The sequence below is a fragment of the Salvelinus namaycush genome, chromosome 10, assembly GCF_016432855.1.
Source record: "Salvelinus namaycush isolate Seneca chromosome 10, SaNama_1.0, whole genome shotgun sequence".
In the NCBI taxonomy this organism is placed as follows: domain Eukaryota; kingdom Metazoa; phylum Chordata; class Actinopteri; order Salmoniformes; family Salmonidae; genus Salvelinus; species Salvelinus namaycush.
In genome coordinates this window covers 28,431,306-28,503,394 of record NC_052316.1, presented here as the reverse complement: position 1 = coordinate 28,503,394, position 72,089 = coordinate 28,431,306, and the positions used below count along the sequence as shown (strand labels likewise).

At 41.9% G+C, this 72,089-nt stretch overlaps 1 protein-coding gene and 1 pseudogene across 5 annotated transcripts; both read right to left on the bottom strand.

Annotated features, from left to right (window-relative positions):
• Window positions 1-14,950: 14,950 nt before the first annotated feature.
• On the bottom strand, window positions 14,951-20,967 carry LOC120054285 (annotated as a pseudogene).
• A 6,276-nt stretch (window positions 20,968-27,243) lies between these two features.
• On the bottom strand, window positions 27,244-49,471 carry LOC120054930 (exocyst complex component 1-like). Of its 5 annotated transcripts, none has more exons than XM_039002673.1 (18): window positions 49,313-49,471; window positions 40,032-40,163; window positions 39,683-39,813; window positions 39,339-39,498; window positions 38,567-38,754; window positions 37,982-38,209; window positions 37,660-37,902; window positions 35,000-35,182; window positions 34,698-34,809; window positions 30,367-30,411; window positions 29,528-29,691; window positions 29,263-29,364; window positions 29,094-29,176; window positions 28,668-28,896; window positions 28,379-28,562; window positions 28,051-28,250; window positions 27,626-27,820; window positions 27,244-27,493 (listed from the first exon to the last, which is right to left on the bottom strand). In XM_039002673.1, exons 2-18 carry the CDS (start codon window positions 40,153-40,155, stop codon window positions 27,341-27,343), a joined length of 2,724 nt encoding a protein of 907 aa, XP_038858601.1. In that variant the 5' UTR covers window positions 40,156-40,163; window positions 49,313-49,471; the 3' UTR covers window positions 27,244-27,340. The 5 variants fall into 5 exon arrangements, with proteins under 5 accessions (XP_038858601.1, XP_038858602.1, XP_038858603.1 ...); XM_039002674.1 differs by having other exon boundaries at window positions 35,000-35,149; XM_039002675.1 differs by lacking the exon at window positions 30,367-30,411.
• Window positions 49,472-72,089: the final 22,618 nt, after the last annotated feature.

The following is a 72,089-nucleotide window of genomic DNA, read 5'->3' as shown; positions in this document are numbered from 1 at the left end:
TGTTTTTGTGTTGAGAGCATTATACGATCCTGCTATTTGTTGATTAGAGTCAAGAGCAAGCTAACAGTGCTTCTATCATTGTGTACTGTGCATACATCAATGTTAGATTTGATCTTGAATGATGTTTAAAGAGCAATAATGTCAGTTTCTGTGTATAAGAATGCAGTCTTACCTTGCTGCTGTCGTATCTGTGTGCAAAGATATCTCTATGTGAGTGGTGTGTATGTGTGGCTGTTCCACCCTCCTGCTGTGTCACAGTAACACCATCCCTACCATGAAGCATGGTGGTGGCAGCATCAGGCTATGGGTATGCTTTTCAGCGGCAGGGACTGGGAGACAGGTAAGGATAGAGGAAACAATGAATGGGGCCAAATACAGGCAAATCCTTGATGAAAACCAGCTTCAGAGTGCAAAAAAACTTAGACTAGGGTGAAGATTTACGTTCCAACAGTAAAATGACCCCAGAGCATACTGCCAAAGCAATGCTGGAATGACTTCAGAACAAGAATGTGAAAGTCCTTGAGTGGCACAGCCAAAGCCCAGACTTGAATCCCATTGAAAATCTGTTGAAAGACTTGAAGATTGCTGCTCACTGCAGCTCCCCATCTAACTTAACAGCTGCTTGAGAATATCTGCAAGGAAGAATGGGAGAAAATCCCCAAATCCAGATGTGCAAATCTGATACAGTCATACCCAAGACGACTCAAAGCTGTAATCGCGTTCAAAGCTGCATCTACAAAGTACTGACTCAGGGGTTTGAATACTTATGTAAATTAGATATTTCTGTGTTTCATTTTCAATAAATTTGCTAACATTTCTAAAAACATGTTTTCACTTTGTCATTATGGGGTATTGTGTGTAGACATGTGAGAGAAAAAAATGATTTAATCCATGTAGAATTCAGGTTGCAACACAACAAAATGTGGAATAAGTCAAGGGGTGTGAATACTTTCTGAAGGTACTGTAAATGTGTTAGTGGGCAGGAGAAAGTGTCTCTGAGGAGAGGGAGGGGTGGTCTTTTGGCCTGTGATAGGCTAGAAGCCGGGTGTTCTGCTGTGTCTGTTGCTGAGGAGGCACAAAGTGATACTTTGTTTCTTAGCCAGATCAGCCAGTGCAGGGTGAGAACAAAGTGGCATTCATAATTTCAACTGGCTGACGCGCGCGCACACACAGCCAATCATTGTGAATTAACTGTAAATGTGTGTGTAACTGTATCTGTGCCCATTATAGTCGGCATGCTACAGTGGGTCTCATAATGTTATTGCAGTCTCTCATAGAACTTCTCTAATGTCAAGAGACTTGCCTTGCAGTCTTGAGGAATTCAGAGCCTTTGTGGACTCCTTCACTGAGAATATGCTGGTGGAATCATGTTGTCAAAGGGTTCTAACAGTAACATGATATTTCATAGGATTATAAAATTCTGAGCGGGTTAGAACTCATTAGATCTAAAGAGATGTCACAGGATGATCATAGACTGACGATGCTTTATTGGACTTAACACCAAATGCCATTATAGGGTAAAGCTATACGAGTTCCATCGAGTAATATGTTTTATTGTAATCTGAGATAATTTACAGTAACCTCAACAGATAACAAATCATCTTATTTAGCTAGCAGACTACAAGTCACCCATAATCATTTCACAGTTGTAACGGTCTCCTCCAGCATCATAATGGGGTTGGAACGGTGTCGTGTTACAGGAGGGAATTGGCAGTAGTATCACACTACAGCCTCATAGGGATATACAGTACAGTAGTAATGATGGGGCTTTACCAGCCTGGAGGCTGGCTGACATTACAGCAGCATAACACATCATAGACTCACTGTTCTCTGACTGGCTTAATTCATAGAAACTCCCACAAAACACAGAAGGGGAATGAGAGGGGAATAAGTCTAAATCATTCAACATTACATGAGCTGGGAGGTTTACAGGCCAAGATCAACAGCCTGCAGCGGTGATTCTCAGTCATACAGTTGCAGACTTTTTTTCTTATATCGTAAGGCATTAATTCATTCAGGGATCATAAGTGTGGCTTTTAATTTGAATGCAAATGTGTAATTATTGGAATTCCTCCAGTATGATTGGCCTGTCAGATGATGCATTATGATAAGCTGGTCCAATTCAGGAATGTCCTGATGGATTTATGGTACTACAGGAATTTTGTCGTGTTTGAATAGTGTGATTGGATCAGATGCCATTGCAAGAGGCTCATGGATCAAACTTGAGTGAAAAAAACAAATAAAATCTATCATAGGAAGGGCTCAGATCCACTTATGGAAGAGGGAGCCAGTACTGAATGTATATATAAAAAAATTAAAAACTCCATAGAGTAGTTTGTAGGCAATGCTGGGAAAATAGGATGCATGTCAATTCATTCCATTTATTCAGAGAATTTCCTAAAGTATGCTCTCTATGACTGCTATTTTAGGTTGAACCAAATCGGTCAAAACGTAATATTATACTTTTATTTAACTAGGCAAGTCAGTTATGAACAAATAACAAATAACAGAGATATCGTTTTCTGACATACCCTCAATATGCTATTTTAAATATACCGAGCTCATTTCCATTTGTATTTTCTTACAGTATATCAATAACACTATTTAACACTATTTGCTACATGTAGCCTGCCTCACCATAGATGCCAAGGGTTACAGACCCAAATGTATAAACAAACAACATAGCAATACTGTGTCTTTGACAAATTATGTTTCTGTCTAGCAAGAGACGACTTGACTGTACAATCTGAGAAACAACAAGCACTTTGGTCAAAGGCTGAGGACCTACACCTTCGCAAGGTAGTTACTGGAACTTTGGTTTTCCTAGATATTTGCTTTAAAGCAGGAGCCAAATCCATAGGATGTAGTGATCACAATATAATAGCCAAATCTAGGAAAACCAAAGTTCCAAAGACTGGGCCTAATATAGTGTATAAGAGGTCATACAAGAAGTTTGTAGTGATTCATATGTTGATGATGTAAAGAATATTTGCTGGTCTTTGGTGCGTAATGAGGAGCAACCAGACGCTGCACTTGACGCATTTATGAAACTACTTATTCCAGTTACTAATAAGCACGCACCCATTAAGAAAATGACTGTAAAAACTGTTAAATCCCCTTGGATTGATGAGGAATTGAAAAAGTGTATGGTTGAGAGGGATGAGGCAAAAGTAATGGCAAATAAGTCTGGCAGCTCAACTTGGCAAACGTACTGCAAATTAAGAAATCATGTGACTAAACTAAATAAAAATAAACTACACTATGAAACAAAGATAAATTATACAAAGAATGATAGTAAAAAGCTTTGGGGCCAACTCGGCTCCTTCATTTATTGAATCAGATGGCTCATTCATCACAAAGCCCAATGATATTGCCAAATACTTTAATGACTTTTTCATTGGCAAGATAAGCAAACTTAGGGATGACATGCCAGCAACAAACGCTGACACTACACATCCAAGTATATCGGACCAAATTATGAAGACAAGAATTGTACTTTTGAATTCCGTAAAGTCAGTGTGGAAGAGGTGAAACAATTATTGTTGTCTATCAACAATGACAATCTAGATGGAAAATTACTGAGGATAATAGTAAACGGTATTGCCAAACCTATTTGCCACATCTTCAATTTAAGCCTACTAGAGAGTGTGTGCCCTCAGGCCTGGAGGGAAGCTAAAGTCATTCCGCTACCCAAGAATAGTAAAGACCCCTTTACTGGCTCAACTAGCCGACCAATCAGCCTGTTACCAACCCTTAGTAAACTTCTGGGGAAAAAATGTGTTTGACCAGATACAATGCTATTTTACAGTAAACAAATTGAAAACAGATTTTCAGCATGCTTATAGGGAAGGACACTCAAAAATCACAGCACTTACACAAATGACTGATGATTGGCTGAGAGAAATTGATGATAAAATGATTGTGGAGGCTGTCTTTTTAGACTTCAGTGCAGCTTTTGACATTATTGATCATTGTCTGCTGCTGGAAAAACTTATGTGTTATAGCTTTACACCCCCTGCTATAATGTGGATAAAGAGTTACTTGTCTTACAGAACACAGAGTGTGTTCTTTAATGGAAGCCTATCAAATATAATCCAGTTAGAATCAGGAATTCCCCAGGGTAGCTTAGGCCCCTTGCTTTATTCAATTTTTACTAACTTACATGCCACTGACTTTGAGTAAAGCCAGAGTGTCTATCTATGGGGATGACTCAACACTATACACGTCAGCTACTACAGCGACTGAAATGACTGCAACACTCAACAAAGATCTGCAGTTAGTTTCAGAGTGGGTGGCAAGGAATAAGTTAGCCCTAAATATTTCTAAAACTAAAAGCATTGTATTTGGAACAAAACACTCACTAAACCCTAAACTTCAACTAAATCTTGTAATAAATAATGTGGAAATTGAGCAAGTTGAGATTACTAAACTGCTTGGAGTAACTCTAGATTGTAAACTGTCATGGTCAAAACATATTGATGCAGTAGTAGCTAAGCTGGGGAGAAGTCTGTCTATAATAAAGCGATGCTCTGCCTTCTTAACAACACTATCAACAAGGCAGGTCCTACAGGCCCTAGTTTTGTCGCACCTTGACTACTGTCGTGTGGTCAGGTGCCACAAAAAAAAGGACTTAGGAAAATTGCAATTGGCTCAGAACAGGGCAGCACGGCTGGCCCTTGGATGTACACAAAGAGCTAATATTAATAATATGCATGTCAATCTCTCCTGGCTCAAAGTGGAGAAGAGAATGACTTCATCACTACTTTTATTTATGAGAGGTATTGATTGACATGTTGAATGCACCGAGCTTTCTGTCTAAACTATTGGCACACAGCTCGGACACCCATGCATACCCCACAATACCTGTACATGCCACCAGAGGTCTCTTCACAGTCCCCAAGTCCAGAACAGACAATGGGAGGCACACAGTACTACATAGAGCCATGACAACATGGAACTCTATTCCACATCAAGTAACTGACACAAGCAGTAAAATTTGACATTGGCACACACACACACACACACACCACACACACACACACACACACACACACACACACACACACACACACACACACACACACACACGATAACATACGCACTATACATACACATGAATTTAGCACTGTAGATATGTGGTAGTGGTGGAGTATGGGCCTGAGGGCACATAGTGTGTTGTGAAATCTGTGAATGTATTATAATGTTTTAAAATTGTATAAACTGCCTTAATTTTGCTGGACCCCAGGAAGAGTAGCTGCTGGGGATCCATAATAAATACAAATACAATTTATCAACTACCTACCCAACCATCCATCCAAGCAGGGATATAATTATTCTCGCCAAAGCACTTTGGTCTTATTTAAGACATGGTCCTAAGCTCATTTAGGGTTCGATGTACACTACCGTTCAAAAGTTTGGGGTCACTTAGAAATGCCCTTGTTTTTGAAAGAAAAGCACATTTTTTGTCCATTAAAATAACATAAAATTGATAAAAAATACAGTGTAAACAATGTTAATGTTGTAAATGACTATTTTTAATGGAATATCTACATAGGCGTACAGAGGCCCATTATCAGCAACCATCACTCCTGTGTTCCAATGGCACATTGTGTTAGCTAATCCAAGTTTATAATTTTAAAAGGCTAATTGATCATTAGAAAATCCTTTTACAATTATGTTAGCACATCTGAAAACTGTTGTTCTGATTAAAGAAGCAATACAACTGGCCTTTAGACTAGTTGAGTATCTGGAGCATCAGCATTTGTGGGTTCGATTACAGGCTCAATATGGCCAGAAACAAATAACTTTCTTCTGAAACTCATCAGTCTATTCTTGTTCTGAGAAATGATGGCTATTCCATGCAAGAAATTGCTAAGAAACTGAAGATCTTGTACAACGCTGTGCACTACTCCCTTCACAAAACAGCGCAAACTGTCTCTAACCAGAATAGAAAGAGGAGTGGGAGGCCCCGGTGCACAGCTGAGCAAGAGGACAAGTACATTAGAATGTCTAGTTTGAGAAACAGATGCCTCACAAGTCCTCAACTGGCAGCTTCATTAAATAGTACCCGCAAAACACCAGTCTCAACGTCAACAGTGAAGCGGCGACTCCGGGATGCTGGCCTTCTAGGCAGTCTATTCTTCTACCTGCCACTGATCCCTTTTTCCCCTTGTATGTTTATTGGTTTCACCTGTGTGTAATTTCGGTTGATTGGTTGGGCTTTATTTACCAGCCGGCCCGCCTGCTGGTTGTGCGGGATTATTTTCGATGTACATGTTGTACACGGCTATATGTCACTGTTGTCCTTGTATTTGGGTTTTGCTGGACTGTTTTAAGTCCCACCGTGTTTGGGGCATTTGTTTTGGTCAGCGTCTGTTCACTATTGTGGTGGAATAAAAGTACGCTACCCTGAACTCTCTGCTTCCTGCGCCTGACTTCTTCCCCACTACACCCCGGGCGTTACACCATGGTGTTTATACTTGCGTACTATTGTTTGTACAGATGAACGTGGTACCTTCAGGCGTCTGGAAATTGCTCCCAAGGATGAACCAGACTTGTGGAGGTCTACAATTTTTTTTCTGAGGTCTTGGGTGATTTCTTTTGATTTTCCCATGATGTCAAGCAGAGGCACTGAGTTTGAAGGTAGGCCTTGAAATACATCCACAGATACACCTCCAATTGACTCAAATGATGTCAGTTGGCCTATCAGAAGCTCCTAAAGCCATTACATAATTTTCTGGGATTTTCCAAGCTGTTTAAAGGCACAGTCAACTTAGTGTATGTAAACTTCTGTGGAACTGGAATTGTGATACAGTGAGTTATAAGTGAAATAATCTGTCTGTAAATAATTGTTGGAAAAATGACTTGTGTCATGCACAAAGTAGATGTCCTAACCGACTTGCCAAAACGATAGTTTGTTAACAAGAACTTTGTGGAGTGGTTGAGAAACGTGTTTTAATGACTCCAACCTAAGTGTATGTAAACCTCCGACTTCAACTGTATGTAGACATTCCATAAAAAAACAGCCGTTTCCAGCTACAATAGTAATTTACAACATTAACATTAACAATGTCTACACTGCATTTCTGATCAATTTTATGTGATTTTAATGGACAAAAAATGTGCTTTTCTTTCAAAAACAAGGACATTTCTAAGTGACCCCAAACTTTTGAACGGTAGTATATGTGCTATGAGATATGAAACTCTCTCAGAGGCCTAATGTCAACAATGTTCCCCTCCCTGGCTTGGAGACATAAACATGGCTGGCCATTTAAAATTATGTTTTTCTACAGGCTACATCACACATAAAGGTATGGGGCCTTACTGGATCATCATATTGCTTACTCTGCAATGTGTAAGCTAATGAGATACTCAAAAGAAGCCAACTATAACTGATATGAACACAACTCGCATCACCCACCCGAGATGCAGTGTATTTACTGCAGATAACAGCTCTGAATGTCAATTTCTGGCTAAATTCAATTATTCATGTTCTCTATATTAAGGTCAAATGAACATTGCAATTTATAACGGTACATGCTGCATTGAAGAAAACTAGGCCAAAACCATTGGCTGAAACTCAACAAACCCACTTTTACGCGCCTTCCGTGTTACAACGTTTGAGACAATGATTTCTGTTTTTAGACATTCCATCTGACATCTGGGGATACGGGTCGAAACAATATTGCGTGAAAAGCATAATGCCATCTCTCTGGTCCATGACACAATAGGATATGGCACAGCACAGGTAGCCTACAAAGAGATGCAGGGATAAAACATAATAAGGGTTTATAATATAACGTAGGAGCTGCAATCCTGGTTATACATTCATATAAAAAGGCTGACTTAAGCATATGGAGAACAAAGCATCTATCGTTTATTTCATATTTTATCACAAATATGCCTTCTGTAAATTGAGACAGCCAACATAAACGAAAGCTGTAGGGTGAACGTGTTCCAAATGCAATAATATAAAATAATATAATGAAAATGCCAAATAGCCAATTATCTCCACAATTCGAGCCATGCCAAATATATTTACGCGTTTATAATCAAATGAAACGACACTGTCCTTTTCCAGTGCACACACATCTCTGAACGATGGAGCAATCGTCAGCAGGTCAATGAAAATGAAAGGCTGTGACAAGGTCAGCAGCTTATTGAAAATAAAGACACAATTTATCACTAAGAAAATATGCAAGAGTAAAGGACAAGCTCCCACCACCTTATAAGTGATCTTGTTTGCCCGCAAATCGGTCTTGAAGATGCCCACCGCGCCTTGTATCTCCCATCCACAGCTCTTCGACCCTCTTTGTGTTACTGATGCTGCGGGTGCTCGCACCGACACGCACGCACGGCAAAGTGCACAGACAACCGCACAGAAACCGAGTCCTGCAAGCACATGAGGCGGGAGGGTGTGGCTGGCGGAGGCTGTGCTTGGCACAAACATCACCCAAAGTCCACAACCGATCTCCGCTGCGATGCCGCTCATCTGTTGGTCGAAAATGGTTGCCTGTATATAGCATATATTCACACAAATAGCTTTGGCTATTGATCTTGTATAGGCCTAATGTATGGATAGGCCTAGTATTTTATTCGGAGTGGAGGCGCTTGTTTGTCATTGACAGTCTTCTCAGTCTGTCACGGTGAAGTGGCTATCATATTTCTGTCTTGTATAATTAGTATTGCACTAATCAAAATTTCACTTCCGTCAGCCGCCCTGCAATGGATCTCAAAATATTAGGAAAAAAATGATATGTGAAGAATGTGCGATTTCTCAATTAATTCATGAGGCATAACGTATTCACACCGTTATTGTTCTCTGATCAAGACTGGCATGACTGACTTCTTTGTACTGTGCATCTTGAGCCAACCCTGGCAAAAGGAACCAGATGAATTACCATTTTTACTTGCAATGGGAGTGGGTGCTTTAATAATTCCTAAAGCATAAAGGCCTCCATAGTTTGGGACCATTTCAGTGATTTAACACCACCCTGATAGTTCTAGGCTTAAAGTCATGAACAAAAATGTAGGCAACCTTTCATCAGATCAATGTGCAAAAATGCTGCTGGAAAGGCATTCATAAACTAATGCAGTCAGAAACTGAAAACAGCTGCAGCTGTAGGTAGGCTGGTCTTCCAGTAGGAGTCAGTATAGGATCAATAATTTATATATACACAAGTCCTTCACTTCCTCTGTCAGCTCCCAGACTCAGTGAGAATATCAATAATTTTCCTTGATTCCTCATGTCCTCTCTCCTCGCCTTCTTCTCAAAACCCATTGGATGAGAAGGTCAGAGGGCCCTCCCTCGGTGGCAGGTAGCCACGGCCTGTTCTCCCTGCTTCCATCACTCAGACCTGGCCAGTACAGGAGTATCATGGCAAAAACTGTCAGACTGGCCAATAGCTTCTATCCCCAGGCCATCAAGCTGCTGAATAGCCACTAGGCAGCTATCTGCTACCCCTGTCTCCCTCCTGCCCCCGGGACTTCCTACCCCTCAACAAACATTTACCCTGCCCACACCCCCCAATGGACATTGTTACAGTTGTAAATGTGTATATTATTATAATTTGCATTATTGTCTCATTGACTTCACACTTCTCCCCCGGGCTGCTCCCCCTATGGGCATTCTACACCCCTCCCCAACAGACACTTCCCCTGCCCCCACCCCCCAATGGACATTTATCATTGCTACAGTTGTAAATGTGTATATTATTATTTTTGTAAATTATTTTCTCATTCACTTCTCTTTTTTTGTACCCTGGGATTACATCTGCGTACGCTGTGCATGTGACTAATAAACTAATCTAATCTAAATCAAGTCAAATTGTTTTCGTCACATGCTTTGTAAACAGGAGTAGACTAACAGTGAAATGTTTACTTTTGGCCCTTCCCAACAATGCAGAGGAAAAAAAGATAAATAATTTTAAAAAATAACATGAGGAATAAATACAAAATGAGTAACAATAACTTGGCTATATACACGGAGTACCAGTACTGAGTCGATTTGCAGGGGTACGAGGTAATTGAGGTAGATATGTACATACTGTATAGGTAGGGATAAAGTGACTAGGCAACAGGATAGATAATAAGCAGTAACAGCAGCGTATGTGATAAGTCAAGAGTTAGTGCAAAAAAGGGTCAATGCAGATAGTTAAATAGTTAACCAATAGCTACCCGGACTAACTATTTAGCAGTCTTATGGCTTGGGGGTAGCAGAGAGAACATTCTATGACTTGGGTGGCTGTAGTCTTTGACAATTTTTAGGGCCCTCCTCTGACACTGCCTGGTATAGAGGTCCTGGATGGCAGGGAGCTTGGCTCCAGTGATGTACTGGGTCGTACGCACTACCTTCTTTAGTGCTTTGTGGTCAGATGCAGTTGCCATACCAAGTGGTGATGCAACCAGTCAAGATGCTCTCAATGGTGCAGCTGTATAACTTTTTAGGATCTGAGGGCCCATGCTAAATCTTTTCAGCCTCCTGAGGGGAAAGATGCATTGTCAAGCCCTCTTCATGACTGTGTTGGTGTGTGTGGACCATTCTAGTGGTTAAGAGAGTTGAGCCAGTACCCGAAAGGTCACTCAGTGGTTCCCCTAGTATATTTTTCAGCAGTGGTGGCAGGGGTAAGGGGGGGGGGGGCATTGCTTCCAGTGTCCGTGAAATGACATGCTAGCTGTTCCCATATACTTCCAGCCATTGAGCCAACAACTATTTGAAAGAGCATCCCTGCCGAAATATACACTGCTCAAAAAAATAAAGGGAACACTAAAATAACACATCCTAGATCTGAATGAATGAAATATTCTTATTAAATACTTTTTTCTTTACATAGTTGAAAGTGCTGACAACAGAATCACACAAAAATTATCAATGGAAATCAAATTTATCAACCCATGGAGGTCTGGATTTGGAGTCACACTCAAAATTAAAGTGGAAAACCACACTACAGGCTGATCCACACTACAGGCTGATCCAACAAGTCAAAATGAGGCTCAGTAGTGTGTGTGGCCTCCACGTGCCTGTATGACCTCCCTACAACGCCTGGGCATGCTCCTGATGAGGTGGCGGATGGTCTCCTGAGGGATCTCCTCCCAGACCTGGACTAAAGCATCCGCCAACTCCTGGACAGTCTGTGGTGCAACGTGGCATTGGTGGATGGAGCGAGACATGATGTCCCAGATGTGCTCAATTGGATTCAGGTCTGGGGAACGGGCGGGCCAGTCCATAGCATCAATGCCTTCCTATTGCAGGAACTGCTGACACACTCCAGCCACATGAGGTCTAGCATTGTCTTGCATTAGGAGGAACCCAGGGCCAACCGCACCAGCATATGGTCTCACAAGGGGTCTGAGGATCTCATCTCGGTACCTAATGGCAGTCAGGCTACCTCTGGCGAGCACATGGAGGGCTGTGCGGCCCCACAAAGAAATGCCACCCCACACCATGACTGACCCACCGCCAAACCGGTCATGCTGGAGGATGTTGCAGGCAGCAGAACGTTCTCCACGGCGTCTCCAGACTCTGTCACGTCTGTCACATGTGCTCAGTGTGAACCTGCTGTGAAGAGCACAGGGCGCCAGTGGCGAATTTGCCAATCTTGGTGTTCTCTGGCAAATGCCAAACGTCCTGCACGGTGTTGGGCTGTAAGCACAACCCCCACCTGTGGACGTCGGGCCCTCATACCACCCTCATGGAGTCTGTTTCTGACCGTTTGAGCAGACACATGCACATTTGTGGCCTGCTGGAGGTCATTTTGCTCTGGCAGTGCTCCTCCTGCTCCTCTTTGCACAAAGGCGGAAGTAGCGGTCCTGCTGCTGGGTTGTTGCCCTCCTACGACCTCCTCCACATCTCCTGATGTACTGGCCTGTCTCCTGGTAGCGCCTCCATGCTCTGGACACTACGCTGACAGACACAGCAAACCTTCTTGCCACAGCTCGCATTGATGTGCCATCCTGGATGAGCTGCACTACCTGAGCCACTAGTGTGGGTTGTAGACTCCGTCTCATGCTACCACTAGAGTGAAAGCACCGCCAGCATTCAAAAGTGACCAAAACATCAGCCAGGAAGCATAGGAACTGAGAAGTGGTCTGTGGTCACCACCTGCAGAACCACTCCTTTATTGGGGGTGTCTTGCTATTGGGGGTGTCTTGCTGTTTTTCAGTCTCTCAGTCCCAGCTTTGATGCACCTGTACTGACCTCGCCTTCTGGATGATAGCGGGGTGAACAGGCAGTGGCTCGGGTGGTTGTTGTCCTTGATGATCTTTTTGGCCTTCCTGTGACATCGGGTGGTGTAGGTGTCCTGGAGGGCAGGTAGTTTGCCCCCGGTGATGCGTTGTGCAGACCTCACTACCCTCTGGAGAGCCTTACGGTTGTGGGCGGAGCAGTTGGCGTACCAGGCGGTGAAACAGCCCGACAGGAAGCTCTCGATTGTGCATCTGTAAAAGTTTGTGTGTTTTTGGTGACAACAAGCCAAATTTCTTCAGCCTCCTGAGGTTGAAGAGGCGCTGCTGCACCTTCTTTACCACGCTGTCTGTGTGGGTGGACCATTTCAGTTTGTCTGTGATGTGTACGCAGAGGAACTTAAAACTTTCCACCTTCTCCACTACTGTCCCGTCGATGTGGATAGGGGGCTGCTCCCTCTGCTGTTTCCTGAAGTCCACGATCATCTCCTTTGTTTTGTTGACGTTGAGTGTGAGGTTATTTTCCTGACACCACACTCCGAGAGCCCTCACCTCCTCCCTGTAGGCCGTCTCGTCGTTGTTGGTAATCAAGCCTACTACTGTAGTGTCGTCTGCAAACTTGATGATTGACTTGGAGGCGTGCATGACCACGCAGTCATGGGTGAACAGGGAGTACAGGAGAAGGCTGAGAACGCATTCTTGTGGGGCCCTAGTGTTGAGGATCAGCGGGGAGGAGATGTTGTTTCCAACCCTCACCACTGGGGTCGGCCCACAGGTTTTGATGGCGGGCCGTGTCAGTGGCAGTGTATTGTCCTCAAAGCGAGCAAAGCGAGCCAATTGAAAAAGAGGAATTACAAAGGGTGCAGTTAACCATTCTATCGTCTTGACCTGAGCGTATAAATGGAAATTCTCTCATCATGTTGTCATTAAAATGGCATTTCCGTTTCTTGGAAAGAGCCATTGTACCTCCTCTGTCTGCTCTTCTTCACTCTCCTTGTGTCACTCTTCTTACTGTCTTAACTTTTTCTTCTCCTCCAATCTTTCTCCACTCGTCTTCCTGCTCTTTCTTCCTTTCCTTCTCTTTACCTTTCCACCTCACTCTTCCACACTCTTTTTACTCCCTTAATTTTTCCTTCTCCTTCTCCAATCTTTAATAATAAATAGCACACTATTAGATAAAATACTTATATAAAACTATTAGATAAAATACTTATATTAATAATCTGGTTAACAGATTCCCATTGCTTGCCTCATTTTTGTATTTTATCTAAAAAAAAATGGTTTGGAATAATAAATTGGCAGTCTCTGTAATCATATCTTTCCTCCTCTATCTCACTCTTCTTCCTATCCAGTCTTCCTCCTCTCCACTCTCTAACTGTCACGCCCTGGCCTTAGTTATCTTTGTTTTCTTTATTATTTAGGTTAGGTCAGGGTGTGACATGGGGGATTTATGTGTTTTGTCTTGTCTAGGGGTTTTGCATGTTTATGGGGTGTTTTCTAGTCTAGGTGTTTGTATGTCTATGGTTGCCTAGATTGGTTCTCAATTAGAGGCAGCTGTTTATCATTCTCTCTGATTGGGAACCATATTTAGGCAGCCATATTCTTTAGGGATTTCGTGGGTTATTGCCTATGTGTAAGTTGCCTGTGTCTGCACTTTTCGTATATAGCTTCACGTTCGTTTTGTTGTTTTTTGTATAGTTTGTCAAGTGTTCTTCGTTTCGGTAAATAAATAGAAGAATGTATTACTATCACGCTGCGCCTTGGTCCTCCTCTCTTCCTCCATACGACGAACGTGACACTAACAGAAAACATTATGCTAATGTTATCCATGAAAATGTCTAAATATATTTTCACACTACTTATAATGCCAAACCATTAACATTGTAATCTACGAATAAATATTCTCATAATTAATTGTGCATTAATTTAAATTAATCATATTTTCAAAATAGCCGGTCCACTGCTTGTTTACATGTGAACGTTTTTTAACCTAGCTACCATGACAGTAGCTGGTTAACCTAGCTAGATAACTTAGTCGACATAGCTAATGTTAGCTAGCATAACCTATTTAAAACCTTATAAAGCAGAGCATCTATCTATATAATAAATTGTGACATTATAACATCATTAGCTAGTATCTCAAACAAGTGTAACTTTGTTTGTTTGTGGTGATGTTGTGGATTCACTTGACACTTGCTAGCTTCTGGCCTGAGTTTTCTTCTGAGTTTTCCACTGCAGTTTTCTCTAAAACTAGCGCGAGCAAGTAGTTAGAAGAAGAGTGAATGAACAGTTAAAAACGGGGACATTTCCGGGGACAGCTCCAGCCAGGGACAGGCCACCAAAAACGGGGACTGTCCCCGGAAAACAGGGACGTCTGGTCACCCTACCTTAGATGCCTTCACAGTTTCAGTCAAAGTCCCAATACTCTTTGAGATATCAGACAACCTTGTGTCCACCTTCTTGCTTAATTAGTTTATGGCTGCCAGGAGGTCACTTTGAGTAGGTTCTGTGGGGAACTCTTGGGAGCTAGCATCTTCAGCTAACTCCTCGTGGGTCGGCGATGTTCGAATTGGTTTGTTGTCTATCTCATTCAAATTATCTTGTTTAGCGCCCCCTTTTTTGGTGCCTTTTCCATTTGACATATTCCCAGACAATGTTTGAAGTTATAGGTTGTGAGAGGTTAAGATAAATATTAATTTGTTTCAAAATTGAGTGGAGCTCTAGCAAAACCTGTATACTCCATAGCACGCTCTCTAGCGCCCCCCCCCAGCTATTGGCATTGTTCACTGAGCTGGTCTCTCAGCAGTCAGGGCCTTCACACTGGTCTGGATGTCTTCTATGTGTCTTTCAAAGCCCAGCAGTACAGCCTGGAGCTCATCCCTCTCCTTCACTGTCCAGGAGAGCTCTAAATCTACACGGCCCCCCTAAACAGCACACAAAAAATAAATCCTTTACCATACATGCAGTGGCGGTTCTAGACCATTTCAACTGGGGGGGCCAAGCTGGGGCCAGTTGTACTGTTAGAGGGGCCAGTTACATTAGACGTTATTGTTGTCATCGTTTTCTTCACTGCATTGCAGGCATTAGCAGGCAAAAGACCATGTTCATAATCATTCAACTATTTATTTGCATTTTCTGTCTAATAACGGATGTAAAAAAAGAACAAGAGCAAAAGTTAGTTATGTGAAAATTATTTCATACTCCACATTTAGGGGGGCCACAAGGGGGTCTAAAATTGTTGTCACAGGGGCACATGCTAACGAATATAATAAACATAAGACTTATACAGTACGTTTATGTATGTATACACAGTAAATGAGAACATATCTATGTATTCTTTGCATTTGTGGACTGGCTGGCTCTCCCACCGTGCCATGCCAGCCTGCTCTCCCCCTGGGGCTCCTGCCTTGGCTGCTGCAGGTGGGGCCGAGGTCCATGTCCCCTGGTCTCCTGGCCCTGTGGTAGCGCTCAGCTTCCTGTCGGTAATAGTCCCTCTCCTATTCCAGGCTCCTGAAAAACACATCCAGGCGAGATGGGGAGTGGTCCTTCCCACATACACCATGTTTAGACCTCATGCTCTCTAAGTCCAGAACCAGCTCTTTATCTAAGGACAGCAACCAGGGAGTCAGTGGTGCTTGCGCAAACTATAATCAATGAGAGACTGGCTATTGAGTCCAAAAATTAGTGGGTCAGGAGAGAAACTGCTACTCACCAGCATCAGTCATTTTCTCTAGTTTGTCCCCAGTCTCCTCTTCTCTTCCTCCAGGATGTTTATCAGTGTCTCCATCTTCTCATTCTGCTCCCTGAGCTTCCCCAGCTGGTCCCTCAGATGGTTCTTCTCATGGTCTCCCTCAGCCTGGTCCTAAAACACCCATTCAGAGGAGTCAGATACAGCTATGAAATAGTCAGTAAAATGCTGCTCTTTAACAACTAACTGGTAAGACAAGAATGTGGTGACAGATGATGACATTCTCTAGTTGTTTAGACATTATGCTTTTACAACAGGAAAGTGTAGGCTGTAAGCCATGATACGCACAATAAGTCATACCCTTCTTAACTTTATGATTACATATTCCAAGTCCTCCAAGGCTCAGTGTTGCCTTTGGATTCTTTTCTGACGAGAAAAACAGGCCACAGATATCTTATCAAAAACATTTACCTCATATAGAACCCTCTCTCTGCCTGTCTGTATACAGTATTCCTCCAGTTCTCATTTATCATCTCCCTCCCTCTCCTCACCTCACCTTGGCCTCCTGTAGTTACAGATCATCAGTCTCCAGCACCAGGTCCTTGTCCTTCTCCAGATGCTTGGCCAGGTGGTCTAATTGGGTGAGCTCCTGACACAGCTCCTGGTTCTTGGCACGGAGGTCCGCCACCTCGGTGGGGGCATCCTGCTTCCTCTGCTGCAGCCCCTGAGCATTCTGCTCCAGAGTACTGTTAGTCTCCTGCAGGTATTCTACCTGGGAACACAACAAGTCCTGTTAGTCTCCTGCAGGTACTCTACCTGGGAACACAATACTCAGAGGTCAATGTGTCAGTGCACAAAGGACTCTGGTGAGCCTAACTTTAGGTTTATAGTTGCTGGTGTCGTCAGTAAGTCAAGTGTGGTCAGTTTCAGTTTAAAAGGGGTAGGTTATAGAGATCATTTCAATGGGTGGGGTAACGCCCATTGCTTGAATGGGTCAGGGTTTGGTTCTTTCCTGCAGGTTAAGGTAGGAAATCAGTTTTTCATTGCTGATGGTCTGAGCCTCTAGGGAGATGACATCATGAGGACGTCCTCCGTCAAGTGCTCGAATAAGATGCTCAATCTCTTTGTCTCGCTCTTCAACATGTATGTTCAGGTGTTTGATACCGCCCTGAGCTCTTTCAAGGTCTAATTTCAGTTTTGTTATGTCCTGCTGCAGCTCCTGGATCCTAGGGTAAAATGTATCAGTTAGAAGATCTGTGATGTACGGGTCATCAGGCTGCACCACAGTTTGAGTGGGGCCAGAGGAGGGAGGGATGAGCTCATCAATCTGCATTAGCTGACGTCTGAAAGTAATGCTGTGCTTTTTCCCTCCTGTCAAATCATAATGGAATATTCATGGAAATGTTAACCTAGTCAACTGCAACAAACAGCACTAAGACATGTTGGTATGTGGTTATACAGTATACAGGCTCGATGTATACATGGCAGAAAAACAGGGCATGCTCCAGATACCTAAAGAAGGACAGTTTTATTGCTTCTTTAATCAGTGCAACAGTTTTCAGCTGTGCTAACATAATATCAAAAGGGTTTTCTAATGATCAATTAGCCTTTTAAAGTGATCAACTTGGATTAGCTTATACATTGCAACAGTGCCATTGCAACACAGGAGTGATGGTTTCTGATAATGGGCCTCTGTACACCTATGTAGATATTCCATTAAAAATGAGCCGTTTCCAGCTACAATAGTCATTTACGACATTAACAATGTCTACACTGTATTTCTGATCAATTTGATGTTATTTTAATGGTCAAAAAATTTTGCATCTGATGCAGCATTCCATCACTCTCCTTCTTGGTCAAATAGCCCTTACACAACCTGGAGGTGTGTTGGGTCATTGTTCTGTTGAAAAACAAATGATAGTCCCACTAAGCACAAACCAGATGGAATGGCGTATCACTGCAGAATGCTGTGGTAGCCATGCTAGTTAAATGTGCCTTGAATTCTAAATAAATCACCCAGTGTCACCAGCAAAGCACCCCCACACCTCTTCCTCCGTGCTTCTCGGTGGGAATCACACATGCGGAGTTCATCCGTTCACCTACTCTGCGTCTCACAATGACACGGTGGTTGGAACCAAAAATCTCAGATTTGGACTCCAGACCAAAGGACAGATTTCCACCGGTCTAATGACGGCCCAAGCACAAGTCTCTTCTGATTTTTGTCCTTTAGTACAGTAGTGGTTTCTTTGCAGCAATTTGGCCATGAAGGCCTGATTCGCGCAGTCTCCTCTGAACAGTTGAAGTTGAGATGTGTCTGTTACTTGAACTCTGTGAAGCATTTATTTGGGCTGCAATTTCTGAGGATGGTAACTCTAATGAACTTATCCTCTGCAGCAGAGGTAACTCTGGGTCTTCCTTTCCTGTGGCGGTCCTCAGAAGAGCCAGTTTCATCATAGCACTTGATGGTTTTTGCGACTGCACTTGAAGAAACTTTCAAAGTTCTTGAGATTTTACGGATTGACTGCCCTTCATGTCTTAAAGTAATGATGGACTGTCATTTCTCTTTGTATATTTGAGCTGTTCTTGCCATAATATGGACTTGGTCTTTTACCAAATAGGACTACCTTCTGTATACCACCCCTACCATGTCACAACACAACTGAATGGCTCAAACGCATTAAAAGGGAAAGAAATTCCAACTTTTAACAAAGCACACCTGTTAATTGAAATGCATTCCAGGTGACTACCTCATGAAGCTGGTTGAAAGAATGCCAAGAGTGTGCAAAGCTGTCATCAAGGCAAAGGGTGGCTATTTTAAAGAATCTCAATATAAAATCTATTTTGATTTGTTTAACACTTTTTTGTTACTAACGTAAATTCACCCCATTCCGTACAAATGTGCGCAACCGCAACATTCAAACGAGGCTACAAAGAAAACTAATGGGACTGTAGCGACTGTGTTGACTTCAAAATCGGGGGTGTGAACTAGGTTTCTATTCAAGCGTTGATCGACATGGTAATGGCTCTATTGTATTGGAGAAAAGTTGATAAAACGGACCCTCCGTTACATCGTGACGTGTCATGTCGCAAAGTACAGCACGCATAAAGCAACTATTTCTGTCTTACAATCTCTCTCTAATCTCTCTCTTTGTAGCCTCGATACATGAAGCACTTCTCTCATCGTTTAAAAACCAGAAATAGACAGTGACGGGGGTAAGGGGGCATACCTAGTCATTTTTTTTGCGTCATCATTGCATGCGATCATCATTCTCAAAGCCGCTGTTTACTTCTAAGATCACTTTAGCACCGCCCTAAAAACCCGATTCAAATATGTATGTAATGACACATTATATAAACTCTTTATAGTGTTTTATTTACATTTTAGAGGCGATAAGGTGATAAGTTGGAAATGTGTTATTTCATAGTTTTGATGTCTTCACTATTATTCTATAATGAATGAGCAGATGTGTCCAAACTTTTGACTGGTACTGTATATATATATATATCTGTGGTTATAACTAGTTTGTTAGCTGACTATTTATTGACTAGATAGCTAGCCTGCAATAAACACCCAATACTATTGGTTTAGCCCAATATGGGCTGTTAATGCACTGACAGTCAATGAAATGGCCTTCTATTGGACCAGAGCAAGTAGTTACAACCTGTCAAGCTGGTGCTAGCTACTGTAGCATGGCTAGATAAGTTAGCTTGTTCAGGCCAGGTAAAGTTGAGGCAACAGGGAAAACAGGATTTCACTGACACAGTCTAGCTATATAACATCATAATAGCTATATATTCTTGCCAGTAAACTTTAACTAGTAAGTTTTACTGTAGTCTGAAATCCACGGCACGGTTAGCTACTGTTAGATAGCTAGCGTTAGCTCGTCAGCCTGTGATTCTTGACATGACTTCTGTAGCTATAGAAAGTTGTCGAACCAACAAGGCTGAATAGATTGCACAAGACTGAGACTCTTTCGCGTATGTGGAATGCCTTTAAGGGGTTTGCGATGGTGGTCTCTTTTGTGGTCAGTACATGGATTTTTCATGAATGCAAAGATCTCATTCGACTCGTCCTGACCTGAACTAGCTTTTTGTTTGACTTTGTCCACGGTAAAGTAGTTTGAAAATGGCGCCGAAGCACACACAGCCCACTTCTCTTTACTTTATCCATGGAAACGAGCCACGTGAACATTGGTCAGTACTTTATAGTATCATTGGGACGTCCCTGCCTTAACACTAACACGACATTTTACCATTATGTTAACTTCAATGGGTTAGGGACGTCCCAAGTACAGATCGAACAATACTGGTTTAGTTATACAAATCTTTGTCCCAAGGACCAAGGTAAAGATCCCGGATAGCACGGACCCCCGAACCTGCGCAAGTGAAAAGCTCCAACAAATTGTAAACTCTTATTTTAGAACGTGAATGAGCTCAGGGCTAATGCCAAATCTAATCTGTCCTTATCCCCTTTTACAAAAGAGGACTGTAATATTCATATGTGTAAACATACTGAATTGTAATTGGATGCATTTTACCACCATATCATACTGTGCTATGATTGGTTAAGACCACCCAAATGGTTAGGTCATGGTCAGTTTGATCCTGGTTGGCGATACGTGAACATGCCAGTTATAGCTAGCTAATAAAGAGCTACGTTAAGAAATATCTAGCTAGCTAATAAAGAGCTACGTTAAGAAATATCCTGTAGTACTGCATTTTATTATTTTGTACAAAGCGTGCAAAACAAGACAAGGACAACTGTGACTGTCTATATTATTCATAGGCTGTAGTAGTATCATCAAGTATAAAATAAAAGTAAAAAAAATGGACATAAAAAATAAATGTTTTAGGCAATATGGCATTCTGTTAAGTCACATTTGGTGTTATGTTCTGTTAATTACTGATGTCCCCTTTAAGAATGGAGCACCCTTGGTCATGCGCAGTGTTGTTCTATGTTATTCTGGCGCTAACTGATTCCAGTAAAATGTGAAGCTCCAGTTCCATTTCTTGTATTCAGAGTCTTTCTTATTATATAAATAAGTAATAAGAGCTAAGACACTACAATGGCGACGAGGATGATTACCTGCAGTGTGCATCACGAATGCAGATGGAGCTCGTAGGAAGAGAGGAAGATTTTGACCCTGTAGCACAACAGCTAGCAAGCAGTGACGACGAGGGGAGAGCTAACGAGAACGAGGCGGCAGATCAAAGACCCGTGGAGCCGGAGGTAAAGAGAATGGCTAGCATCGGGAAAATAGATGTGTTTGATGACACGCAAGAAAACTGGGCAACTTACATTGAACGACTGGAACAGTACTTCATTGCAAACGACATTGCTGATAACAAGAGAGTACCAGCGTTGTTGAGTTTAATTGGCCCAAAAACGTACAGTTTGCTAAGAGATCTGACTGCCCCTCTGAAGCCCTCAAATAAAACATTCACAGAGATTGTGGAGATATTGCAAAATCACCTATCACCTAAACCACTCCTCATCGCGGAACGTTTTCGTTTCCACAAGAGAGATCAGAATGAGGGGGAGGGTGTTAGTACATATGTAGCAGAGTTGAAGAAACTGTCTGAACATTGCCAGTTTGGAGAGAACCTAAATGACACATTAAGGGATAGATTTGTTTGTGGACTGAAACATGAACACATTCAAAAACGTTTGCTCACAGAATCAGATCTCACGTTTGCAAAGGCTGTTGAAATTGCTGTGACTATGGACATCGCGACGAAAGATGCATTTGAGTTGCAAAGTAAAAGAAATACTGACCTATCACAAACTTCCCTGCACAAGTTTTCGCGCAGCCGACAGCGCCCCCGTGTGGCCGATAAATGCAACAGGTGTGACAGAGATGGTCACAGAGCAGAGGACTGCCGTTCAAAGACGAAATTTGTCACAAATGCAGTAGAAGGGGGCACATTCAAAGAGCATGCAGAGCAAAATTCAGTCACAACAGGAAAACTGAGAAAATGAAAGGGTCTGTGAATGCACTAGCAGAGAACAGTGGCAGTGATTCAGATGAACGAGTAATTGGTACAATGGAGTTAAACACAGTGACTTCTCCCAGCAGTAGCATAATATGGGTGACACCAGATATCGAAGGCAAACCCCTCAAAATGGAGCTGGACACAGGATCTGCAGTGTCTATAATTTCCACTACTGTCTACAATCAACACTTCAAGGCTATCAAGCTGAAGAACACAAATGTGTTGCTGAAGACCTACTCAGGAGAGAGATTGAGCCCAATGGGGGTGTTGCAGGTCAGAGTGAGTTATGGGGGGCAAACACAGCAGTTACAGCTGTATGTGGTGCCTGGAACTGGCCCCCCATTATTTGGCAGGGAATGGCTTTCAAAAATAAAGCTGAACTGGTGTGATTTGAAAATGCTCCACACGTTCCAGTCCAAAGAGAAGGACACAGACCAAACACTGGAACACTTGCGGAAGAAATACAGCACAGTTTTCAGTGATCAGATGGGAACAGTAAAAGGCTTCACAGCAAAACTTGTACTGAGAGATGACGCAACCCCAAAATTCTGCAAAGCCAGATCTGTTCCATACTCCCTGAGACCAAAGGTGGAAGCAGAAATCGATCGCTTGCAGGATACAGGGATCCTGACGAAAGTGGACAGAAGCGAATGGGCCACACCCATAGTTCCTATTGTGAAGAAAGACGGGTCTGTTAGAATGTGTGGGGACTTCAAGGTAACTGTGAATTCAATGTTGCATGTGGACCAATACCCCTTGCCACGTCTGGAGGACATCTTTGCTGCACTAGCTGGTGGGAAACACTTCAGTAAAATCGATCTGAAACAGGCTTACCTGCAGCTACCGGTTGAAGAGAGCTCCAAACAGTACCTGACAATAAACACACACAAAGGTCTATACAGGTATAACCGCCTGGTTTTTGGCATCGCATCGGCCCCAGCCATTTGGCAACGAACCATTGACCAGATTTTGCAAGGAATCCCAGGAACCCAGTGTATCCTGGATGACATGATCATAACAGGACGCACCGACAAAGAACACCTGGCTAACCTGGAAGAGGTCCTGAAAAGACTGAAAGAATATGGTCTACAGGCAAACTTACAGAAGTGTGAGTTCTTCAAAGACAAGATTGTCTTCTGTGGACATGAAATTGACCGCAATGGATTGCACAAAACACAGGACAAAATCGAGGCAGTGGTACAGGCACCACGACCACAAAATATCACAGAAGTGAGATCTTTTGCGGGACTGATCAATTACTACAGAAGATTCCTCCCAAACCTTTCAGCAGTACTCCAGCCTCTAAATCAGCTCCTGGAAAAGAATAGGACATGGCGGTGGACAGAACAGTGTGAAAAGGCATTTCTGGAGGCAAAACGGCTCATCACATCTGAACAGGTCCTGATGCATTACGACCCTGAACTGCCAGTGAAGTTGGCTTGTGATGCGTCCCCTTATGGCTTAGGGGCCGTCCTTTCACACACACTGAAAGATGGGTCAGAGAGGCCAATTGCATTTGCATCACGAACTTTGAATGATGCAGAGAAAAACTACTCACAAATCGACAAAGAAGCACTGGCGCTAGTGTGGGGCGTCAAGAAATTCCATGCATACCTATATGGCAAGCGTTTCACACTGGTTACGGATCACCAGCCGTTGCTTTCCATTTTCAGTCCAAAGAAAGGCATTCCGGCAATGACAGCAGCCAGGTTACAGCGAATACGCCTTGTTCCTTGCCAGTCATATGTATGACATTGAGTTTAAGCCGTCGTCCCTCCACACAAATGCAGATGGATTATCCAGACTGCCGTGTAGAAGAGAAAGACAAAGGAGTGTGGATGCAGTGGACATTTTCCATACCGCTCAGCTCGAGGCACTACCGGTCACAAGCACAGTGATCAAACAGGAGACAAGGAAAGATGTGACCTTGTCAAAAGTGTACACCTACACCATGTCAGGATGGCCAGCTACTGGCAGAAAGGAGCTGACTCCGTATTTCCAGCGGAGAAATGAAATTACAACGTACCAAGGATGTTTGATGTGGGGAATGAGAGTCATGATACCCCAGAAATGCCAACATCAGGTTTTGCAGCAACTACATGAAGGTCATGTTGGAATTGTCAAAATGAAGCTGCTCGCAAGGAGCCACTTCTGGTGGCCAGGTCTGGATCAACAGATAGAAAATATGGCAAAGAACTGTAGCGGATGTTTGGAAACCCTTCACATGCCTGCTCCTGTCCCAGTCCACCCTTGGGAATGGCCCACAGAGCCATGGCAGAGAATTCATGTGGACTACGCTGGTCCCTTTGAAAAGCACATGTTTCTGGTTATAGTTGATGCCCATTCCAAATGGCCAGAGGTGTTTTGCACTGACTCCTCCACCTCAGACGATAGAGTGTCTCAGAACAACGTTTGCACGCTTCGGATTGCCACTGCAGCTAGTAAGTGACAACGCGCAAGCTTTTGTAAGTGACGAGTTTACAAGATTCATGTCAGTAAATGGAATCAAACACTCAACCTCAGCTCCGTACCACCCTGCCACCAATGGGCTGGCAGAACGCTTTGTGCAAACCCTAAAGCAAGGACTCCGGGCAGCAAAACGAGATGAAGGGACTTTGCAAACAAAACTGGCCAAGTTCCTGGTCTCCTACCGAAACACCCCACATGCCACGACAAATGAAAGCCCAGCCGCACTGATGTTCGGGAGGCCTCTCCGCACACGGCTGGACCTCATGAAGCCTAACAGGCGTAATGAAGTGCTGAACAAACAAGCCAAGATGCTCTCCGGTGGCCGGGAGCGCCATCTCCAAACAGGACAGGAAGTGATGGTGCGAGACTACAGAAGAGGAGGGAAATGGACAAGAGGGACCGTACATACACAAACGGGACCCAGAACTTACCAGGTTCAAGTGAGCCCAGACATAATGTGGCGGCGTCACATTAACCAAATGCATTCCACGGAAAACAGCACAACAATCGAGAAAGAACAGGCACAGAGAGTTCCTGAGAGTGACACACAGGGAACTGTAGAGGACGGTGGAGCAGTAAAGAGACCCCAGGCTGAAAGAAGGGAACGTGTTGATGAAGGTGCTGCTATAGCAGAAGCTATAAGGGAGCAAGCACACACTGAGGATGTTCAGGAGCCTCCAGACAATCCTAGGCGCTACCCAGAACGAAGGCACCGTCCACCAGACAGACTGGACTTATAAACAAACAAACAAAAACTAACTGTTCAAGTTCAAATTAAAAGATGCAAAATAACTACAACAAGTTCTGGGAAGTGTTTCAGTTGTGGTTTGGTAAAAGTAACTCTGATTGTATAAAAGAAGGAATGTTATGTTCTGTTAATTACTGATGTCCCCTTTAAGAATGGAGCACCCTTGGTCATGCGCAGTGTTGTTCTATGTTATTCTGGCGCTAACTGATTCCAGTAAAATGTGAAGCTCCAGTTCCATTTCTTGTATTCAGAGTCTTTCTTATTATATAAATAAGTAATAAGAGCTAAGACACTACATTTGGGATGAAGATTCCAGTAGATGACTGATATTCTGTGACTCTCTACAAAGTTAAAGACATCAGTGATCACAAATGGTTTAAGATTTTTTGAGCAGTGACATACAAGCCAACATTTTAACCTATTAATTTTGAAGAGGTTGTGTATAGGTGATTAGTGTTATAACAAAAGGAAGAAAAATCACACAATTACAATTTAATGAGAAATCAGTAACATTATTGTATGTGCAAATATGAACACACACAGACACTTTAGTCATTTAGTAAACACTTATCCAGAGCGACTTACAGGCACAATTAAAGTGCCTTGCTCAAGGGACATCGGCAGTTTTTTCTCCTAGTTGGCTCTGGGATTTGAACCAGCAACCTTTCAGTTACTGGCCCAATGCTCTTAGCCACTAGGCTACCTGACAGACGTGCACACACACACTACCTTTTAACAAGTGTTCATTCATTCATTCCCTTCCTGACAATTTCAAGTGCAGTTAAATCAGTTTCATTCAATCTACTTTATATTGGCCACACACACAGCAATGCCGGATTGATTCCAGTAAATAATATTTATTTTGTGTGAGGCGCTATGACGCAATAAAGAGCATGTGTAATGTTATACCGAACAAACATATAAATGCAACATGTAAAGGGCTGTTCCTATGTTTCATGAGCTGAAATAAAAGATCCCAGAAATGTTCCATATGCATAAAAAGCTTACTTCTCTAAAGTGCACACATTTGTTTACATCCCCGTTAGTGAGCATTTCTCCTTTGCCAAGATAATCCATCCAGCTGACAGGTGTAGCATATCAAGAAGCTGTTTAAACAGCATGATCATTACATACCTTGTGCTTGAGGACAATAAGGCCACTTTTAAATGTGCAGTTTTGTCACACAACACAATGCCACAGATGTCTCAAGTTGAGGGAGTGTGCAATTTGCATGCTGACTGCAGGACTGTCCACTAGAGCTGTTGCAAGAAATTGAATGTTAATTTTTCTACCATAAGCCACCTCCAACATTGTTTTAAAGCATTTTGCAGTACGTCCAACTGGCTTCCCAAACCACGTGTAACCACACCAGCCCAGGACCTCCACATCCGGCTTCTTCACCTGTGGTACCATCTGCATGCTCGTTGTCCTCACCAGGGTCTTAACCTGACTATAGTTAGGTGTTGTAACCAACTTCAGTGGGCAAATGCTCACCTTTGATGGCCATTGGCACGCTGGAGAAGTGTGCTCTCCAGATTAATCCCGGTTTCAACTGTACCGGGCAGATGGCAGCGGTGTGGACGAGCAGTTTGCTGATGTCAATGTTGTGAACAGAGTGCCCCATGGTGGCGGTGGGTTTATGGTATGGGTAGGCATAAGCTACGTACAACGAACACAATTGCATTTTATCGATGGCAATATCAATGCAGAGATATCGTGACAAGATCCTGAGGCGCATGGTCGTGCCATTCATCCGCCGCCATCACCTCATGTTTCAGCATGATAATGCACAGCCCCATGTTGCCCCTCTGTACAGAATTCCTGGAAGCTGAAAATGTCCCAGTTCTTCCATGGCCTGAATACTCACCAGACATGTCACCCATTGAGCATGTTTGGGATGCTCTGGATCAACATCTACGACAGCGTGTTCCAGCAACTTCGCACAGCAATTGAAGAGGAGTTGGACAACCTTCCACAGGCCACAATCAACAACCTGATCAACTCTATGCACAGGAGGTGTGTCGCGCTGCATGAGACACATGGTTGTCACACCAGACTGGTTTTCTGATCTACGCCCCTACTTTTTTTTATTAAAGGTATCTAACCAACAGATGCATATTTGTATTCCCAGTCATATGGAATCCATAGATTAGGGCCTAATTTATTTATTTAAATTGAATGATTTCCTAATATGAACTAACTCAGTAAAGTTTTTGAAATTGTTGCATTTATATTTTTGTTCAGTACACACACACACACAATTAATGTGATTGTGCAATGCTTGAGAAGTACTCCAACATGTCTCCAATGGTAAACTCCATGGTAATTCCAGACCCAGGGTAGCAACGGCCAATCAAGCCTTCAAAGTGCTTGTACTGACAGATGAACTCATCCTGCATGGAATGCCACACCACCTAGTGGAGAAAATGGGGAATTCATTCAACTGTTGTACAAAGAACTTGGATCAACCATTACAACACATTTACATTACCAGCTGTTAAACTGAACAGAATATTTGTATTATAAACTGCTAGATTGTCTGTCACCTGTAGCAGGCTCTCCTCCTCACATAGATGCTTGTCCACCTTCTTGTACAGGTTGTCCAGTCCCTTCTTTACCTCCTTGCCGGGGTACTCCTTGATCACTTTACGCAGCTCCTGTTTATTGAACGCCAGCTGGTAGCTCACCTCATCCTCACGTACGCCCTGGGCCACACGTGCCTCCACTCCCTCAAAGAAGTGCTGCAAAGCATAGAGGGGCATAACTGATTAGCTGTGTGTATTGTTTGATTCTATATGTTTCACATACGTCTTGAGTATGTCTGAAATATCTGATAGTTCTAATGAGTTATATTTATCATACAATGTATAGATTAAATACAAACATGAAACAAATTCAATTCCGTTTCTACACCCATGGCGCACTCCCTCACAACACTTTAACATTGCCAAGTATAAACCCTCTCTCTCACATTGAGTTTCTCTAGGGGCTGTCCCAGGGAGTTGATGACATAGGACTGCAGGTGGTCTGTGTATTTGTGTTTGGCCTCTCGCCTCTCTGTCTCCAGGCAGGAGATCTTAAGGTGGGACAGTGTGGAGAAGATGTGGTGGAAGTTCTCCATCATCACCACGTCACAGGGCGTCTTCTGACTCTCATTGGCCACTTTCTCCACTGGAAACACCCCACAGCAAGACCAACACCAATCAGAGCACTGCTTCCCAACCATCACACAGATTAGAAGCCAACCACATGACTCTATTTAACTTGTCCACCAAATCATGAGCAAATATTAGGCCCACCATTCATGAAGACAGCTCTGATGAGTTTGACATATGCCTTGTCCAGATCTCCTCTGCGCTCTGCATTACGGAAGATGGTTTCAGCCAGCTCAGCAAACTCCTCAAACCCAGCGACAAAGGGCAGGATGCCCACCTTGCTCTTCTTAGAGATCTTAACCTCCTCCATCTGTCTGATCTGACCCGACTGAGACGGAAAAAGAACTGGTTCACACACAGCTAATAGTCTAACAGCACTAGATACACAGATCAACAGGTTCCTTTAACAACTGTTGACGTGAGCGCTACTCACAATGCACTTGTCAAAGTTCCTTTTGACGGTGACCAGCACGTTGCCGAGGGTGGTGCTGAGGTAGGAGGCGGGGTCCACATTCTCTGCCGTCCACACATGATGACTCATCTTCACCAACATGTACAGGGAGTGGAAGCTGTCAATCTTGTCTCCCAGAGCGATGAGGCTGTTAAGTTCTGTCTCAATGCTCTGGAAGACCTTGTTCATCATCAACCGCACCATGTCCTTCCTGAGGAGGCCCAGATAAGTGATAAGACAGAAAGAAAGAGAATATGGGAAAAGTGAAGACGATAGCAGAGAGGTGGACCATGAAAGATGACATATGGATTTGTCATATTTGTTGCATGTTTAGTGCCCCTAGTACTATTGATGGACATTAAGAGCATACAGTAGATGTCAGTAAGAAATGAGAAGCTAGCTACTCACTCAGTCGATGATATGAAGTGTCTGTACTCCCCTGGAGGTGGCTGTCTGGAGGGCACCCCCCCATCCGATTCCTCCACTTCTCCCTGATAGAAAAAAACTGTGGTTAATTGAAAGTTGTTCATAATCTCACTTGCAAACACTCAGCCAGTCAGATTAGCATGTCATTTACCTGAGCCAGGGTGGGGTGCTGCTGTAGCTTGAAGAACTTGCTGATGAAGTCTTGTTCTGCTAGACAGAGAGGCTCCAGCTCACTAAGAACCTGCTCAAAGATCTACAAAGAGAGAGACACCTAAATCAATTGATCAATATAAATAAAAAACACACAAAACAAATTACTCATCTAAAATGAGAAAGAGATTAACAAAAACCCACAGGTAGTATCTGCACGATAAAGACTGTAGTATGGTGGCTATGGTCCTCTCAGTGACTATCACCTTGTCAAACTTGGTCCTGTCGGCCACATCCAGGTCTGAGGCAGACATGTTTCCCATGTCCAGCAGTGAGGAGGACTGGGAGCGCCTGCTGCTGGAGCCCTGCACTGCCAGCTTATTCAGACTGGAGGTGGAGCCTGTAAGCTTCCCGGAGCTGCCATGCAGGCCTGGGGCACGAGAAAGGTAACAGTTGAAAACATGTTCAAACCACAGGATAAATACTAGTCTCTGGAACACTGCCCTATCTATAGCCCCTGAGAGCAAAGCTGCATTCACATTGACTTATTTTCAAAGCAGAGCAACTGTGCTGTTGAAAATAAATAACTTTGTGGAATCTGAAAAAGTGTGCCACAAAGCACATGTGAATATGCATCTTTAAAACATGTTTGTTTAGCAGTAATTACACATAACATGAACAGCTGAAGACAATTGAGAGAGAAGAAAATATGAAACATTTAAATGCGTGCTTGGTAATAAAGACCATTTGTAAGAGTTCAAATTCATCTTATTATGGATGTTGGACATTCATTGTCAGAGAAACTTGCTGGATATGTTGACCCCAATGTATCCTTTTGTATTGTGAATGAGTAGTATCCTATACCACAAATACAGAATGTACATGCTTATTGAATTTGTCTGATAGATGTTAATTTATGTGCTCTATAAATGGAAGGTTGGGTGTACTCTAGGCAGAAGAAGTCTGTAGGGGAGGAGGGTTCTAAGCAGGGGGAAGGGGGTTCTGGCTGTGCTGCAGTTTCAGGGACATAGTAGTGGGGAGCAGGTGGGTAGTGGTGTGGGCAGGTTACAGATGTGGGACTGCGTGACCCACATGGGATACTTACTTTCCGTTTCCTGTTTGAGAGCACTCTCTTTCCGCGGAAGCGTGGCTGGCGAACGGTTAGAACGGCAGGCATCAGAGACAGAGACATGTTAGGCCCATGACATGCAGCACGTTAAGAGGTCAAAGGTAACAGACTGACATGCGCTACAAAATCTGTAATTGCCCTGAAGACATCCTTTTGGAAAACAAACATTTTGTTCATTTTGTTCTGTAGAAGAAAAATCTGAAATTCTGAATTTGGAAAGCAGAGCCTTGTACTCCTACCAAACCAAAGCTCTCTAAATGAAAAGGTTGTTTTTCAGAGCATTGAAATATAAATACAGTGGCTTGCGAAAGTATTCACCCCCTTGGCATATTTCCTATTTTGTTGCCTTACAACCTGGATTAAAATGGATTTTGTTGGGGGTTTGTATCATTTGATTTACACAACATCTCTACCACTTTGAAGATGCAAAATATTTTTTGGTGTGAAACAAACAAGAAATAAGACAAAAAAACTTAACTTGAGCGTGCATAACTATTCACCCCCCAAAGTCAGTACTTTGTAGAGTCACCTTTTTCAGCAATTACAGCTGCAAGTCTCTTGGGGTATGTCTCTATAAGCTTGGCAAATCTATCCACTGGGATTTCTCCCCATTCTTCAAGGCAAAACTGCTCCAGCTCCTTCAAGTTGGATGGGTTCCGCTGTTGTGCAGCAATCTTTAAGTCATACCACAGATTCTCATTTGGATTGACGTCTGGGCTTTGACTATGCCATTCCAAGACATTTAAATATTTCCCCTTAAATCACTCAAGTGTAGCTTTAGCAGTATGCTTAGGGTCATTGTCCTGCTGGAAGGTGAACCTCCGTCCCAGTCGCAGATCTCTGGAAGACTGAAACAGGTTTCCCTCAAGAATTTCCCTGTATTTAGCGCCACCCATCTTTCCTTCAATTCTGACCAGTTTACCAGTCCTTGCCAATGAAAAACATCCCCACAGCATGATGCTGCCACCGCCATGCTTCACTGTGGGAATGGTGTTCTCGGGGTGATGAGAGGTGTAGGGTTTGCACCAGACATAGCGTTTTCCTTGATGGCTAAAAAGCTACATTTTAGTCTCATCTGACCAGAGTACCTTCTTCCATATGTTTGGGGAGTCGCCCACATGCCTTTGGCGATATTTTTTTCTTTAAGCAATAGCTTTTTTTCTGGACACTTCCGTAAAGCCCAGCTCTGTTGAGTGTGCGGCTTAAAGTGGTCCTATGGAAAGATACGCCAATCTCCGCTGTGGAGCTTTGCAGCTCCTTCAGGGTTATCTTTGGTCTCTTTGTTGCCTCTGATTAATGCCTTCCTTGCCTGGTCTGTGAGTTTTGGTGGGCAGCCCTCTCTTGGCAGGTTTGTTGTGGTGCCATTTCTTTCCATTTTTTAATAATGGATATAATGGTGCTCTGTGGGATGTTCAAAGTTTCAGATATTTTTTATAACCCAACTCTGATCTTTACTTCTCCACAACTTTGTCCCTGACCTGTTTGGAGAGCTCCTTGATCTTCATGGTGCTGCTTGCTTGGTGGTGCCCCTTGCTTAGTGATGTTGCAGAATCTAGGGCCTTTCAGAACAGGTGTACAGTCGTGGCCAAATGTTTTGAGAATGGCACAAATATGAATTTTCACAAAGTCTGCTGCCTCAGTTTGTATGATGGCAATTTGCATATACTCCAGAATGTTATGAAGAGTGATCAGATGAATTGCAATTAATTGCAAAGTCCCTCTTTGCCATGCAAATGAACTGAATCCACCAAAAACATTTCCACTGCATTTCAGCCCTGCAACAAAAAGACCAGCTGACATCATGTCAGTGATTCTCTCGTTAACACAGGTGTGAGTGTTGACGAGGACAAGGCTGGAGATCACTCTGTCATGCTGATTGAGTTCGAACAGACTGGAAGCTTCAAAAAGGAGGGTGGTGCTTGGAATCATTGTTCTTCCTCTGTCAACCATGGTTACCTGCAAGGAAACACGTGCCATCATCATTGCTATGCACAAAAAGGGCTTCACAGGCAAGGATATTGCTGCCAGTAAGATTGCACCTAAATCAACCATTTATCGGATCATCAAGAACTTCAAGGAGAGCGGTTCAATTGTTGTGAAGAAGGCTTCAGGGCGCCCAAGAAAGTCCAGCAAGCGCCAGGACCGTCTCCTAAAGTTGATTCAGCTGCTTTTGGAGGATGGCCTGGTGTCAAGAAGGGCAGCAAAGAAGCCACTTCTCTCCAGGAAAAACATCAGGGACAGACTGATATTCTGCAAAAGGAACAGAGATTGGACTGCTGAGGACTGGGGTAAAGTAATTTTCTCTGATGAATCCCCTTTCAGATTGTTTGGGGCATCCAGAAAAAAGCTTGTCCGGAGAAGACAAGGTGAGCGCTACCATCAGTCCTGTGTCATGCCAACAGTAAAGCATCCTGAGACCATTCATGTGTGGGGTTGCTTCTCAGCCAAGGGAGTGGGTTTACTCACAATTTTGCCTAAGAACACAGCCATGAATAAAGAATGGTACCAACACATCCTCCGAGAGCAACTTCTCCCAACCATCCAGGAACAGTTTGGTGACGAACAATGCCTTTTCCAGCATGATGGAGCACCTTGCCATAAGGCAAAAGTGATAACTAAGTGGCTCAGGGAACAAAACGTTGATATTTTGGGTCCATGGCCAGGAAACTCCCCAGACCTTAATCCCATTGAGAACTTGTGGTCAATCCTCAAGAGGCAGGTGGACAAACAAACCCCCACAAATTCTGACAAACTCCAAGCATTGATTATGCAAGAATGGGCTGCCATCAGTCAGGATGTGGCCCAGAAGTTAATTGACAGCATGCCAGGGCAGATTGCAAAGGTCTTGAAAAAGGGTCAACACTGCAAATATTGACTCTTTGCATTAACTTCATGTAATTGTCAATCAAAGCCTTTGACACTTATGAAATGCTTGTAATTATACTTCAATATTCCATAGTAACATCTGACAAAAATATCTAAAGACACTGAAGCAGCAAACTTTGTTGAAATTAATAGTTGTGTCATTCTCAAAACTTTTGGCCACGACTGTATACAGTGGGGAGAATAAGTATTTGATACACTATGATACACTACACTGTACCTATGATAAAAAATGACAGACCTCTACATGCTTTGTAAGTAGGAAAACCTGCAAATCGGCAGTGTATCAAATACTTGTTCTCCCCACTGTATATACACGTGACAGATCATGTGACCCAGATTGCACACAGGTGGACTTTATTTAACTAATTATGTGACTTCTGAAGGTAATTGGTTGCACCAGATCTTATTTAGGGGCTTCATAGCAAAGGGGGTGAATACATACGCACGCACCACTTTTACGTTTTTTATATTTTAGAATTTTTTGAAACAAGTAATTTTTTTTGTTTCACTTCACCAAATTTGGACTATTTTGTTTATGTACATTACATGAATTCCAAATAAATATCAATTTAAATTACAGGTTGTAATGCAACAAAATAGGACAAACGCCAAGGGGGCTGAATACTTTTGCAAGGCACTGTAAATTGATTGAGTGCAGATTCAATTCGTATTGCAAAACATTTGTGTTATAGCGTGATTGACATTTAAAGGCAATGTTTCCGCGTTCGTGGAGACTGCATTCACGGTAAACGCTGCATATGTCGGCTCAAACAGAAATTACATCGAAATTTCAACCGTGCTACATCGCAGATCTTCCACGCTAGGGATTGACTCGAGCCCTTACTTTAATATACTGTATATCAGTTTACTTTACAGGAAAACATAAATTAGTGTTTTCATTCTTCTTGTAATGTTTAGGATCTCCAGTTGGTCTTAAAACACTCAAATAGTGAAGTCATACTCTGAAGTCAGAATAAGTAGTACGGATAATATCAGGCTTTGGTTTATGTCATGGCTTCATACAGTAAGCAGCCAAATAGGGAAATAACATTGAGCAAAACACCAGCTAGCAACACTGAGCAGGACAATGACATGACACAGGAGCATTTCCTAGGCAGTGAAAGGCTACGAAACAGGAGGCAGTATGACCAGGTAAGTACATGTTTGCTGAAATGAACCATGCAGAAAATGCTGGTCAAATATTGAAGAAAATTACACACACTTACCTGAAAGTCAAACCACATACAGTACACACACCACAAATACAAACCATACGCAACAACCCAAGGGAAAAACAACATCTAATTGGCTAAACACCTCAAACAAACCACACAGAAAACTACAAGGCTACACAGAGAAAAGAAAAGACAAACAATCACACACACACATCCCACATTAAAAAAAAACACTCATGGTCTTACCAAACTTATTTCCCTTCCCCTCCTTGGCTGTGCCCGCCATTTTGATCTTCGCCACCTCAAAGAAATCTTTGATTTCTCGTTCATATAATCTGGTCATGTAATCAACATAAGTCTGAAAATGGAGAGAAAATTCAAATATATTGTTTAATTGTCATGAAATGCAATAAGACGTTATCGTTGTGCTGCTGGTGATGATGATATAAATAGAGATGTAATAGTGGTGCTGATCATAATAATGATGATAGCTGATAGAGGCACTGATGATACCAGATAGTGGTAATAATGATGACAAAGCCACTCACCCTGGACAGGCCTTCGTACTTCTCTCTCTGGGTGTTCTTCAGCCACTCCATGAGCTTGGCGTAACGTAGCAGGTCCCTGTGTAGGGGGCTGTGTTTAGGCAGGGTCAGCTCTGCCATGTGCTGGGACAGCACGGAGCTTTGGTCATGGCCCTGGACGTAGGCAGCACAGGGAATTAACAAGGGCTTGACAAATAGAGAAACACAAACTCTCAGTTTCACACACAGGCAGAGAGAGACTGATTTTGACCCTCTTGGACCATTTAGGGACATCCCCTGCAATCTTGGGGACTGGTGTTAGTAGAAGATTAACCATTTAATATAAACTCAGCAAAAAAATAAACATCCTCTCACTGTCAAATGCATTAATTTTCAGCAAACTTAACATGTGTAAATATTTGTATGAACATATCAAGATTCAACAACTGAGACATAAACTGAACAAGTTCCACAGACATGTGACTAACAGAAATGGAATAATGTGTCCTTAAATAAAGGGGGGGTCAAAATCAAAAGTAACAGTCAGTATCTGGTGTGGCCACTAGCTGCATTAAGTACTGCAGTGCATCTCCTCCTCATGGACTGCACCCGATTTGCCAGTTCTTGCTGTGAGATGTTACCCCAATCTTCCACCAAGGCAACTGCAAGTTCCTGGACATTTCTGGGAGGAATGGCCCTAGCCCTCACCCTCCGATCCAACAGGTCCCAGACATGCTCAATGGGATTGAGATCCGGGCTCGTCGCTGGCCATGGCAGAACACTGACATTCCTGTCTTGCAGGACATCACGCACAGAACGAGCAGAATGGCTGGTGGCATTGTCATGCTGGAGGGTCATGTCAGGATGAGCCTGCAGGAAGGGTACCACATGAGGGAGGAGGTTGTCTTCCCTGTAACGCACAGCGTTGAGATTGCCTGCAATGACAACAAGCTCAGTCCGATGATGCTGTGACACACCGCCCCAGACCATGACAGACCCTCCACCTCCAAATCGATCCCGCTCCAGAGTACAGGTCTCGGTGTAACACGCATTCCTTCGACGATAAACACGAATCCGACCATCACCCCTGGCGAGACAAAACCGCGACTCGTCTGTGAAAAGCTCTTTTTGCCAGTCCTGTCTGGTCCAGCGACGGTGGGTTTGTGCCCATAGGCGACCTTGTTGCCGGTGATGTCTGGTGAAGACATGCCTTACAACAGGCCTACAAGCCCTCAGTCCAGCCTCTCTCAGCCTATTGCGGACAGTCTGAGCACTGATGGAGGGATTGTGTGTTCCTGGTGTAACTCGGGCAGTTGTTGTTGCCATCCTGTACCTGTCCCGCAGGTGTGATGTTCGGATGTACCCAATCCTGTGCAGGTGTTGTTACACATGGTCTGCCACTGCGAGGACGATCAGCTGTCCATCCTGTCTCCCTGTAGTGCTGTCTTAGGCGTCTCACAGTACGGACATTGCAATTTATTGCCCTGGCCACATCTGCAGTCCTCATGCCTCCTTGCAGCATGCCTAAGGCACGTTCACGCAGATGAGCAGGGACCCTGGGCATCTTTTTTTTGGTGTTTTTCCGAGTCAGTAGAAAGGCCTCTTTAGTGTACTAAGTTTTCATAACTGTGACCTTAATTGCCCACCGTCTGTAAGCTGTTAGTGTCTTAACGACCGTTCCACAGGTGCATGCTCATTAATTATTTATGGTTCATTGAACAAGCATGGGAAACAGTGTTTAAACCCTTTACAATGAAGATCGGTGAAGTTATTTGGATTTTTACAAATTATCTTTGAAAAACAGGGTCCTGAGTTTACTCTTAAGTCCATATCCCACACCTTAGCATTCAAAATCAAATAACTTCATTGCCAATAACACGTGTTTCATTTGCTGCTAAAATTCCCATATCAGTGGGTTTCCTCATATTCTACCATTCTCAGTCTATTTACTTGCTATTGGTGCTGCAACCAAGCATGCAGGCAGAGCAGACAGGCAGAGGTATAATGACTTAGCACCCCAGCACAGCACACTGATAGTCAGTACAAGAAGAACCAAGGCCTTCAATGAAGGAGGAAAGTCTGAGGCACTTCGAGGCTTTTAGACCCATTGAGATAAAAGAGGAAGGTTAGCAATGTAGTCATGAGCAGCACAACCCATACGGTCATTAATGCGTTTTTGCAACAAAAAAACACATGTGTGTAGATAAGTAAGAAAGGCCATAGTTTAGAGTGGAGGGTCAAGGGGGGTGCTGTGAAGGTACTACTCACTGGAAGCGACATACAGGAGGACCTATAGAACTGAGGGATGGTCATTTTGAAGTGACTGAAGTGGTTGAACTGACAAGTACAGGGACAGAGAGCAGAGAGATCAAAGTGGGGTGGTTTAGAGTGAGGCAGAGAGTGAAGAATAGGAGGACCAGAGCAGTACTGGAAGAAAACAGGACAGAGACAGGAAGAGAGGATCAGAGGAGTTAGAACTTAACCAGGAAGTGGATGAGGAGGACAGAAAGAGCTGCCTGCCAAAACGAGGAAAGACTAAAATACTGTAACAAGAAACACATATATAGTGCACTGTTATGCCTGGTATCTAGTCATGAATGCTGTTCAGGTGTCTGTGTTTTTAATTTAAATCAGAATAAAAATCTTGAGACCATTGCAAAGTGTTACCGTGGTGTGTAGATTACCTGGTGGACGAACACGTTGTTGAGGTGGTTGGTGAGGCGCCGGGCAAAGGTATCTCTGAGCTCAGTGAACAGGTGCTGCTGCTGCTTCACAGCCATCAGTTTCTCATGACCTGGTCTGAGTGCCACGTTCATGCACTGCAGTAGAGCCTCAGAGGCATTGATACAGGCCTCAATGCCTTTGGAGGAGGAAAGGTCTCCTTCCTGCAGGGCCCTGATGTGTCCCTTTGACAGGTCCATGTAGTTCTGAGAGACAGGCATTCATCATTCAACGTCATCTCAAAAAACCAAACCAACTGAAACCCCTCCTCAACCCCATCCTCACCACCAGGAACTGGATCTCGTCCAGGAGCTTGCCGTTGTTGGTGTTGCTGATCTGGATGAGGCGGTTGCTCTGGGAGATCTGGTCCATTTGCTCCTTGACGCTCTGCAGCATCTCCTCATAGCTGCTCATCTTGCCCTCGATGGTGTCCACCTCTGACAGAGCCTCGTCCAGCAGCTGCATCAGGATGTTCACCTGCTTCTCAGATGCCATGATGGAGTGGATGTTGGCCTGGGATTAAGGGGATTATGGGAGATAAATAGGACTCATCTTTACATCTGTGCCATTTTAGCATCTATGACAGCATGGGCGCCGCCATTGTGGCTACAACCAATAGGAATCCCCACCCAGTTGACTACTTTAAAATGGCGGACGCTTAGTGAAAGCCCTCAATGGCGCTGACCATGCTAAGACTGCCTTTTGGCCACTAGAGGCCTCTATCATTCTCTATGGGCAAACTACACTAAGTGCTCAACCACAGATAAACCATAGTACAATGATCAGTGTAGTCAGTATATGTCAGCCAACTCAAGTCTATGTTGTAGCTCTGTATCAAGAAGACCCAAGGCTCCATGGCTGTCTACTCACCCCATCCAGAACCTGTAGCTCTTTGGAGAGTTTCTCAGCGAAGGCCTCAGCGTTAGAGATGGCGTACTCGCACACCTCCATCATGCCCTCGATGTCTTGCTCCTCACGGGCATTCAGCTCCTGGTAGTTATCCAGAGCATCCTCGTCACCCCCGGCAACACTTTGACTCTCACCACTGGGGACTGACTCTAAACGTAAATTCGTGTTTTCATTCTTGGAGAGGATGGTTTAACATTGTGCTGAGCGCATACATCACAGTACACACACATGAACAAACAAGCAAAAAACATCCCCCTGCTATTCGTTCAACTATATCATCAAAACACATATACACTATATAATACAACAAACTAAACAAAAAGCAGAACAGACAATTATTATTCATACAGTAGCACCCATTCAACAGCCACTCACTTAATAGCCAAAGGCGGCAAACAATCGCAACAGCTTTCAAAGATGTGTGAGTCGACTATGAGAATGGTTACTCATCACAGTGAAATCACAATGGAAATGGGAAAATAAGTTAAGTGCTACCAACCTTCCGCTTTAGGAAGCTCTGGCCAGCGAGAGTTTGAGAAGAGTAAGAATAAAGACGTGTTAAGCCACACCAAGGTCAACTCATATCTTACATAGACACTTCAGGTTGAGTTCAGGAGATTGGGAACAGGCAAGAAAGAAGAGTCTCATAGATGCAAGGCACAGGGGACAGCGAGGGTCACTAGAAAACGCACAAGCTTTTTCATCCTCCCCCATAGTTAGAGAGCCGTCATACCTTCCAGCAGCTGGGAACTGACATTCACAAACTCCACCTTCTTCCGCAGGTAACGCTGATTCAGCTTCCAGATGCAGGAGATGAAGGAATTCTTCTCAGCTGTGCTGCTGGCCACCCATCGATACACCTTCTCAAAATGGAGGTCAAACTCTGGGTTCTCCTGAATGACAAGAACAGCAGAGATGCCAAAATCAAACAAATTAGCAGGAAGACAAAGCATAAGAGGAAAGGAAGACAAATAAGATTGGCCATAGGGAGTGGAAGAGGAGGAGAGAAAGACAAAGTTATGAGAAATTACATTCAGGCAGTGAGAGGAAGATGAGAAAAAGTAGTCTTTCCCTGACCTTGCTGGCATCTTTTGCATCCACTTCAGCCAGATCCCTCAGTTCCCAGGCCATCTGTCGCTTGTAGAAATCCCCTTTGTCTGACTTCTTCACCTTCACCACCCTCACCTGCACAGGCCTCTCTGTGGTGACTGGGGTAGAAACATCAAACAGTTATAATACTGGGGTGTGAGTGAGCTGTAGATCCATTTATAAGTAGTATTTTCAGTAAAATCACTGTTCAGAGACATTTGATTCTGATGTTAAATCTCTGATAGTGGTTTTCATGTTTTGAATGTGTACATTATTTCACACTGATATGGTGAAATTAGCTGATTTATGTTAGACTTTAAAAGCATTTATGCTCTACCTGTGGCACACAGGAAGCAGTTCTTCTTCTTCTTCCCCGCCTTGCAGACGTTGACAATGCTGAGGAGACGCTCATCGTTGGGCGTAAAGATGTCCCTCTGGAGGGCGTGCTTGATGGCTGTCATTGTGGTGACTGTAAAATATAAATCAAACAGATTTATGCTGCTTTCAAAACAGCTGGGAACTGGGAAATCTCAGACTTCCGACTTCAGTGTGTTCAAGGCAACTGGGAACTCGGTAAAAAATGGAATATCAAGTCGGGAACTCGGGCCTATTTTTAGAGTTCCGACCTGAAGATCAGACGTCATGATTTGACCTCGTTTTTTACCCTTGAGTTCCCAATTGTCGCACCATTACTGCAATCATAACCTTTATGTGAAAGCAACTAACGTTAAACATAATACATTTTTGCTGCAGGAAAACACCATTGTACTCCTCCCAGTGGGGCACAGCCTATGACACTATAATTTACAAGTGCAACTAGCTAAGTACCATATTCAAGATTTGTACCATAACATTTTCCGACATTCCTAAAATATATATTATCAAGAACGTCTGCACCATTGACATCACAGGTGCAGTCAACAGGTGCAGTCAACTAAAGCAACAAAGGTTGGCTAGCATGTAGCTATTAAGGGAGCTAACATGTTTTTATTTTATTATTATTTTTTAAATTCATAATACAAAAATCAACAAACATGTCTAGCAAACCAAACACAGGTATTAACAATACTCAAACATACAAAAAATATCAACAAAAATAAAATACAAAAAATAAACAATTTAAGTGCAATTATATTCACTCTGAAAATACCTTATTATAATGAATCATGAAGATGTTATTCTTTTTCTTTTTTTTCTTCTTTTTTTTTTCCTTTTTAAATTTTATCCCATTTTCTCCCCAATTTTCGTGGTATCCAATCGCTAGTAATTACTATCTTGTCTCATCGCTACAACTCCCGTACGGGCTCGGGAGAGACGAAGGTCGAAAGCCATGCGTCCTCCGAAGCACAACCCAACCAAGCCGCACTGCTTCTTAACACAGCGCGCCTCCAACCCGGAAGCCAGCCGCACCAATGTGTCGGAGGAAACACCGTGTACCTGGCCCCCTTGGTTAGCGCGCACTGCGCCCGGCCCGCCACAGGAGTCGCTGGAGCGCGATGAGACAAGGATATCCCTACCGGCCAAACCCTCCCTAACCCGGACGACGCTATGCCAATTGTGCGTCGCCCCACGGACCTCCCGGTCGCGGCCGGCTGCGACAGAGCCTGGGCGCGAACCCAGAGACTCTGGTGGCGCAGTTAGCACTGCGATGCAGTGCCCTAGACCACTGCGCCACCCGGGAGGCCTTGAAGATGTTATTCTTGTTGTTATTCACTAGGGTTAATGTTTTAATAAGATAATTCAATTCAATCAGAAAAATTGGTAATTTTGGTATAGAATTTTGGAATCTTTGTTTGTGTATAAAGTATTTGGCAACAAGAATAAAAAAATTAACAATCATTTCAGTGGTTTTGTTATCATTGCAATAGTAACATATTATATATTTTATGTTAAAAATATAGGCAGTGTTCATAATGGTAAATAAGTAAATTATGACACAAATTTACATTCAAAGAACAAGTGAGACAGATTCTCACTTTCTTTTTCACAGAAAACGCAGATATCATCAATAGCCACAAATTTGGAAATCATAGAATTACATGGATATATCTTATGTAAAATTTTGAAGTGCACTTCCTTAACTTTGTGTGGTATACAGTATTTGTAAGGCCTTAACCATGCATTTTTCCAGACAATGTCAGGAATAAGCATGTTCCAGAAAAACTTTCCTCTCGGTGTAAGTTGGTTTTGTGAATGAAGAATTTGTCTTATATATTTATTACAACAAGATCTCTCAAGTAAGCCCACGCCTTCCAATCTGAGTTCTGGATAAACTTTGTGATCTTTCCCAAAATAAAGATGACTTTTCATAAGTGTAGTTAGACCACTGGGAACGGCTTTGATCACAGAAATAAACTCTCTGAAAGGTATTGGAAAGTCTTTCAATGTTATAAATTGTTCATATGTGAGAATATTACCCTTGTTGTCGAAAATATCAAGAACAAAGTCAATATTCCTCTCATGCCAGCTGGGGTAGAACAATGACTTATTCCTTACAGTTATGTCTGAATTATTCCACAAAAGAGCTTTATGAGGGGAAAAATTGTACAGGAAACATATTTTCCAGGCCATTAAAGCTTGTTGGTGAAACCTAGCCAATTGTCACGTTCTGACCATAGTTTGCTTTGTATGTTTCTATGTTTTATGTCTAGGTTGTCGATTTCTATGTGTTTGGTCAGGGCGTGAGCTGGGGTGGGCATTCTATGTTGTTTTTTCTATGTTTGTATTTCTGTGTGTGGCCTGATATGGTTCTCAATCAGAGGCAGCTGTCGATCGTTGTCTCTGATTGAGAATCATACTTAGGTAGCCGGTTTTCTCACTACGGGTTGTGGGTAGTTATTTTCTGTGTCTCACCATACAGAACTGTTTTGGTTGTTTGTTTGTGTTCAGTTGATTTATTAAAAATCGAATTATGGACACTTACCACGCTGCACATTGGTCCGATATTTCCTACTCCTCCTCAGACGAAGAGGAGAATCGTTACACCAATTTAGCAGGTAATCTTTCAGGAATATAATTACATTTCAGTAAAAATTGAAGACCTCCCAATTTATTAAACACATTATTTGGAATGAAATACCATATTGAATCAGTATCGATCAAACATTTTTTCAACCAGTTTATCTTGAAAGTGTTATTTATGTCAACAAAATCCAACACTTCTAGACCGCCTTCAGCTCTTTTGTTAGAAAGGACAGATTTTTTTTAGTTTGTGAGACTTATTTTTCCAGATGAAGTCAAGAAAGGTCTTATTGATCTCTTTACAAGTAGCTGGATTTACACACAACGATAATGAGGGGTACACAAAACGAGCCAGTCCCTCTGCCTTGGACAGAAGTACTCTCCCAAGTATAGAAAGATCTCTTTGTAGCCAATTATTAAATATATTTCTAGTTCTTAATTTTAGGAGAGAAATTCAAATGTTGTCTGACTAAGTGATTTTTTTTGACAGATGTATTCCTAAATATTTAACACAGTCCTTTGATAAAGAAATTTAAAATTCCTGTAGAGTCAAATAAACATAAGATTTCACATTTAGAAACATTCAGCATTAATCCTGATGCAATAGAAAATGCAGTTATAGCATTAAGGGCATGTGCGACCTGGTCTTTGTCTCTTAAGAAAAGAGTAGTATCATCAGCCAGTTGGGAAATTGATTTCTCTGTTAAAAATGGTTAAACCATACAAATTTGCATTATTCAGAATATCTAGAGATAGAAGTTCCACAACCAAAATGAATAAAAACGGCGAAATTGGGCATCCCTGTCGTACACTTCTGTTGATACTAAATCTTTTGGCAGTATTAAGGTTTAGTAGCACAGAACTATTTATATCTTTGTAAAACATGCAAATTACTTTAATAAAATTTTCACCAAATCCAAAAAGTTTAAAGAGACCTAAAGAGAAATTAATGTTCAATTGTGTCAAAGGCTTTACAGAAGTCCAGAAATGGGACAACCGCATCTGAGTCAATTGCATCTGAATAATCTATAAGTTCCAAGACTAAACGAATGTTAGAGCTTATGTGACGGCCCTTCATAAATCCTGTTTGAGTCTCATTTATAATGGTATCTATTCCTTTCTTTAATCTTTTGGCATAAACCAGAGCAATCAATTTGTAATCAACATTTAATAAAATAATTGGTCTCCAATTGTCAATGAGAGAAGGGTCTTTATCAGGCTTCGGAATCAATGAAATAAGGCCCTGTTTCATAGTGGAGACCATTTCCCCATTTTTAATGCAATCTTGAAACATATTGAAAATCGGGTCTTCTAGCAACTCCCAAAACTGTCTATAGAATTCAACTGACAGGCTATCAGGGTCAGGTGATTTCCCTTTTTTCATTGAATTCAGAGCCTCTCTAATTTCTCCAATTGACACAGGTGAATCGCAAACTGAGTGGAAATCATCCTCAATTACAGGGACATAATTCTGAATGTGGCAAATGTAGCTTTCACAACCATCTTCCTGAAATTGAGAGCTGTAAAGGTTTTCATAAAAGGAATTGACAAAATGATGATATTGTAATGGGATCTTTGCATAAAACATTGTTAATTTTGAGTGCAGTTATAGATTTTCTTTTGTAGTTTCTCTTTTCAAGTGCAAAAAAGTAACTAGTGTTTCTTTCCCCCTCTTTAATCCATTTTGCTCTTGACCTTACAAAGGCGCCCTTTGCCAGATCCGTGTAAGTCTGTTCTAATTCTAGTTGTAAAGACCTGAACACAGACTCCTCTTCTTCAGATAGATTATCTTTCTTTAGAAAACTGTCAAGCTTGCGTCGCTGTGAGAGGGAGTGTTTTCTCGCTCTTCAAAGCAATATTGAGGGTTAGGTGTGTCATGACGTTGCCTGTTTAGGTACATAAAGCCCATTCCCCTCTCCCTGCCACTCTCTGCCTCCCCCTTTCCTCCTTCAACCCATGCTGTGATCACAGAGAGACGTCGTAAATTCCTGAGAATCTCCTCATGGCCAAACAGTATTAGAGAGAGGGTAAACTTTCAGGACAAAGAGGTTTCTTCCACCTCACAGAACTTGAGGTACGAACAGATTTCATGTTCCGGAAAAAGTATAAAAGATCGGTGAAGAGTCCAGCTATTAACATGTCCGTTTGTCCCAATGTGGGAAACTCATGGGAGACGGGGTGGCTACATTACCATACCGCTGTTTATATAATAACCTCAGATATGAGGTTTACATCTGTTTGTTGTATAAAATGAATGAGTGAGTATGATACTGTTTGTATAATTGTGTAATATGATTTTGGACTGTTTAATGAAGAAAAATACAAATCCCTTTTGATTTGAACTAAATCCAAGGACCGCCCCTGAGCCCAGTTAGGGTCAGACATCCTGGGACAGCCCCTTTCTGCTATCCGAATAAAAGCCCTACTCTGAGAAATTATCAATAGACCATGTTTTTCTCCATAGGAGGAGAATGAAGGTTAAGTACCATTGCTGAATCTTTAACCATACCACGTGGTTAAACTCTTAGACGAATAAGAACAAGTCTTTGATATTGACTACTAGTCTGCAGCTAGGAATTCGGTATCATTGAACGCGAAGAAAGACAACCGCCGAAACATCCATCCTTAAAAAAAGTCACTCTGAACTATCCACAATAACCAAAACAGAGACTGAAGGAACTCCAACAAAAACTAACTTTCCTCCAGCGACCAAGACGACACATTGAGCGTAAATATATATATATTGATTGCAATTGTTCCCGAATGAGTGAGCGTTCATGTGTAAAGGATTAGCATGTCAATTGTTATAATTATGAACTCTGTAGTGACTTCTTGGTCGAACGCCAATTTTCCCTTTGTCTAACAAGCCGCCATGCCGGTTCAGCCCACTAGGGCATATTTCTCCCATCATTTCATGTAACCATTTTAAGTTTGTTTGTTTATGCATTTCTGTGAATTACTTAGTTAGTAATAAATAAATGATTCAAGACAATTGATGTATGGATGACTCATAGTGAAGACTGGGTTCGTGCAGATAACCAACAATTTACGACGTTTGGAATGAGACTAACGTGAGGTAAAATAAATAAATCATTAATCAGAAGACTATTGATCAGATATGAAAATATCTGAAAGGTTATATTGGGAAATTATAACTTTAATCTGACTACTTTCCCTGGTGCCCTCGAATTCATAGTTAATTAGTTACGTTATTAATCAGTTGATCGCGTAATAACTAATTACAGGAATCTTTTATGTAAACTATAAGTCTTCAATTTAATGATAGCAAAGACACGACAGGTGGTTAACAGTCAAATATTGGCAATTAATATTGAAAGAAACTAACTAACATTTTTTTATGGACATGGGATAAGTTTAGAGTTAGTTTTTGTCAATTTGAATGGGAAGAACACGACAGAAAGACAAAAGTAGACGAAATGTCCAAGTCTCACAGAAGACGGCTGACATGCTAGCTAGCCACAACGAGAACCAGAGCAGCATGGATACACAAGAAGCCGCGAACTCAAGCAAGAGAAAGAACAAAACTGACCAGGATGAAATCCTTGCAACCTCTTTACCTCAGACCCCAAGTAAAAATCCACCGGTGAAAAAAGTAAAAGACATTTCCATGTCGGAAATTTTCTCTGCAATCCAGTCCCTGTCTACTAAACAAGACGCCACGCTCTCCAAAGTGTCCATCATAGAGCGGGCTACAGAAGAAACATCAAAGAAGATCGATAATTTGTCAAACTGTCAATCAACTACACAAAATTGTGAGCGAGAACAAGGAAAAGATAACGTTCCTAGAGAATGAGTTGAAGAAAATGCAATCCAAAAATAATGAGCTGTGTGAGAATGTAGCTGAACTTTACCGGTACTCTGGCAGGTGGAATCTGAAAATCCAAGGTGTAAAAGAGGTAGAGGGAGAGGATATTAGAGAAGCAGTCATTAATATCCTGGGAAAAGTGGCACCATGCATCAAAGACAGGCTAAGAGACGTGATTGATGTGGTACATTGACTTGGGAAACAAAGATCTGATGGACCCCCTCGCAATATCATCTTGCACTTAACTATGCGCCATTACAGGGACATCATATGGAAAATGGCCAAGGGGAACAAGTTTCTGGACGAGAAGAAACTCCGCATCAAAGAAGCTCTGATACCGCAGGATCAGGCTGCCAGAGAGAAACTGTGGCCGCTTATACAGAAGGCGGGGTTCAAGAGGGAAAGAAGGTGGGGTTCAAGGGCCCACACACGTTTATCGAAGTAAGAATGATTACTGGGTAACTCTGTTGACATTAACCAAATTGGAACTGTGAGTACTACCATGAGTACAGTTAATGTACTGCCAATAATAAATGTACCGTTCGAACTACAACTGATGAACACTTGCCAAAGAAAAGGAAGTAAATAGATGTGTTATTCTGTTAACCACCGCTACCTCAGCTGAGCGTAGTTTTCCGTCTTCCGAGTAATCCTCTCAAGGTTCACTGTTTGTTTTATTGTTCACATTAATACTTGTTATCTAATTTGTACTTTCTTTTTTAATGCAGGAGTTCGTTTTCAATTCACTCAATGTCGTTAGTCTGAATGCTAGGGGTTTGAGAAATCCTACAAAAAGGAAAGCTTTATTTTTATACTGTAAACGCAGTAACGCAGATTTTGTCCTTCTTCAGGAAACTCATTCGGGTGAAAGGGATTTGAAATTTTGGAAAGCACAATGGGGAGATATGGCCTATTTCAGTCATGGATCAAATCATTATGCTGGTGTTTTGACACTTATTCACAAGTTTAAAGGTGACATTCTAGAATCCACATCTTCACAAGATGGCAGATGGGTCATAGTAACTGTTAAACTTGACAATGCTATTTTCATCATCTGTAATGTATACGGACATAACTCACATGCTCCTAATAAGACCCTTTTTACCCAATTTACCAGGAAAGTACAGGATTTAAGTAACAAATACTCAGAGGCTTTTCTAATTATTTCAGAGGATTTTAATGAAACACCTGATGCATCTGCTGATCGTTTTCCTCCTAGAACGAGTCAAAACCCTCAAAATGGTAACATTATCATTACATTATGCAAGGATCTCTGTGTTGAGGATGCCTGTGTAACGGATGTGAAATGGCTAGCTAGTTAGCGGGTACGCGCTAGTAGCGTTTCAATCAGTTACGTCACTTGCTCTGAAACCTAGAAGTAGGGTTGCACCTTGCTCTGCAAGGGCCGTGGCCTTTGTGGAGCGATGGGCAACGATGCTTCGTGGGCGACCGTTGTTGATGTGTGCAGAGGGTCCCTGGTTCGCGCCCGTGTCGGGGCGAGGGGACGGTTTAAAGTTATACTGTTACATTGATGCTGTTGACCCGGATCACTGGTTGCTGCGGAAAAGGAGGAGGTTGAAAGGGGGGTGAGTGTAACGGATGTGAAATGGCTAGCTAGTTAGCGGGTACGCGCTAGTAGCGTTTCAATCAGTTACGTCACTTGCTCTGAAACCTAGAAGTAGGGTTGCACCTTGCTCTGCAAGGTCCGCGGCTTTTGTGGAGCGATGGGTAACGACGCTTCGTGGGTGTCAGTTGTTGATGTGTGCAGAGGGTCCCTGGTTCGCGCCCGGGTCGGGGCGAGGGGACGGTTTAAAGTTATACTGTTACACCTGGCATTATTTCAATCCGGATGCTAAGGGTTATACCTGGACCAACAAAACTGTCACGTAAATCTAGAATAGATTTATTCCTAATTTCCCCTTTTTTTGTTACAATTTGTTATAGATGTAGATCATCAGTTGGCTCCCTTTTCTGATCATCACTTGATTTCCCTGAATTTACAAGCTACTAAAAAATCAAAAGGTACTCGAGGATAAGGGAAATTAAACAATACACTTCTTAAAGATACTGCTCTCATTGAAAACATCAAATGATTAGCTAAAGATATTTTTGCAAGAAAAGACTTGGGTCATGGAAGTAGATGGGAATTTTTCAAATATAAAGTCAGAGTGGTAGCCATTAAACGCGCCAAAGAGCTGCTGCAATTCAAGAACCATAGAGAAAAGGAGATGATGAGCAAGCTTGACAGTTTTCTAAAGCGAGCTAACATGGTTCTGGGCGTGTCTAGCTACTAAACATGCGTCATATCACGATGCGAGGCCAGACAGATTTTGTACACAAGTGCAATTATGTTAGTTACATATGTCGTTCTGTAAAGTGAAGACAGTGCACTTCTTCAGGCAGATAACGTTAGCTGTCTAGAAACATATGAACACCAAGCTCCACGCTAGCTTGGTGTCTTATTATTTAACTAGGCCAGTCAGTTAAGAAGAAATTCTTATTTACAATGACGGCCTACCGGGGAACAGTGGGTTAACTGCCTTGTTCAGGGGCAGAACGACAGATTTTTACGTTGTCGGTAACCTGTCGGTTACTGACCTAACCACTAGGCTACCTCGGGGCGGCAGGTAGTTGGACTAGTAACCGAAAGTTTGCAAGCTCAAATCCCCGAGTTGACAAGGTAAATATCTGTCGTTCTGCCCCTGAAGAAGATAGTTAACCCACTGTTCCCCGATAGGCCGTCATTGAAAATAAGAATTTGCTCTTAACTGGCTTGCCGAGTTAAATAAAGATAAAATAAAAACCTGCCGTCCCAAGTCTTATACACTTACCTCAAATGGGATGTGAATAGAGAGTCATGCACAAGACTCTGCATTTAATCACTGTTTATTTTCATTTAAATGTGTTATTTTTCCTATCGCTATTAAAGGAAAATAGTAAACAGTCTTCGGCCACTGCCCTGCTGTTTTCTGTTTCCGGGATGGGCTGGACCAGTCACGTGACGAACTACTGATGACGAGTCACATCACAACCTGCCTCTTTCAGTCTGGTCCTTGGTGAAGACTTTTCCATCATTCATGAAGAAACGTAGCTAGTTTTTGAATAAATGTCAACATGTTATTGTTGTGTATAGGCTGTACGTTTTCTGTAGGTTGAACACACCAGGCCTATGTAGTTTACAGACACCAAGGCGAGACTCAATCCTCAGAATATCTAATCCGATTGCGAATTGAGGCCTACTGTAATTCATTTATGTAAATAAGTGGGATTTGTCTACTTTTCCAAGTTATTAGTGAAGAATCACATTAAATTGGCACAAACTCAAACATGTAGCCCTGATGTCACTCAGTGAAAGCACAACATGTGTGTGTCTTTACTGAGTATGGTTGTGTGTGACTGTTCCTGACTCTATTTTGTTGACTGGCTTGGACAATGTGCTGGCTTGTTTGATTTCTGCTGAAAGTGTTAGAATGACCTTTTCAGGACCAAATGGACACAACTTCTCACTTTTACAGCCTAGCTAGTCCCTGTGGACATAACATGACACAACACATCGCTCTCTCCTCTCTGCCTACACCTCTGGTGAGACTCACACCAGGACCCAATTCAATCAAAGAACATCAGGTGGCAACATTCATCTGTTTCCTTATGTAACATATAGATAACTATTTATGATAACAATTGTCTTATTAATTATCTATAATTTCAAATAGCTGGATAAGAATACTGAAATTTCTCAAAAACACATTATTTTGTCTCAGTATCCTGGATACACTAGATGAGCATCAATATACCAAATTAAGTGGGTGCTCTAGATCATCTTTACTTTTGGGAGGATCTGTAAACCCCATCCACATACTGTACAAGTCCCTCAGAGACATCTCGTGATTCAATCAATTGTGTGGGTTGGTCAGATAAGAGATAGTATAATATAGTGAGGCAGTCCAAAGAGGTTGGGTTCCACAATTATGTTTTGTTTTCTACAAATACACATTTGTCTCTTGTCTCTGTCATTGTTGTCACATGTGCTCCCTCTCTGGTCTCTAGGTCACCAGGCTGCTCATGATGGCGCACACCTGTCACCATCGTTACGCGCACCTGCGCGTCATCACTCACCTGGACTCCATCACTTCCCTGATTACCTTCCCTATATATGTCACTCCCTTTGGTTCCTTCCCCAGGCATTATTGTTTCTGTTTCTGTGTCATGGCTGTGCGTTGTCTGTGTTTCTTAGTTTGACTTGTGGTTATTTATTAAAACACTCACTCCCTGAACTTGCTTCCCAACTCTCAGTGCACATCATTACAATTGTATCATTGGTTCCCATTATCAATATTCACAATAACCGAGGTGGTTTAATGTGTTCATTTAGTTTTTTTTGGGGGGGGGGGGGGGGGGGGGATCATTTTGAAATTAGCTGTAATGCTGATATTAGTGTGTCTTTTTGCTCTTCCGCAGTAATTGTTTTAAAGGTTAATTGAGCATGTCCTAACCAAAACATAGATGTGTGTCCTTATCCTGACTGTGATCTAATTATTTGCAGTTCTCACATGTTGACCCAGAAGGATATGACTAATATGAAATAGGAGATAATAGGAGACTAATATGAAATAGGAGATAACAAGATTATAGTCCCAGAGGTCTGAAGCAGATTCAATGAGGTGAGTAATTCAGAAGTGTGTGAAAGAGGTCAAGACTCTGGGGTAAGGGGTTTTAAAGGGTACACCACACTTTAAGCAGCAGTTGTTAGTGCCTGTGTGTTTCTCGCCAAGTCATTTTCAGCTCTCTGGCATGGTTTGGGCCCAAGGGTACCAATGGCTCTCCTAGAGTCTTAAGAATGATGGGAAACTACTGGCCAAGCATGGCTCTTTGAGATGTGGATGTTGGAGTTGGCGGTGTTGGATATCTGATTATAGGAGTGCACTAAGACGTACTGAGCTTCTCACATCCCACATCAAGACTTTGAACACAGTTATTGCTTTAATATGAAAATAAATGTTTAGTGTGATATTACATTTTGTTTTTAGAGATGTGAAGTAGAGCAGTGTTTATACAGTAGCCTATATGCATTATCATTTGACACATTAAATAAAATACTGGTACACAACAATTTATTGTCCAAATTAATCTCCTAATAAGGTTGAAGAGATGGCAATAATTCCATAAAGGAATTGTGCATGCGTCAAATGAGGAGCTGAATAGGAGCGTCTTAAATCAGGGGTTTTCAAACTGGGGTCCGTGGCTCCCTAGGGGTTCTCAGAGGTACTGCAAGGGTCTGTGATTTAAAAAAATATATAATCTGAAAAAATAAAAAATTGGATTTTTTCAAATTATTTAATGAATATCGCTGGCTACAACATAATACCATTGTGGATACTATTTTCATGTCTCTGCGTCCAATATGAAGAAAGTTAGAGGTAGTTTCACGAGCCAATGCTAACTAGCGCAATGACTGGAAGTTTACAGGAACAATTAGCAAGCTAGCTGTTCCGGTTCATCCGACTCTGGGGAAGTAGATAAAAGGCTTCCTTTTCAAAATCTTGAACGATCCCTTTAATATAGATGAAAATTACAGTCATTGAAGCTATACTGAACGAAATAGAAATGCAACATGCAACAATTTCAAATATTACAGTTCATATAAGGAAATCAGTCAATTTAAATAAATGTATTAGACCCTAATCTATGAATTTCCCATGACTGGGAATCAGTGGAGGCTGCTGAGGGGAGGACGGCTCATAATAATGGCTGAAACAGAGCAAATGAAATGGCATCAAACACATGTATTTGATACCATTCCACTCCAGCCAATACCGCTAGCCCGTTCTCCCCAAATAATGTGTCACCAACCTCCTGTGCTTGGAATACAGATATGCATCTGTTGGTCACAGATACCTTAAAAAAATGGGCCTCACAATGGGTTTCAGGATCTTGTCACGTTATCTCTGTGCATTAAAATTGCCATTGATACAATGCAATTGTGTTTGTTGTCCGCAGTTTATGCCTGCCCATTCCATAACCCCACCCCCACCATGGGGCACTCTGTACACAACGTTGACATCAGCAATCCGCTTGCCCACACGACGTCATACACGTGGTCTGTGATTGTGAGGTCGGTTGGACGTACTGCCAAATTCTCAAAAACAATGTTGGAGGTGGCTTATGGTAGAGAAATTAACATTCAATTATCTGGCAGCAGCTCTGGTGGACATTCCTGCAGTCAGCATGCTAATTGCACACTCCCTCAAAACTTGAGTCATCTGTGACATTGTGTTTGTTGTGTGACAAAACTGCACATTTTAGAGTGGCCTTTTATTGTCCCCAGCACAAGGTGTAATGATCATGCTCTTTAATCAAGAGAATCTGCTAGATGACTAAAATGTAAAATGTAAATATTTTATATACAGATCTCGTATAACTGTAGTGATTCATTTAAAAATAAAACGGTTTTATATTGATGTCACAAATGCATCATTCGTACAGTTCTTCATTTAAAAAATTGTTATTTGTTACATTTGACTGTGTAAAACCTAGCCGTACTACTTATTTCTCTGAGAGTGAGGAGGATATATAGCGTTTTATAACAAAACATGATTATTTGTCTCTCTGAAATGAAACCATTAATTAAGTGATAGATTTCAAACAAATACATGTCTGTCACTGAACCCCATTCCATGATTAGATGGTGACAAAGCACACCAATATCTTTCATAAGTTCTTTAAACAATGAAATTCAAATTTACCAACATTTCAGTAAAATTATATATAGCGTTTTGGAATAAACTCTTCATTTGGTGGTGACACTTTACATTGACTTCTCCCAGAAAGCTTCTCACAATAGTCCTGAGTAGTTCAATGTGACATGCTGATGCGTGTGTTTGGTTCAGTGCATTAGAGGAAAAGGAGCCTGTTTTAGCCCAACATGTTTAATGTGTATCCTGTGGTTCTGACAGCCCACACACATACACAGCCATTAGCTTTTACCAACACACATTTATTTTATGCCACAAGCTCTGCTTGCCGTGGTCGTGATTCACACGCTGGTCCTGCTATTTTGGTGCTTGATCTCACTGTCCACATATTTATATATTTTGAAAATGTCAAAGTAAGATGTCAGTGCCCACGTAGACATTCTGTCGATAGAAGTGTTGACACAAAACAATAACCTCAGGCGGCTTTGATTGCAATCACTGCATATGACCAGCAAGCCCTTTGGCAAGGTGTGAATGCAATTTAGGACGTGTTAAAACCTGCCCGGTCACTCCACTTTTCCCATCTTCTAAGCTCGACCACCACGCCTCCAGATGCAAGAGGTGTCTCTTGTAAATTAACCTGGCAGGAGTGTAGCCTACTACAGTGCTGTGGGAACCCCTTACGACATGCACAGCAAATAACATGCAGATGTGACCTGCAAACAAAAGGGCTTTTCACACCTGAACTGCAGCGTCGAGGGAGACTGATGGAATCTGTGTGTACATTCACACTGGTGATGAAAACATTGACAGCCTTTCTATCTTTGATTAATAATCAGAAAGGTCTCTAAATAAGCATTTTATGATGAGTTGATATCAGGTGAACATTTTGTGTGGCCCTGTATTAGCATGTTCAAATCGTCATATCTGTGTTTCATCCATCTCTTGTTCTATTGCCAGGAATAACATAGAGGGTAGTTAACCAAATTATATTAATGATTATAATTAATAATACTGAATAATATGAGTACTCTTGGCTACTATACTGCAAACCTAAAAGAAGATTGTATACAATTGTTCAAGGCGACCAGCAAAATATTAATTTGGTATGTGAAAGTTGTTGAAAACATGTACTTTTTGTGTAGGAAATGTATGAGTATCCTGCACCCTATTTTCTTTCAAGGGTCCTCCAATATTATTGACCTTGTGTTGGTATCCGCTGCACCGTTGAAGTGTGTATTACTGCTGTGTTGTTGTTGTGACCTTCCTCTCCACACATGTCATCTAAACCAGTGTGGCAGAGTAGTGTCATCTGCCTCCCCTGTAATACTGAGCCCTATGTCCAAGCTCTCATGAACAGGGCTCACTAGGGCTCACATAATCTCAACAGGAAACTGGTTTGTTGACTGCATACCCAACTTTGTAACCTCATCTTATGTGGATAGTCCTCGTCGTCATTAGCAAATGCACTTAAACATAAAGATATTGGTGGTCTTCCCAACTGAAGTACAGTATGCTCAAAAGCTGTGGCAATTTTACTAAGCAGTAGTCTCTTTCAAGTTTCAAGTTAAGTTTGAATGTCACATGCACAACTATGTCTTTCTTGCAAGCTCTAAACCCAACAATGAAGTAATCAGTTACAATGTAATACTAAAAATAACATAAGGTAGAACAAAAACACAAGAGAAATAAAAATAAGAAATAAGAACACGAGAAAGTAACTAAGCATGCTATTTTGAAACCAAAATATAAACGCAACATGTTTCATGAGCTGAAATAAAAGATCCCAGAAATGTTCCATACACACAAAAAGCTTATTTCTCTCAAATTTTGTGTACAAATTTGTTTACATCCCTGTTAGTGAGCATTGCTACTTTGCCAAGATAATCCATTCACCTGACAGGTGTGACATATCAAGAAGCTGATTAAACAGCATGACATTACACAGTGCACCTTGTGCTGGGGACAATAAAAGGCAATGTCATTTTAGAGAATTTTAGAGAATTTTGAATTACATCCAACCGGCCACACCATCCCAGGTCCTCCACATCCAGCTTCTTCACCTGCGGGATTGTCTGAGACCAGCCACCCGGATGAAACTGAGGAGTATTTCTGTCTGTAATAAAGCCCTTTTGTGGGGAAAAACTCATTCTGATTGGCTGCGCCTATGCTCTCCTAGACCCACCCATGGCTGTGCCCCTGCCCAGTCATGTGACATCCAAAGATTAGGGCCTAATAAATGTATTTCAATTGACTGATTTCTTTATATGAACTGTAACGTAGTAAAATCATTGAAATTGTTGTATGTTGTGTTTATATTTTTGTTCAGTATATATACAGAGTCAGTCATTTCTAGTACCATATTTACAATGTGCAGGGATACTGGAATGATAGGGGTAAGGTTATTAGGCATTAGGATATAAACAGAGTAGCAGCAGTGTATATGATGATTCGTATGTGAGTGGGTGTGCGTGTGTGTAGAGTCAGTATAAATGTATGTGCATATTATGTGAGTGTGAGCAAATGATGGAGTGAGTGTTTGTGTGTGTGTTATTGAGTGCCAGTGTGCGTGAGTGTGTAGGGCCCTGTGAGTGTGCATAGAGACAGTGCAATATTTTTTATAAAATAAAATACATGGATCAACTCAGATAGTCCTTGTAGCCATTTTGTTAGCTATTTAGCAGTCTTATGGCTTGCGGATAGAAGCTGTTCAGGAGCCTGTTGGTGCCATACTTGATGCACCGGTACCACTTGCAGTGTGGAAGCAGAGAGAACAGTCTATGGCTGCAACTATGTGGACTCAGGAGAGGCGAAGGTCGAGAGCCATGCGTCCTCTGAAACACGACCCTGTCAAGCCGCACTGCTTCTTGACACACTGCTCACTTAACCCGGAAGCCAGCCACACCATTGTTTTGGAGGAAATACCGTACAACTTGCAACCAAAGTCAGCTTTCAGGCGCCTGGCCCGCCACAAGGAGTCGCTAGAGCGTGATGGGACAAGAACATCCCGACCGGCCAAATCTTCCCCTAACCCGGACGACACTGGGCCAATTGTGCGCCACCTCACGGGTCACCTCACACAGCCTGGGATCGAACCCGGGTTCAGTAGTGATGCCTCAAGCACTGCGACGCAGTGTCCTAGACCGCTGCGCCACTCGGGAGGCGAGTGGCTGGAGTTTTTAACGATTTTCCGGACCTTCCTTTCACCCCACCTGATATAGAGGTCCTGGATGAATATAGCTCAACGGTTGTGATGATAGGTGGTGTGTGAGATTGTGTTATATTTAATCATGTAACTCGGCATCTTGCACAAGGATGGGTAGGGGGCAGTATTTTCACCTCCGGATGAAAGCGTGCCCAAAGTAAACTGCCTGTTACTCAGGCCCAGAAGCTAGGCTATGCATATAATTGGTAGATTTGGGTAGAAAACACTCGAAAGTTTCTAAAACTGTTAAAATAATGTCTATGAGTATAACAGCACTGATATGGCAGGCGAAACCCAGAGGACAAACCATCCAGGGAATTTCTTTTGAGGTCATAGGATTTTCCATTTGTTTTCTATGGGATACCCTTATTATTAGGAACCTAGTTGCAGTTCTATGGCTTCCACTAGATATCAATAGTCTTTAGAAATTGTTCTATGTTTTTCTTTTGAGAAATTAAGAAGTAGTGCTATTCATGGTAAGTGTCACTCCAGTAAGTGTCACTTGTTTTGATGCGCAGGAACTGGAACATGCTTCATGTTGTTTTTATCCGGTATTGGAAACAGTTTATTCCATCTTAAATTGTATCGATTATTTACGTTTTAGGGTAGGATTAGGAACGTTGTTTGAAATGTTTGGACCAAGTTTACAGGTAACTTATTAGATACTTTGTAGGCATGTTGGGCGAGTTGAAACCGGTGTATTTCTGAATCAAATAAATTGACATTTTTGAGACATAAAGAAGGACATTATCGAACAAAAGGACCATTTGTGATGTTTCTGGGACATTTTGGAGTCCCAACAGAAGAAGATCTTCAAAGGTAAGGCATGAATTATATCGCTATTTCTGACTTTTGTGGCGCACCTGCCTGGTTGAAATATTTTCATGTTTGTATGCAGGGCGCTGTCCTCAGATAATCGCATGGATTGCTTTCGCCATAAAGCCTTTTTGAAATCTGACACAGCGGCTGGATTAACAAGAAGTTAAGCTTTATGTTGATGTGTAACACATATATTTTCAAGAATGTTAGATATTTGAATTTGGTATTTTTGAATTTCGCACTCTGCAATTTCACCGGATGTTGGCCAGGTGGGACGCTACAGTCCCACCTGCCCATAAAAATAGAAATAATAATAAATCATTATTTAAATATTTGGAGAAATGGTACAAAGCAGAGACAGTTTGAGGTGGTGGTGGTGGTGGTAGGGAGGGGGTAGGGTGTGTATGTGTGTGACATTTTTTAAATGAATACAAAAAGATGATGATAAGCAATTAGTTGAGCATGGAATCTGATTTAAAAAATAATTACACAATATGAAAGCAAGTGTAATTACCATTGGTGCCTGTGGCCTTAGCAGGTGATTTAAGATTTTGTTGATTATATTAATCTCCACTTCACATTCTGTAGTGTGCTCTGGCAGATATAATAGAGGACTTTTAACTCCTCTCCTCGTTTATATAGAAACTGTTGCTTCTCAAACAAAATGTTCTGTAAGGGTTTGTTTGTGGTCCAAAACCCTCTGTTCAATGTTCAGAATTACATTCGTGTGGTCAGTTTTTGACCTGACTGAGAATACTTTTGCTGCTCTGCCGACCATTATTGTTATAATAATATAATTACTCATTATGTAAGGTGAGACCAAGGTAAAGTATATTAGTCTGACCATGATTTCAAGCGCATGGATTTCTCTATCATGGAGTCACGAATTACCTAGATGGAAAACCTTACAGCTAAAATAATATTTAGGGTATAGTATACATTCTTGTTAGTAGGATGAACTAGCAAATTGAGATCAGTGGGTAAAGGATAAACCACAGAACTAGAATGTGTGATTTAATTTATATGACATGAACTAGTGTGGATATCTTATTAGAGTGACAATATTCAGTCATATTCTATGATAGTGTCAACCGGTCTTCGCTTCGCTCTATTGAGATTCCTCACCAGACAAATGGATCTTGATAACAGCCTTCTCCTCTCAGAGACACAACGAGCGCTATATTATCATTGTTGCACATCAGTATTTACTGCTTCCAGAGGGGCTTTTCCACAGCTCACTAAAGATGGAAAAACACAGGATAATTGTAGACACTCACAGGACACTGGTATATGAGCTGTGTACAGCTGTTTTCTAATCATTGATTTCTCCAAGAAATGCAATATTGTCAGTGACTTGCCATATTGATAAGGTTAATCATATTTATTTATAGGAAGACAACACATGTCTGTGAGTGATTTTTCTGGGCAGTTTGTAAACAATAGGGCAGGAAAAATTATTTGAGAATGGAACAATCTCCATCCAAAATCATCCTAAATAAATAAAATGATAGAGGACGTTTTTTCTTTGAATTGAAAATCACCTTTATAGACATGATGTATGCTAGGCTTATATAAGCAACATGTCTGGATAGGAAATATATTGATTCACCCCATGACACTTTCTCTACAGGCTCAACAGTACTGAGGTAAACAGTGTTATGATCAGAGAAGTTGAGGTGAGCATGGCTAAATGTAATTACTCCAGTGATATGTCACAGAGAAAGCAACCTTCCCACAATACCTCTGGTCCCGTCTCAAACAAGCCAATTAGAGCTGGGCATACAAATGCCAATCTAGACCTCCTACCCATCTCCAAACTCAGACTGCAGCGTGATCTAGAACTCGCAAAAGGTTGTGACATTTCACCACATTTCAGCCAAAGGCATCTGTTTCATTGATGAACAAGAGGTTTTAGCAGTCAGGTTTGGAAGGAAACAAAAACTGTACATTTCACAACCACATACAGTGTAAAGAAGGCTATGCTAATCGTACCCAATTTGTGCCGCTGAGTGGTCCTGTTTGTTTATTGGGGAATGTAGTTAAGACTCTTGAGAAGTGAGATCCCCCCGAGTACTAATGAGTCACAAAAGCTGCATCTAGTCATCAAATCCTTGCTTCCTCCTATACTTGTTTCCTCCAATTCCTCACCCCCTTTCAAAGCGCATTGGACAAGAGGATCAAAGGCTCCTCCCCTGGAACTAGTACTGTCTTCAGATACAGCCATTGTGTTTCGCATTTCATGAGCTACTATTTGGTAGTAATACTAATCAGGAAAATGACAATCACAATGACCTCCACAGATGAACCCATCTTACAGTAATCAAGCAAGGAGGAGGGAGTTTGAGTTAGAGAGAGACAGTTACAGATTAGCGTAGGAAGTGCAGAAGGGTGTGGATGAGTCAAGTGTAAACACTGACAGGAAATAGTAGTGGTTCATTACTGCACTCCTCCACGCCTTTGAGCTAAGGGTCGGTCTCAGGTTAATATGGTAAAAGATAATGGAACAGCTGGACCCAAAAAGAGGAGACATTTTTGGATGGATGCTCTAACAATCTAATGGCATATCCAAGTATTACAGTGTAATACACTCAGGTGGGCCATTGCTATCATTTTGATTCACGTTCTATAGATATGAATTCTGGGCTTGAGCGCTGAATGATTGCAGAATTATATTTTGTTTTGAGTGCTTCTACATGCCAGTGGGGAAGGTAGATCTTTAAGAGTCATTGGTTGAAAATAAATAAATAAATCCTAATCATATTTGTCCTTGATTTTCTTTAACTGCCTCTTATTCAACTTCCTCAATATCTCTATCCTCTTCCTCATCAGTTATAAATGCAAATCTGTATTCCCTTTAAACAACTATATCATCAATGTGACCAATTACAGCTCAAGCAATAACCCTCTTGTAAGGGATCTTCTCATATTTATTCATTCATTTGATATTTGCGGTATATTTCCCCATGGCGCTGAACATATTGTGTGTATCAGATATTGTTCCCACATGTGCATCAGTTACTGTATAACTGGAGTGAAACAGTGAAAACACACACATAAAGGTTAGAGAATCATCCAACACATTTTTGTATTAGTCACCTGAGATGTTTATGCAATAGAGCTAATGTGGATAGCATTGATGAGTTGTGGTTTAGCTTTACATATGACACGCATATGCATTAGGTTTCTCTAGCCTACTGTGACCCCAACATCCAGAAGAGATCCTACTACTGTAACTCGTAACATGTCATATGTTTTGCAAATTCGTAACATATTGTACGTTTAGAAAATTTATAACATAAAATACAAATTGTAATTCGTAACATATCATATGAAATGGGTGATGGACATCCACAAATTAATACATACCATATGAAACGTAACATATCCAGAATGGAGTGTCTTGGATTTGCATACAGAATACGGAATGCTCTGAGACCAGGTTGAAGAAGGAAACAGAAAAGGAATTCACTCAATAACCAGGTTTCCAGTAAAGTACATGTCAGATAAAAAATGTCATGACAGGCCTGATGGAAACAGAACATTTATTGGTAAACTTTCCAAATGTCAACACAAAACAAAATACGCAAGACAAGGTGGGATCTTTTTGTGTCGGTAAAATGAATTATGTGAGAAATGTCAGTGGAAACACATTTATAAAAAAATGTTGCCCCATTTTACTCCTCAATTTCATCATATCCAATTGCTAGTTATGATATTTTCTCATCGTTTCAACTCCTCAACGGGCTCAGGTGAGGCGAAGGTCAAGACATGTGTCTTCAGAAACATGACCTGCCAAGCTGCGCTGCTTCTTAACACACTGCTCGCTTAACCCGGAAGCACCAATGTGCCAGAGTAAACACATTTGACTGACAATCGAAGTCAGTTTGCAGGTGCTGGCCCGCCACAAGGAGTCGCTAGAGCATGATGAGCCAAGGGAAGCCTTCCCTAACCCAATTGGGTCACGGCTGGTTGTGACACAGCCTGGGATCGAACGCCAGCCTGTAGTGCGATGCAGTGCCTTAGACCACTGCGCCACTGATATAATAACCATCCTATCAAAGTAAACTTGGAGTCACGCGATGACACGTTGTGTGGTCCTCCCACACAACGTTAGGCTACAGATGAAATAAGTTATGATGAACTTCACAGGGTGGTGAAAGTGCAAGGTGATGCGCTTGTTGCTCCTTTCCAATAAATATGAGGGTCTTATTCTGGTGACATACGATACCCCCGGACAGGGCCAAACAGGCAGGATATAACCCCACCCACTTTGCCAAGGCACAACTCCCACACCACTAGAGGGATATCTCCAGCCACCAACTTAACATCCTGAGACAAGGCCGAGTATAGCCCACGAAGATCTCCCCCACGGCACAACCCAAGGGGGGTGCCAACCAGGACAGGAAGATCACGTCAGTTACTCAACCCACTCAAGTGACGCACCCCTCCTTGGGATGGCATGGAAGAGCACCAGTAAGCCAGTGACTCAGCCCCTGTAATAGGGTTTGAGGCAGAAAATCCCAGTGAAGAGAGAGGAGCCGGCCAGGCCGAAACAGCAAGGGCGGTTCATTGTTCCAGTGCCTTTCCGTTCACCTTCACACTCCTGGGTCAGACTACACTCAATCATAGGACCTACTGAAGAGATGAGTCTTCAATAAAGACTTAAAGGTTGAGACCGAGTCTGCGTCTCTCACATGGATAGGCAGACCATTCCATAAAAATGGAGCTCTATAGGAGAAAGCCCTGCCTCCAGCTGTTTGCTTAGAAATTCTAGGGACAATTAGGAGGCCTGCGTCTTGTGACCGTAGCGTACGTGTAGGTATGTACGGCAGGACCAAATCGGAAAGATAGGTAGAAGCGGGCCCATGTAATGCTTTGTAGGTTAACAGTAAAACCTTGAAATCATCCCTTGCCTTAACAGGAAGCCAGTGTAGAGAGGCTAGCACTGGAGTAATATGATCAAATTGATGAGTTTATAAACACACCATATAAGAGCAGGGAATATTATACAACAAGAGGAGGGACTCCCATTTTACAGTATTTGAAAACTCCTGAAGAAGGGATCTAATTCTGCACTAGACACGATTTGAAAAGCCATCATAGTGTTTAGAAGCTTTAGAGAGGAAACGACACCAAAAGAGAAGGGATCTAATTCTGCTCTACACAGGACTCTAACACCATAATAGTGTTTCCAAGAGTTGCTCTTGACTATGTGATGTTACAACACACCATGTCATGTTTCAGAACACCTCCGGATGAATTTTTCAGTACACCTTAAATCTGTCCCAATACCCTCACAACCATGTTTCAATACTCCAGCCAAGTTAAGGTTTTGGCTCCTTTAAGGTGATGGCAACTGAGCTGCCACTAGATTTAGTGTTACAAAGCACTTAATTTTAACAGTGTAGTATACTATTCAGCTGAAGCCATATTCAACACACCAGGCGTAGAATATGGGTTAACTGATGTTGACATGATGGACCTTTGACCATTTAGTACAGATAGTAATGACAAACTTGATTACAGTTTTATTGATGTCAATTGAAGAACACAGATGCACATTGCCATAGTCTAATTGTGTGAACTTACTGAGAAAAGGCTGGCTTTGAGAGAACTGGGGTCACACTACTGCTACTTAAATAGTATATTTGAGAAGATGGAAACAGAGAACTGACAGGTTGAATAAAATGGTTGACTGGCTCAGCATCTGTGTGGTTGCTGAACCAATCTGTGATGGTGTTAATTTGTTATGTACAACTTTGATAAATAGTGAAGTTTAACAGATGTTTAATCTTTCTAATGGGTTTACTGTACAACAGTATTTTTATTCTGAAACAGGCTACACATAACAGTTACACTTGCTCTGGACATAAATTAAAAAGTCTCAGATGACAATGTCAACCTGAGCTTGGTATGAAGCAATGTGTGCTTTGTTTCTATACTATCCATTGCCTGATTATGTCATAATGCTCTCTCATAAGGCTTTTGTTTGTATAAAGTTGTCTTATACAGGTCAACCATAACTTCTCACAGTAGTCTACAATACATGACTCTGTCCTGGTGACCCTTGGGTGGTGGTGCGTGAGAGCTAATGTGTATTAGTTTATCCACATCAAGTTTAATATTCTACTGCCTGCCTTCCTATTGTTCTATTTTGGGGTAAAGTTCGATTCGCTGACCCGCTGTGCAGGCTGGGGGCCTCAAATCTTATATTCCAGACTACATTGAGACATTAAGACTGTAAAATTTCCCTTCCATTACTTATATGAGTGGGGTGGAAAAACAGCAGTCACATACCAGGCAGTCGTGGTGTTTCATAGGACCTCTTGACATAAAGGCACTCGCCTGATTATGCAATTTCCTGCCTCCATAATACCCTTTCCGGACTAGTGCTGCCTCACTCGAGGATCTTCCACATACCAGAAAGACACCCTTTCTCTTCTCCAACAGAGTTGATGAATTCCAATGAACCACTAGCAAATTTTAAGTAGTTTTTTAAAACATATAAGCTGAATATTTATTTTAACAGTAGGTCTGAATAGCCTACTGTTCAATTCCCACGGTCATAAATAGTAAAGTTTTGTTCTTTAATATCGTGTTTTCATTACTTCTTGTCACTTTCTTGTCATGTCTGAACCCATTTGATTGACAATGAGGATATAAATTCATTAAGCTACAATATCTATTTCCTTATATTGACGGGTTGGTGTTATAAAGGCCTGGATTTAGACAATACGATAAAATAATTGTAAAACGAATAATATTTTCAGATATTATGTCAAACATATGGTGTTTTATATCTTATTAGTTTATTTGTTCAGGCAGAATGTTATTTCTGTTATAGCACCACGTTCCCTCCTAGCCTTACTCATCAATTAGATAGGCCCTAGTGTATGCACGCGTGGAATTAATGACGCAGTGTAGTGTCATTGATGTAGAGAGGGGGTGACCTCGTGCTTTAAAATTATTCCTGTGAAAGATTAGAAATCACAGATCGGCAAGAACATAAACCAAGAGCAACCAGAGACCGGTAATGATGAAGACCTCTCAGTGCCAAACCAGAGTCTCTCAGAGCGGCAGCGCGAGCTACGTGAGCGTTCTCAGCACCAGCGCAATGAACACGTTCAGCAGCACGAGCCTCGCGCTTCTTGTTCTCCTCATCTCAGCGATCCCAGTCTGCAAAAGTAAGTAAATATATATATTTTGACCATGCTTTGGGTATAGAATATGGACAGTCTTATGCATTGCTATAGGTCCAAGTCAAGATGTAAAAACGTAAAACTTTAGTCCATGGAAAATGTTTGCGGGTCTGATGTAGCCTAATTGAATAGTTTAGGGAAAATTTAGTTGTTCAAAACCATTCAACATAAATTGGTAATCAACAAGCTCATTTAAATCATTAAAGTTCAAGTCTATTTGCATTTACTACTTATTTAAGACATTTTTTGCAAAAAAACAATATGTTGAAAAGATTGAAAGGAACTTGTTTACCTTACAAAATAAAACATTATAGGTTTAAAGTGCAATGAAAGTTTACTTCTCCTTAAATAAAACTGTAGACCAAAGGTACAGTATATTTCAGTTCTTTACAATATGAATAGACCCATAAATGTTTAAACTCAAGATTCTTACACGTCAAACATATTGAGCGTAATTACGCATTCTTTTGAACTTGCGCAACGGAGAGAATGTTTGAGAAATATTTGACATACTTCAGCACTTTCAATTGGTAAGTTTTGTTATGAAGAGGCCCTGGTGTCTTGTTGGTTTATAACCTATTATCCAAGACTATTTTCGTTCTGTTATGGGATTTTCTCTGACTGGAATTGTATTTATTCTAAACTGTGCAGCATAGAGAACTGGTGTAGCCTAAGCATATAGAAGCTGCAACCACCAGTAGGCCTAATGCGACTTCAGCCTGTTGTTCTAGTACGTAATTACACGTTTACTCGAATGCCTCCACATAGCCATATACATAACATACATCAGTTGGAGAGGAACTCCTGTTTTGGTAATATTCTGTAAAATTTGGATTTTAGTGTACTCTTAAGTTCTAAAGTAAAACATTTCACTCAAACAGAAGGGGAACTAACAAAGAGTCACTGCCCAACAACCAAAATGAAACAGGTGGGGTTTTAGGAGGGATTCTGAAAGACACTCATGGGGTTGTCCACTGAAAGTTGACTAGCAACAACAACTGGAACCTTAAAGACATCCACCATGAGCGCCCACTAAATTTGCAAACAAAATAAAAACCCACACCAAACTTAATAAAGACAGGAAGCAAACAAAATCCGATAAAGGATTGTTTGTATAGAACACAAAAAGGGAGTGCCGACTAAAGGTGTTAACCCTCCGCATCCATCAAGACAACTGGAGCACTGGGCCAGCCACTCTTAAATAGTACCTGGGCTAGCACAGGTGAAACACCTTCCCACTAACAAGATGGCAACCAGTACAGGTGTAACACATATTGACTAATGAGGTGACACCAATCGATGAGCCCTACGTGCTAAAGTCCAACGTCAAAACATAAATGGAAAAACCTAAACCTGTAACAGTACTTACTGCATTGGTCATTTCACTCTCTCGCTATTCTCTCTCATGCATGGCTCTCTTCTCCCTTTCTAACTCCTTTCTTTGTTCTATGACTGACAGCTTGAATCTACTACAATTACCCCCCAGCCTTGCATGGGGCAGAGGCATGTCAGCCTAATCTGATGCAGGCAAACCGTGGCCTTGACAAACAGGCAAAATCTTAATGACTCCTAACAGTGGCTTGGATTTGGTTCCAAACAGCAATAATATCACAAATAATTGAAACAAATAGATTTACAATGGCAATTGTGTCAATCCCTCTTCAGTGACGTGAGAAATTATATTTGTTAAGGGTTATTTTCTGTGACATTGAGCGATCAATCAAATGTATTTATTTATAAAGCCCTTTTTACATCCGCCGATGTTACAAAGTGCTGTACAGAAACCCAGTCTAAAACCCCAAACAGCAAGCAATGCAGATGTAGAAGCACAGCCTCAATTTGTTGGTCACTATGAGTTTTTGAATATGAACAGATATGATTAAAGCGTAACATACACTCTTAGAAAAAAAGTTATCTAAAACCTAAAAGGGTTATTCGGCTGTCCCCATAGGGGAACCCTTTGAAGAAACCTTTTTACAGAGGGTTCTACCTGAAACCAAAAAGGGTTCTATCTGGAACCAAAAAGGGTTCTATGGGGATGACCGAAGAATCCTTTTGGAACCCTTTTTTTCTGAGTGTAGGAAAGCTTCAATGCACTCTCCAATTCCCCATCCTCATGTTATGTTGTTAAAATGCATTAATTGATGTCTGTGATGCACTGGAAGTGGATTGTTATGGCTGTGTAATCACAATCTGCACATTCCTACCACCTTACTGCTACAGCATCAATACGATGATAGAGATGTAATGATTGTTGTGTCTGTCTGTTTCAATGGAAGGTGTTCCAATACAACAGCAGAGAGCAAATATATACCAGAACCAGCTTCTCAACCGGGTAGGCCACAGAACTACAGCACATCTCTTTCTCTCTCTCTCTCACTCTCTGTGTCTCTACATTTTCCCATACTAAGACTGTGAGTTGTTGCTTTCCTTTGAAACAAAGAGATGTGTATTTTTCACTCCCCCTCTCATAACAGCACTCACCTGTCTTGTCTCCCATAGCTTGAAGATGTGTGCTCATCCTACTTTTCTGCAGACCTGCCATTTCGGGTGAGTAAGACTAGAATTATGAAATTATCAAAGGAAAGTTAAATAAAGGTACAAAAAAAGCACTGAAGGGAAAAGATGCATGTTCAATGTTTTCTCACTCTCGTATATTTTCAAGTTCAGGATCAATTCCAATTATGATCAAATTGAACTAGTCACTTACAGGCTTGAAATGAAAAAGTGTGTACAACTGTATCAGATTCTTTCTCTCACCTCCTCCCCCTTGCTCTCTGGTTGCTACTCTAGACACCTGATGTTTTGGGAGAACTCTGTGTGTTAATCCTTGAACAGAAGTCTAAGGTATTCCACCCTTCATGTTCCAGCATAGTAGCTCAAACAATAATCATATCACATGTACACACATAGTGGTTTATTCTGTTCTGTGAGCACAGCACAGTTGCACATACACTGAGTGTACAACACATTAAGAACACCTCCTACTATTGAGATTCCCTCAGAACAGCCTCAATTTGTCGGAGCATGGACTCTACAAGGTGTCGAAAGCGTTCCATAGGGATGCAGGCCCATGTTGACTCCAATGCTTCCCACAGTTGTGTCAAGTTGGCTGTATGTCCACTCTCTGAATGGCACATACACAATCCATGTCTCAATTCTCTAAAGGCTAAAATATCCTTCTTTAACCTGTCTCCTCCCTTTCATCTACACCGATTGAAGTGGATTTAACAAGGGACATAAGTAAGGGATCGTAGCTTTCACCTGGTCAATCTGTCATGGAAAGAGTTTTGTACACTCAGTGTATATGCAGTGTTTAAAGGAGTAGTTCACGAATCCATGGTTCAGTTGTTTTCAAACAGCCATTACAAACTTCAGCTACCTTTATCCACCTCTAGTGAAAAATCTATGGAAGTGATGGCGGCACGTGAGCATGTTGTCACGCCCTGACCTTAGAGATCCTTATTATTCTCTATGTTTGGTTAGGTCAGGGTGTGACTTGGGTGGGAAAATCTATGTTTTCTATTTCTTTGTGTTTTTGGCTGAGTATGGTTCCCAATCAGAGGCAGCTGTCTATCGTTGTCTCTGATTGGGGATCATATATAAGTTGTCATTTTCCTTTTGGGTTTGGTGGGATCTTGTTTTCTGTATAGTTTATTTGCCTTACAGAACTGTGCGCTTTCGTTTTTGTCGTTGTTATTTTGCTTTTGGTGTCATCAATAAAAATAATGATGTACGCATACCACGCTGCACCTTGGTCCGGTCATTCCACAAACGAGAGCCGTAACATATGTTTTCTTTTTAAATGGCCAAATCACCTTTAAGTAACATCAAACCAAATATTTCAGGTGATTTGGACATATATTTTTTAAACATGCACACATGCCACCATCATTTCCATAGATGTTTAAATAGCAGTGGTTAAAGTTAGCTGAAGTTTGTAATGGCTGTTTAAAGAAAACTGGACCATGGATTACAGTTTATCCTGGCTCATAGACTACTTTCAGGGTGAGGAACCATCTAACATCAAGTTGTAAAATAGTGAACTACTCCTTTAATAATTTTCAATAGTAAATTTAGTTTTGTTTTCTTGTCATTGCAGGACATGAAAGTGCGGGACAATCCTAGTAAAAGGGTAAGTGTGACATTGTCGGTTTTATCATGTCTGCTTCATCATGTCTTTCATCTGTCTATTGAAATATGTTCCCTTTAGTGAGCGCCTATCAATGCAATCAACATAAAAACTTTTGAAATGTTTTATTTGTGTGTGTGTTTTTGTGTGTTTGCTTGTGTATAGTTTTTATTTCATTATGCTAAGCAACAAGGTGCTGGCCTAACAGAGGGGGCGGTAAGTTGGGTTAAAGTTCACTTTGCACTGCTTGACAAGGCACACTGCATTTTTTTATTCGTTGTTAGTTGTACTGTGCTTTTAGTATTGTATTACTTATTTACTCTAGAACATTAATTTTTTTCCGGAAAAACTGTTACGTTTTAGCTTAGTTTTTATTTCCAGAGTAACCAAAATATTATCAGGCATGAATTGCAAACTCTTCTGCATATTACATTACCCCAGCTCTTACCTTCTCAAAATGCATGCACGCAGACAAACACAGACCCTATTGCTGCCCAGTCCCTCAGATTGTTAACATAGTCAGTTCTCAATAGCTGTCCTCCAAGGAGATAGTCCCCTACATTTCTGGTTCTTGGTATAGAAAATAGTTTTCCATAGTTTTCTGTGGTATAAAGAAAGTTGGAAAAGCACTGCTCCACCTGTCACAGTGCTTCCCTTCTCCTTGTCTCTTGCTCTGCATGCAAGATGCGCACTTTCTTGGAAACAATTTTAGGTGCGGCATGTGTCCACATCCATATATCTTGTCTTGTTTGCACAAGTTACTTTGAATTCCTCATGCCTCCCTCCCTTCCGCTGTGTCATCAGTTTGACTGACGTGGGGAACACCATCAGTGTAAATGAGATAAACAGAAATGACAAGGAACAGACACATTTTCTGCCCCATCTGAATAATTCATGGCAGACTGTATTTTTAATTGCCAACCATTTTCTTCTCAAGTCTCCCAAGTTATTGTAATGGAACCAAAATGCCATCCTCTATTTCTAGTGAAGGCTTCATTAATTCATTTAGGATATAGCTTTGTTTACAGTCACTGGGCAGAGATTGGCTTTGCAAAGGTTTGTTATAGTTTGTCCTCAGAGGATGTTAGCACAGTAAAATCAAGTTGAGTTGACAAAATGTCAAATATGTCAACCAGATAACAATGAAAATATGACGTATTTCCTAGACATTGTGCATGGCCTGCATGTGAAGAGCGTGCTGTCACTATGTGCTTTGTTGATCTAAACATGAATGCAGAGTCTGCAAATGAACACAGGGTTGTACTGAGGTGTGTGTGTGTGTGTGTGTGTGTGTGTGTGTGTGTGTGTGTGTGTGTGTGTGTGTGTGTGTGTGTGTGTGTGTGTGTGTGTGTGTGTGTGTGTGTATGGGGTGTCTAGTGGTAATGTGTGTGTATATGGAGTCCTCTCTGCAGCCCCCAGCCCTTTGTCTCTGTCTCAGGGCAGTTGTTCATGGTTCTCATGTTTCTTCATGTCTGTCTGTATGTTTTGTGGATGTGTCAGTCCCCTGTGATGCATCCTCTCCTGCAGCTAGTTCCTCAACTCAATACCAGACGAGAGAGAGGAGAGGAGTTTGTGGTCCGCGTATGTACCATCTGCATGTTCCTTTTTACATATCTGCATCATTATAACTTGAATAACTCTACCTACATGTACATATTACCTCGACTAACTGATGCCCCTGCACATTGACTCTGTACCGGTACCCCCCGTATATAGCCTCGCTATTGTTATTTTACATCTGCTCTTTAATTATTTGTTACTTTTATTTATATTATTCTTAACTGCTGTCACGTTCGTTTAGAGATGGATTGGACCAAGGTGCAGCGTTGTAGGCGTACATTTTTCTTTTATTTAAATGACACCGAAAAAACAACAAAATACAAAAACGAACATAAAGCGACATGCAGTGCAGAAAGCAACTACACACAAACAAGTTCCCACAAACTAAAGGTGGAAAAAAGGCTGCCTAAGTATGATCCCCAATCAGAGACAACGATAGACAGCTGCCTCTGATTGGGAACCCTACCCGGCCAACAAAGAAATAGAAAAACTAGAATGCCCACCCAAATCACACCCCGACCTAACCAAATAGAGAAATAAAAAGTCTCTCTAAGGTCAGGGCGTGACAACTGCATAGTTGGTTAAGTGCATGTAAGTAAACATTTCACTATAGGGTCTACTACACCTGTTGTATTCGGCGCATGTGACAAATAAACAAATTTGATTCTTTGGAGAGGAAATATCACACTAATCCAGGGGTCTCCAACCTTTTCTAGCATGAGAGCTACTTTAAAAAAATGAAACATGTCACAAGCTACTAATGGTTCTGTACTGCTGCTGCTCATTTCATTGCAAAGTTTGAAAATAACAATAGATACAAATTATATACTGTACCTACTCATGATATATTTCTGCCAGGTAAGCCTACTTTGCAGTTAACATTTAATTGAGAAGGTTTTGGGAAAACTGTCTCTGTCATCCCACAAGATTATCACATCAACTGTGATGGGCATTCCGAGTCTTTTCTTTGAGCCGGATCATTTGGTTCAGTTCACCTAAAAGAGACCTTTGGCTCACAAGTGTCTCTTTGTTAAGTAATGCTTAGAAATTGACCTAAAACCATTTTAAAGCCTAAAACGTTGCCTAACATTATGTCAGATCGTGAAATGTGAGTTCAAATAAAAAATGTCCTGACCAAATTATTAGATTGCCTACAAAATAAATGAAGACAGTTACACACTGAAAAGATTTGCGTGGACTAGGATGAGGCTCTCTCCTCACTATATTGTTCCTGCACTGAGGAGTTACCATCTTCAGATAATGTTTTTATAATTTATCTGCAGATAATTGACGCCTGGAGGTCAAAAAGCAGTGGTAAAAGTATGCAAATATGGGAGCCGACGTTCACCAAAAAGAGGCGTTCAAAAAGAGCCAATCGTTTGCGAACGACCCATCACAACTGGCTACACACGGAGTGATAGACAAAGGTCCGCACCGCACAGATAGAAAGGGGCCATGGCAGAACACTGACATTCCTGCCTTGCAGCAAATCATGCACAGAACGAGCAGTGTGGTTGGTGGCATTGTCATGCTGGAGGGTCATGTCAGGATGAGCCTGCAGGAAGGGTACCACATGAGGGAGGAGGGTGTCTTCCCTGTAACGCACAGCGTTGAGAATGTCTGCAATGACAACAAGCTCAGTCTGATGATGCTGTGACACACCGCCCCAGACCACGACGGATCCTCCACCTCCAAATCGATCCCGCTCCAGAGTACAGGCCTTGGTGTAACGCTCATTCCTTCAATGATAAACATGAATCCGACAATCACCTCTGGTGAGACAAAACCGCGACTCGTCAGTGAAGAGCACTTTTTGCCAGTCCTGTCTGGTCCAGCGATGGTGGGTTTGTGCCCATAGGCGACGTTGTTGCCGGTGATGTCTGGTGAGGACCTGCCTTACAACAGGCCTACAAGAACCTCAGTCCAGCCTCTCTCAGCCTATTGAGGACAGTCTTGAGCATTGATGGAGGGATTGTGTGTTCCTGGTGTGACTCGGGCAGT

Bases quoted from the DNA above. Each gene is read 5' to 3' on its own strand.
- LOC120054930 (XM_039002673.1), bottom strand. From the start codon at position 40,155: ATGACAGCCATCAAGCACGCCCTCCAGAGGGACATCTTTACGCCCAAC. The intron at 38,755-39,338 runs GTATGACGGCTC...ATTTACGTTTAG, and splicing joins CAGTTCCCAGCTGCTGGAAG to AGTCAGTCCCCAGTGGTGAG. The intron at 29,692-30,366 runs GTAAGTATCCCA...CTCGTGCCCCAG, and splicing joins TCTCAAACAGGAAACGGAAA to GCCTGCATGGCAGCTCCGGG.